The 72089-nt window shown below is 33.1% G+C and overlaps 3 protein-coding genes and 1 pseudogene across 6 annotated transcripts; 2 read left to right on the forward strand and 2 right to left on the reverse strand.

Moving 5' to 3' along the window:
- The first annotated feature begins 19361 nt into the window (after nucleotides 1-19361).
- LOC120132778 (lariat debranching enzyme-like) lies at nucleotides 19362-22286 on the forward strand. Of its 3 annotated transcripts, none has more exons than XR_005517037.1 (9): nucleotides 19362-19523; nucleotides 19636-19793; nucleotides 19964-20085; nucleotides 20245-20438; nucleotides 20582-20764; nucleotides 20860-20977; nucleotides 21155-21294; nucleotides 21612-21728; nucleotides 22106-22268. XR_005517037.1 is itself a non-coding variant. In XM_039149487.1 (9 exons), exons 1-9 carry the CDS (start codon nucleotides 19401-19403, stop codon nucleotides 22186-22188), a joined length of 1239 nt encoding a protein of 412 aa, XP_039005418.1. In that variant the 5' UTR covers nucleotides 19362-19400; the 3' UTR covers nucleotides 22189-22286. The 3 variants fall into 3 exon arrangements, 2 of the variants coding, with proteins under 2 accessions (XP_039005418.1, XP_039005412.1); XM_039149487.1 differs by having other exon boundaries at nucleotides 20860-20981; nucleotides 21158-21294; nucleotides 22106-22286; XM_039149481.1 differs by lacking the exon at nucleotides 22106-22268 and having other exon boundaries at nucleotides 21155-21297; nucleotides 21610-21728.
- A 1808-nt stretch (nucleotides 22287-24094) lies between these two features.
- LOC120132521 lies at nucleotides 24095-25993 on the reverse strand (annotated as a pseudogene).
- An 85-nt stretch (nucleotides 25994-26078) lies between these two features.
- LOC120132529 (probable protein phosphatase 2C 60) lies at nucleotides 26079-36370 on the forward strand. The gene is made up of 11 exons (XM_039149271.1): nucleotides 26079-26223; nucleotides 26337-26437; nucleotides 33005-33086; nucleotides 33360-33468; nucleotides 34140-34293; nucleotides 34658-34783; nucleotides 34966-35089; nucleotides 35343-35419; nucleotides 35540-35592; nucleotides 35754-35808; nucleotides 35955-36370. Exons 1-11 carry the CDS (start codon nucleotides 26079-26081, stop codon nucleotides 36147-36149), a joined length of 1221 nt encoding a protein of 406 aa, XP_039005202.1. The 3' UTR covers nucleotides 36150-36370.
- A 91-nt stretch (nucleotides 36371-36461) lies between these two features.
- LOC120132798 lies at nucleotides 36462-37896 on the reverse strand. Of its 2 annotated transcripts, none has more exons than XM_039149492.1 (4): nucleotides 37593-37896; nucleotides 37193-37299; nucleotides 36938-37121; nucleotides 36462-36846 (listed from the first exon to the last, which is right to left on the reverse strand). In XM_039149492.1, exons 1-4 carry the CDS (start codon nucleotides 37677-37679, stop codon nucleotides 36700-36702), a joined length of 525 nt encoding a protein of 174 aa, XP_039005423.1. In that variant the 5' UTR covers nucleotides 37680-37896; the 3' UTR covers nucleotides 36462-36699. The 2 variants fall into 2 exon arrangements, with proteins under 2 accessions (XP_039005423.1, XP_039005428.1); XM_039149497.1 differs by having other exon boundaries at nucleotides 37229-37299; nucleotides 37593-37819.
- Between the last annotated feature and the right edge of the window lie 34193 nt (nucleotides 37897-72089).

Consider the following 72089-nt stretch of genomic DNA (forward strand, 5'->3'; position numbering starts at 1 on the left):
ACATTCTCATCATAAAGATAGAAAGTACCATCTATGATCTCTGGATAATCATGATCTTCACTAGTCTTGATATTATAAATCCTGGGTGGGGCACGTACATCGGAATGATAAGCCGCCTCTGAATATCCCCTCCCTCTGCCACTGCCTCAACCACAACTCTTAGACACTACCATTGATCGCTCTGTCTAAACATATCTCTCTCCTGCATCAGACAGTGTCTCATATAATGTTAAGTTTCTTCATAACGAAAATAAGCTCATTATCCTGCTTTGCATTCACCAGGATAATACTTTCCACATTGCTGACATAATAGGTAATGTTATTGGGAATGAACAAATTTGCTAGCTCCATTGATGTTGTCTGTGACTAAAGACCTTTTTCCTCTACCTTGGATACTCTACGACCAGAAGCACGACCCTTCATTTATTTTGGTACTGATATCCCAAACCTCAACCACTTTTAGAATGGGACGAGGACGATGATCCTAATCTCTTTGATTGTCACTTCTGATCAAACATAATTCTTTCATCCTCAATCATTTCTAAATATTTAGCTTTATTTACCACTTTTAGAAAAGTGGTTAGATTTTCAGTCAACAAAAGTTCTCTAACTTGAGGGAGAATACCTCGAATAAACTTTTGGCATACGTCTCTCTCTGTGGGAACCATCTCTTAAGAATAACGAGTGAGCTTATTAAACTCGTACTCATATTCATAAATAGGTCGGTTCCCCTTAATTTGATTGAAAAAGTCTTGTTTCATATTCATATTAAATTGCTCCCCGATATATTTCTTCTGTAAAGCCTCTACGAAAAACAACCAAGTAATTTGATATGGAGGGACGTGTCGTAACATTAATTCACCATATATGAGCCTCACCTCGTAACAATTAGACTACCCCCTCTAATCTTTCCTCACTAGAACAGTGGAGACTATCCATCATAATCTTCACGTCATTCAACCATAAATCTTCCACTACTGAGCCTTCATTTGCTTCACCTTTAAATTCTACAGCTCTAAAACTATTTAATTCTTTAGGAACTAATATTATTGGAGCTGGAGGAGGAGGTGGAGATGGAGGAGGGTGAGGTGCTGCTGCTGTCTGATATCTCGCCAATAACCTCAAGAGCTTGTAAGAAAGTATCCTAATATGGAGTTGATACTCCCTGATGTGTCGATGCTCCCTGCTGTTGAGGTTCATGCTCAACCTCATTACTGCTTCCACTATCAGTTCCCTTAGGAACATCCTATTCATTAGCTCTTCTAAAGCCCTATGAATTTTACATCTAACCACAGATACATAACATCACATTAGTAAGGAGTAGCATCATAAATAAAATCACCAAACTATATCAGATCGGTAATTTAACATAGTAGTGGAAAGTACATATTTCTGACATAACACATGTTCGGTTTAGGCTGAAAATCGGCTAAACTTGACTCTCTGATACCAATAAATGTAATACTCATAACTCATATACATCTCGAAATACAAGTCATAGATATCACGTCAACTTAACAAACATTTGTTGAATTAAAATGCTTAAAATTTTGTTCCATTTTTAAAACACTCTTATTATACTTTAAAACTATTTTTCGAATATCCTAATTTATAAATTAATACCTTGTCATAGAAAATAAATATATTTCTCAAATAGTGATTAAATCGTTTATTTTATTTTCATAAGTCATTTAATATATATATATATATATATATATATATATATATCAACTCATGCATAAATACTAATATAACTAATCTAAGCAAAATAAAATGGTCATAGTTTACTATTATAGACCATTTAAAAGTAAATTCGATAAATAAAATACTGACATAATTATACATGACACTAAAAGTCAAAAGTAACATCGTATATATGTTATTGATACTGATGATAAGTATGATTTCCAAAAATAATGCTCTACAGGCTCCTCATTGTTCATTCTTATCTCTATCAGAACCTACACATGAAAATAATCACGAGCTGAGTATAACTTAGTGAGGCAATAATAAGCTATGGTGAGATAAAACATGAAAATGTCATAAATATAAATAAAATAATTTAAATAAAACATTTAACTGACAAACCAACTTATCCAATTCAATTTCCTCACTGTAACCTGAAATTCATCTTATTTCATGAACTTATGAAATTCTGATATACAATATCTGATAAGTAATCATAACATGTTTTCTATCAACTGAAAACTATACAAAACTTTCATATTCATTTTCATAGCCCAATGCATATTTATGAGAACACAAGGTACGTAAGTAATTTGTGCACTAGGTACATCACAGTGCTATTCACAATTGAAACTGAGATATGATGCACTTCACTGCAATCATAACATGTGCACCAACTGTGTTGATCATAGGTTACACGAATGTACCATAGCTGAACTGATATATGATAACTGAAAAGTACTCAACTAATAGCATGTCAAATGTACCTACGGCTCTCAATGCAACATACAATGGGCTTATATACCACAACAAAATCATTTATAAATCAACTTCTGATAATTGTAAAAGTTTTAAATTCACGATAATGAATATCATACTTGGGCAGTTCATACCCTAAATCATCCATAAAGCTGACTTAAAATTGTTAGAGTATGCCCAAAGACCAATCATATGGTGATTGTAATAATACATTTATTTACCGATTTTATTGAATAAAGTCATTGCCACTATTACTTTTATTTATATGTTTGTGTTTAACATAAACTGAAAGATAATAAAGTCCATATAATAACATTATTATTAAAAGATCCATAGTCAAGTATTATTATGGGCATAGACAAAAATAATATGCTTAAGACTAACATGTTATTGATTGATGACAACGAGTTGTCATTGACATAGAGATGTCATAATTGATACATGATTATATTATTAGAGAACAATGTATTAGATTGAGCCACCATGAGCATATGTCTTGGATTATTATGTAACGGTCATAACATTGCTCATGGTGATGACTATATGTATGATCCTCAGACTTGAGATCAATGTTATCCCAATATATATTGTTGTATGTTTTGATACAGTTAAACATGCTCCGTAACTGGTAGCACTATGAAAACTATTATTGAATATATCTCGATATATGTAGTGGGGTGTGTATGATTAAGATATGATTTGTCCTTCCTACATAATAGGAAATATATCACACGCCACTTGATTGAGTGACACTAGAAATGCATGGCCATGCTCTAATAAGTTGATATGAGATATCAAAAATTATTCGTTAATTATAGTCTACTCTAGATATCAAGAAACAATATATGGGCTAAACGAGTGTGACTATTCCAAGATTTGTGCATATTCTAGATATAAAGGACAAAAGGGTGTAATACATAAAAGAGTTAATCACAAAGATGATATGTAGAATCATAATTTCTTGTAACTTAGGTGACAATGATATATTGCTAGATGTCACTCATTGTATGTAATATTAGAATTGTTCTAATAATTACTACTAACGTTACAAGAACCTACAGGGTCACACCCTAGGATTGAAATGAGCAAAGATGTACAATTTATTGTATGTTACTAAAATATATATAGAGTTAATATATGTATATTTGATATGCATATGATTTTAATTATCTTGAATATAGTAAGTAAACATTAAAAGAATGTAATTTTGATTACAACTCTTTTAATCGATATACTTAATTCGGAATAATTAAATAAGAGTTTAAATAAACGTTAAAGATTGTAATTCATATTATAAGTCTTTAATGGATATTTAATTTTAATTAATTAAATAAGATTTTAATTAATTTGAAATAACTTAAAATCCCTAATATGTTAGAGTAACCGATATATATTTAAAGTGAGGTAAGGTCAAGCAGCCACTTCTTCTTCAGCCGTTTTTCTCAAAATTGTTTTTGGAAAAAGAAATTTTGCTCTCAATCGGGTGAACTAAGTAGAGGCCGAGATGTGTTTTCGTGGAGGCTTACGATTTGAACTGTTCCTGATCACCAATAGTCGCTGCCACCTTTGCATTTTTTCAAGGAAACCATTGTAAGTATTGGCATCATTTCCTCCCGATTTTAGTTTTTCATTCTTGGATCGCTGGTGAGACCGTCGAGTTTTGTTTCCATTGCACCATGGGGTGCGCCAACGATCCTAAGAAAAATATTATGGAAATATTCCATAATTAAACTTTATAAATCATATTGGAAATAAAATGAGGTTAACTTATCGTAAGTCATCTTCAATCATAATAATTAAATAAATAAAATGCACTCACCTTTGCCTCACTATCAAACCTTTTACGAGATATTTCTAATAACTTGCTTTTACATTTTTAGATTGCTAGATTTATCGTGATCTGACAACGTTATATAATAACATAACATATTCAAACTATATGTTAGTATAGAACTAACATAATATAAACTTAAAAATATAAAAGTCTATAAATTGAAAATCAATACTTAATCGATATAACTAAATTTTACTCCCATCATAAACTCAAACCTCTTGCAAATACTTACTAAATTTCATAAATATTTACTTTACCATCAACTTTTCAGCTTTTGTTAAATACATAATTAAGCCACTAATTTTGAATTCTTTCTAAAATTCACCTCAACTTTTTCATTAAATTCATAATAGTCTTTCACCATTATGATCATTTTCCATTTACTACATAAACTTTCCAGCACCTTAATAAAATATTCAAATCAATACTCCAACATTTAAAAATGTATAATCAAGTCCCTATATTAGTGTGACCTTTCGAATTCCACCTTCAACTTTAGAAAACATGCAATTTGGTTCCAATAAACTTTGAAACTTAAAATTTCCAGCATTTAAATTATTAAAAATCAGCATTAAACCTTCCAAATATCATATTCTTGTAATAATGTCCCATAATTCTCAAAACTTGTATATTAGCCCTTTTTTCTTATTCAAGTTTCCAAATTGATCTCTAAATCACATAGAACACTTCTAATATCCATTCTAGACCATAGGAAATTTTTTAATATTTTTCCCGTCATTTTCCCTAGTGGTTGAATCTATGCAATACTTTAGGGCAAATTTTTTGTTCAATTCCAATCATGAATTCAACTTCCTTATTTCAAATTCATGTTATAATAAACATCACAACATCAAATTGAACCAAAATCAACCAATCTCTTAAAACCCTAGGTATGGTCGAATACTTTAGATCACTCTACAATTGATTTTAAACATCACACAAGCTTGAAAATTTAATCTCCAACATCAAAAACATAAAAATCCTTAATCAATTCTTCAAAACCAAAAAACCCTACATAAACCCCAACTTTCAAACTCAACAGACAAGCATCTTCACCATGCAATATTTATGCCAAATGATAGAGAATTTCATATAGATTAATTCTCTATCTAATAGGTTAATCTAAAAATCAAGTGTATGACTTCAAAAATCAAAAAGAAAATCTTACCTTGGTTGCTATGTATATTTCGGCCAAAGGAAGATAAATGGTTGAAAATATGATGCTTATATTGATTATCCTAGTGTTTAATAGCCAATACACTTGGCATTTAACTAATACAGTTGAATTTAAAATTCAAATCTTAAGAAATTCCATTTTTTACCATTAATGGACCTCAATTATTACCAAATGTCAATTTCATATTCTCCATTAAAATATTCCTTGGTCAAAGATGAATCAACTTAGCTTTGACTTTTCACTTTGGCCATGTAATTTTTGAAAATTACATTTTAGTCACTAATTTTCCATTGTTCGACCAAATTTTAAAATTAAACAGTTCTGAGCCAAATTTATTTAGTCTAAAATTTTGAAATTATATTCTAATATCCTTTAAATTTTTTTAAAATTCTGGTTCGATCCGATGATCCAATTTCAATACTGAACTTTATCACTTTATAACTTTTAACACAAATATTGCACCAAAAATTCGATTCCAATAGAAATCCTTATTTTAGGCCTAACTATTCATTTACGAGCTAAAATATATAACTTTTCAAAATTATATTTTTGGTTCCTAAACTTTTGAACGTTTATACTTTAGCCACCAAACTTTCAAAACTTATATTTTAGTCACTAATAAAAATTTGGGTATTACATGTTCACATTGCCATTATCAAGGTCATAATTCTAATACTTTTTCTATAAAGAAAATAAATTCTTATCAAATAAGACAAGTATGGATTCTTAAAGGAACCAGAGGAATTGAAACTAACAATAAAGGACCCTGATAACTCTGTAAAAAGGTCAGACTTAGGGTTTTTCACTTAAGTTATTGACTGTCTAAGAGCTTATATAGGATCATATAGATGCATTTAGGAGTATATGGTTGCATGTGGTGGAAATATATTTTGTCGTGGCATTTTAATTGTAATCGGTATTGCATTATGGGAAAGGTGTTTTCTTTGATGATGTGCAGGATTTGGGAGCAAGGATAAGCAAAAGGGAATTACCGTGACATGATGAGACTGTTGAGCATAATACAAACGGCAAATCGAATGGCATTTTGGAATAGGAAAATATGAAAGATGATATTTTCATGAGCTACTTGTCCTTGTCTTCTCGTTCCCTGAATCGCCAGTCACCTAGGAGGAGACATCTACCACCTCGGTCATCTGATTTTGTCGAAACCACGCCCAACTGCAAGCTGCCCAGAAGGGGACCACACCCATCTACCCTAGAGGGGACCACTGTTGCATCTGCCTCACCCCTCACATGAAAGGAGCCTGATCACAGTATCCTAGGAATTTTAACACAAATTCCTAGGTTTATTTTCCCCTTATAAATAGGAGATAAAGCCACCAAGAGAAAGAGACTTTACACACACCAGCTTAAGCTTACTTTTAAAGAGAAAAAGGTCTTTTATTTTTCCCTCAATTGTCTTTGTCACGGCATTCCTCCATTAACAAGCCAGAGGGAGTAGCGAGATAGGATTCAGAGAGGAGCTAGGAAGCTGGGGTAGTTCGTGGTGGCCAAGGGGAGCTCCAGCTCCAGCAGTGCACGTTGAAGGCTTTTCCTCCTTCCCTTTGTTGTTTGCTCTCTTTTATCATATTTGAGTTGTATGGAATGAATTAATTTCCTTCCTTGTTGCTTGAAACATTCGAACCCCACTATGAACTAGTCTTATTTGGTGGGAGTTCCTTATGGATATTTAAGTTTTACTTTAATAGATAGTTGTTTCTATATGCTATTGTTTGTTTTGTTTATGATGTTTAATGCCTTAAAGTTGTAGGAGCTATGAGAGTAGTCATTCCTTAGGAGATTGATTAATGTTCGAGAGAATGACAAGTAGCATGTCCTTAGTGTTCGAGAGAAATTAGAGATGATCCATATAAGCAAGGGGTTCTAGGTAGTAACTAGGCCTAATCCAACCTTAGACATAAGGCTATGATTTCGATTAACTAAAAGGTGTAGTGCTCTATCGAGAGGTTAGATGTTAGTGTTGCCGATATATCCTATTATCTGAACCTATAGGATCCTTGAACTTGCTAACGCCAATAGGTTTGCCATGACATCTTGAACTTGTCGAGTACCTTTACTAGAGATAGCACAGGGAACCATTAGTAAGCTCTGTCGGGAAAATAAGGCATAGAAGTAAGACCATCCTAAGAAGTAGACTTAAGTTTTGTAACTACCTCCTATCATTTATTCTCTTAGTAGCTTGTTGTGTGAGGAGTCTAAAGTCTTGATAATCAAACTCAGTATTTACATTTTTTTTGCCTTTACATTTTCATTTGATTCCACTAAAAATAATTTAATTTTTCATGACATTTCTATCCATTTTTCCATGGCATCTTCATTTGCTTCCATATCACACTCTCATTCCATTCCCACCAACATACATTTCATTTTGCCACATCATTCTCATTTGTACATACCATCACTAAATATACCTAGGTAAAGAAGTTAATTGCTTTGACTGAACTTATAAACTTCCTATAATCCATGTGGATATGATACTCACTCATCACTGTATTACTTGTTCAATTGTGTATTCTTGCACATATTTTTGCGACCATATTTAGTATTCACAATTCGTGGACAAGATTTTGGCGTCGTTGCCAGGGATTGGCAACTAGAAGTTAATTTGTTTTTTCATAGCATTTTTTATTTTACTTTTTATTTTTTTTATAGTTTTACTTGTTATTTTCCTTATCTTTTTCATATTTTTCTTGGTGTATGACCAGAAGACATTCTGACGACCCATTAGAACCAGTTGAACTTGAGATTGAGAGGTTGTTTGGGTAAAGAAGACATGCTCAACGTGCAAACATGTATCAAATTGGAAATCAAGGTATTATTCATGAGGAAGATCAAAATGTCAAGGCAATTCTGAATGATGGGAATGCAGCCAGACCTCGTGCCATTTGTGATCACTTAAATCCTATCTTGGAGACTTAAATCCAGGAATTATGGCACCCGAGATTTAGGCAACCCATTTTGAGCTCAAACATGCCATGTTCAATATACTAAATTCCATAGGTCAATTTAGGGGCATGCCAAATGAAGATGCCAGGCAACATATTCGTAACTTCTTGGAGGTGTGCGATTCTTTTCGTTGACAAGGAGTGCATGAAGATGTATTAAAGTTAAAGTTATTTCCATATTCTCAACGTGACTGAGTAAGGGCTTGGTTGAGTGGCATTCCAACGGGTTAGATGGAGTCTTGGATTGATTTGTGCAAAATTTTTCTGCTACGGTATAATCCACCGAATATGAATACCCAACTGAGGAATGACATCGCTTCTTTTCGTCAAGCTGATGACGAATCAATGTATGAATGTTGGGATCGGTATAAAGAATTGCTTTGTAAATGTTCAAATCATAGTTTTCAAGATTGGAATCAAGTGGTAATATTCTGTAATGGAGTTAATGCACCCACGAGGATGATGCTAGATGGCTCAACAAATTGAACATTACTAGATAAATCACCTACAGAGGCATTTGACATTCTGGACAAGATTATCAACAATGATTATCAATTCCCATCTACAATGTTTGAAATTGGGCGAAAATCACATTGATCATATGAGTTAGACACTAACAATTCTATGTACGCCCAACTTATTACCATCACTAACATGTTAAAGAATTTGCAAAGTCCAAGTGAGGTGAAAGAAGTGAAGGTAACCAATTCAATATGTTTATTATGACATGGCAATCACCATAAGAGCGAGTGCCCGAAAAATCAGGAATCCATCAACTATGTGGGAAACTACAATTGAGGCAACAACAACAACCCCTATTATAACACATATAATCCTAGATGGCGCCAACATCCAAACTCCTCATGGGGAAATCAAGGAACCAACAGTGCTAATCAACCCGTTAAGCAGCAGAATTTCAATGACTCCAAAGATTTTAAAACGAATATGACATGGCATAATTCTAAGAATGATGGCCATCTTCATCCAACAAAAGTTCTTTGGAGGCCACAATGCAAGAATTTATAGTAACCATGAAGACCATGCTGCAAGACCATGCGACCTCCATAAAAAACCAAGGAGCTTTGATTCAAAGTCATAGTTCATTTTTTTAGGGCGTTGGAGGGTCAAGTTGGTCAATTTGTTGCGGTAGCAAAGATTACTCGACCTGAATGAAATAGAAGAATTTAAACACAAGCATATGAAAATGTCAAGCTTTACAAAGAAAAAAAACCAAGAAATGGCATGATCGAATGCTTTTTCCAAGGAATTTTCATATTGGCCAGCAGGTGCTCCTTTTCAATTCGAGGTTGAAGCTCTTTCTTGTAAAACTAAAGTCACGATGGTCCGAACCTTTTGAAATACACTGTGTCTACCCTCATGGCTCTGTTGATATCAAAAATATAGATGATGGGTCAATTTTCAAAGTTAATGGCAAGAGTCTAAAGGCTTATCAAGGAGCTCCGCCCTTGCGTGACAAATCGACACTCTTCTTGCACGATGTTGAAATCGGCAAAGCATCCTGAAGATGCCATTACATTTTGGATTTACTCATGTGCATAAATAAATGTTTATTTTGTTAATGTTATATCAATTTCTTTTTGGTTGATTATTTTATTTTGTTTTACAAATTTAGGGTTCACACAACAGGCATGTGATGACCGTACGGCTAAAGAAATGAGAGTGGGTGATAATAAGACAAAATATGAGGGAAATTTTTCACCTTTTTACTTTTGAAATTTTTAGTTTTTCTTTAGGGTTTGTTTTTATTACTTTTTACTTTTTCCCCAACTAATACCCCATCCACCCGTTATTTAACCTCCCATTTTACCTTTTCATTTTATTTTTATCCTTTTTACTCTCTCACTTTAACTTCACCTTACCTTCTTTTTTCCTCCTTCAAACCAAATGCCATAGCCAAAAAGCTTCAAGCTTTTTCATCTTTTCTTTATTTTTCTAATCAAACCATGGTGCTCTAACGTCCCTCAAGCATGGCTCCATCATCTCCATCTCATTTCGTCGATGAAGCGACAAAAGAATGGTTTCAAGAGCTAAAAAATCATCGGGGGTTTTTTTAGTTAGGCTTTATTTTCTCTGATGATGAAGATACCGACCTCGGTAGTGATGTTATGGACATCGTTCACCAACACTAGTGGAAAAATTTGTCAAGCATCCAGGGAATGTGAATGCCTCACTGGTGAAGGAGTTTTATGCCAACTTAACCGACCCAAATCAACATGTCATGGTGGTTCGTGGTATTTCTATTCGCTTTACATCTTCGGCTATTAATCGTTATTTTAACTTGCAGGATATTATTGATAACCACACCACATTCGCAAAAGGGACATATAATGAGACTTACCATGGAATATTAGAAGACCTCTGTTTTTCAAATACAAAGTGGAAAGGGAACCAAGTGGATCGCGAGAGGCTACAACCAAGGGTTAAGTTGTGGAATCATTTTATGAAGCACAAGCTTCTCCCTACTGCCCATAACACCATGGTCTCACTGTAGAGGATGCTAATGTTGCACTCTATTTTGGTGGGGCGTTCCATTGACATAGGTAAGATAATTATGGAACAAGTTCATACTTGTTTAAAGTGCCTTGTCAATGCCTTGGTATTTCCAAACATCATTACGGCTCTCAGCCGTAAGAAGAAGGTGCCAGAGGAGCAGTTTGATGAGAAATTGCCTGGGCTGTCTGGTATAACAAAGTCCAAGCTTCTTATTTTACTTGGATTCAAGGAAAACAAGGGAAAAGAAAAAAAAAAGGAGAACATTTCTCGTGATGATCCAACCCAAGATGCCAGGGCAAAGTTAGATGCCCTAGAGGAGGTCACTAAGTGAACCCAAGAGCATGTAGAACAGCTGCACAGCAATATGATAACCTTCTTTGCTTATGTAAAGCGTCGAGATGAGTTTTTCATGAATACTTTCATGGAGATTCTCCCACACGTTAATCTTGATATCCCAGTGTTCCCTGATATGCTCTTGCAACCATTAGAGAATCCTAATGCATCAAAAGATACTCACCAGGCCACTGATAATGAGGAACCGGTCGATCCTGATCTATTCCACTCAGTGCCAATAACAGAATGTCAAGAAGACGAGCTCCAGCTCTCAACCGTATCAGTACCCCCGTAGCCTATAGAGCCATTTAAGGATGAACAATCAAAAATGCCACAGCAAATTCCTCTGCGAAAGAGTATACGTCGGTTTAAGAAGGTTTCTAGACGTGAGGAGCCTCAATTATCCCCAGTCTCAAAAGACCTTAGGACCCCCTACTACACTATCATCATATTTTAAACATTTCAACCCCACACAATTGAGCAAGCTCCCACGTCGCACGACCGCTTCACCACCACCACCATAAAGTCAAGGTACCTTGCATAGCATGTAGTTTAGTTTTACTTTGTTTTTACTTAGCATTAAGGATAATACTTCTCTCAAGTTTTGGGGGAGGTAAGGTATCTCAAATCTTTGCATGATAGTATCAGTATAATTAATATATCATGACATTAGTAAGTGTTCTAATTAGTTTTCTGAAATAAATTAAGGATGTCCGATGATGATGAACTCTTTATGGCTAGAATTGAATGTACATGACTGTTGAGGATGATATAACCAACTCTAGGACTTTTTCTTTGTAACTTTTGATACACGATTGTATGTTTTCCATGCTTAAGGAACTTAGAAATTTTTTATAAGAGAACTCTTGCATGCTTTGGCATAAAAATTTGATAATGAATGATGAAAACCCCACATAAAAATGAATGAAATTGAGAATAAATGCTTCGGTATATCTGTATAGGGATACTCTGCTATGCCATGGCATTGCCTGTAAACTGCATTTAAATAAATGGTAGCCATGGCATATGAATGAATGAAAGTAGTCATGCGATGACTCTACCTGACCAGCACGAGGGCGGAAGGTATGCTCCATTTAACCTAGAGTGTGGGACTGTAGGTGTGATGGGCTGACTCTCCTCGTAGAAGTGTTAAAAAAAAAGAAGAAAACAATATGGGAGTAAACTTGTAAATGTCCTTAAAAGTTTTCTAGATTTGTTCAGCATCGACTTGATACAATCACACGCACACATCACACAAAGGATCTTGCCCTAAGGGACAATACTTAATTTCTCAAACTAGTCTAGCATGTTGAAGTCAAATGTTCTACGGATGAAATTTTATCCCATATAAGTATCCTGAACCTGAACTTGCCATGGTATTTTTATTTTTCTTAATAATATCCATTGCTTGAGGACAAGCAATAACTTAAGCTTGGGGTATGATAACTCTGCGAAAAAGGCCATGTTGAGGGCCTTTTCACTTAAGTTATTGATTGTCTAAGAGCTCATATAGGATCATATAGATGCATTTAGGAGCATATAGTTGCATGTGGTGGAAATATATTTTGTTGCGACATTTTAATTGTAATTGGTGTTGCGTTATGGGGAATGTGTTTTGTTTGATGATGTGCAGGATTTGGGAGCAATGATATGCAAAAGGGAATTACCGTGACATGATGAGACTGCTGAGCAGAATGCAAATGCCAAATCGGATGACATTTTGGAAGCAGAAAAGATGAAAGATGGTATTTTTATGAGCTAGTTGTCCTTGTCTTCATGTGCCCTGAACCGTTAGTCACCTAGGATGAAACATCTGCCACATGGGTCGTCTGATTATGTCGGAACCACGCCCAGCTGCAAGCTGCCCAGAAAGGGACCATGCCCAACTGCCCTAGAGGAGACCACTATTGCATTTGCCTCACCCCTCATGTGAAAGGAGCCTGATCGAGGTATCCTAGGAATTTTAACACAAATTCCTAAGTTTATTTTCCCCCTATAAATAGGAGATGAAGCCACCAAGAGAAAGAGACTTTACACACACTGACTTGAGCTTACTTTCAGAGAGAAAAAGGTATTTCCTTTTTCCATCAATCGTCTTTGCCGTGGCATTTCTCCATTAATAAGCTAGGGGAGTGGCAAGCTAAACGTTCGAGAGGAGCTAGTGAACTGGGGTAGTTCGTGGTGGTCGTGTGGAGCTCTGGCAGTGCACGTCGAAGGCTTTTCCTCCTTCCCTTTGTTGTTTGCTCTCTTTTATCTTATTTGAGTTGTATGGAATGGATTAATTTCTTTTCTTGTTGCTTGGAACATTCAAACCCCACCATGAACTAGTCTTATTTGGTGGGAGTTCCTTATGGATATTTAAGTTTTACTTTAATAGATGGTTGTTTCTATATGCTATTGTTTGTTTCGTTTATGATGTTTAATGCCTTAAGGTTGTAGGAGGTATGAGAGTAGTCATTCCTTAGGAGATTGCTTAGTGTTTGAGAGAATGACAAGTAGCATGTCCTTAGTGTTCGAGAGAAATTAGAGAGGATCCATATAAGCAAGGGGTTCTAGGTAGTAACTAGGCCTAATCCAACCTTAGACATAAGGTTAGTATTTCGATCCACTAAAAGGAATAGTGCTCTATCGAGAGGTTAGATGTTAGTGTTGCCGCTAAAAGGTATTGTAGTGACATATCCTGTTATCTGAACCTATAGGATCCTTGCACTTGCTAACGCCAATAGGTTTGCCATGGCATCTTGAACCTATCGAGTCCCTTCACTAGAGATAGCATAGGGCACCATTAGTAAACTCTGTCAGGAAAATAAGGCATAGAAGTAAGACCATCCTGAGAAGTAAAGTTTCCTAAGTGACTTCTATCATTCATTCTCGTAGTAGTTTGTTTTATGAGGAGTCTAAAGTCCTGATAATCAAATCCAATATTTACATTTTGTTTTTCCTTTACATTCATTTGATTGTACTAAACACAATTTAATTTGTCACGACATTTCCATCCATTTTGCCACGACATCTCCATTTGCTTCCACATCACACTATCATTCCATTCCCACCAACATCTATTTCATTTTGCCACAACATTCTCATTTGTACATACCATCACTAACTATACTTAGGTAAAGTAGTTAACTCCTTTGACTAACTTATAAATTTCCTCCAATCCCTATGGATACGATACTCACTCATTATTGTATTACTTGTTCGATTGTGTATAGTTCCACATATTTTCGCGACCATATTTAGTAGTCACAATTTGCGGAGAGACCCAAAGTAATTTGGGTACTAAAAAATCGTGCAAGTGTCTATCATAGGTGTGTTAGAGCGATGGTGAGCAATGCCAAGCTATTTGGTGGCTCTAAAACACACTGAGGAAGTGCACTTGAAAAAAGGGAGACAACCTTAATTCAAGTGGTTAAATATTTCATTTTCATGTAATCTTGTGATTTTACATGATATATTTTTGGGCTTGATTGTGTGTCCTCACATAGTGCTTAATTACAATTAGGTAGGGGGAGTTAATATTTCATAGATCGTATCTTTGTAGCCTTGTATGCTTAATTTGCTATCCTTTGGCCTTAATTTAATCTTTATGGTACGTTTTGGACCTTGTTTATTCTAACTAGAAAATTCTTTAAAAAGTCCATAATATACACTCGAGTAAAGTGCATAGGAAAACTCTTTAATTTAGTATAAAATTATATTTTTAGTGCGTAAATAAGTTTATGGTGAATTCTATAGTATTAAAACCATTAGGTGCATATTCTATAAGCTTTTGAGGGTTAAAAATGTCAAATTTGACATTTTCAAGCAGTTTATTTCGAGACCAACATATTGGTATCAAGACCAAAATTCTAGTAGCCAAAAATGGTATTAATACCGACTGTTTAGTATCGATACTGGACAGGGAGTCTCGAGACTGAGGGCTTTGTATGCAATAAAAATCTATTTTCCCAAAAACAATGACTATTTTTACCATTTTTTCAACCCTAAATTGAAAGCCCTCTCAAAAATCTCTTATTTCCACTCAATATTTCTATAAATTCGTGCTTAAATCTTCACTCTTTCATCATCCTTAGTGGATTTACATCATCATCATCGCTATTTTTTATCAAATTTTGAGGTAATCTCTTCTAAACCTATCTTCTTTATTTTAGAAATTTATGCTCAATTTTTTCATGATAATCATGTTGTCAATATGGTTTTGAGCTTTAGATTTGTTTATAATATCTTTAAACACTATCTTTTTACCTACACTTCATGATTATCGCACAAATTATTTTAAATTGTTTAAATAGGGTTTCAATTTTTTAAAAACATTTATGCATTTTTTAAACAAAATTGAGGGTATTAATTGGTTTATTGGGTTGCATTTTATATGTTTCTCTTGCAGCAAGTTAACCCATTCATCATTTTTTTTACCTAGAATCACTGTTTTAATTTTTTTCCTCTAAGTGTTCTATAAAATTCCCAAACGAAAAATCCTTTTGTTGAATTAATTTTCTTTATAAAAATACATCCTAAAACTTCAAACAAGCGTCCTGGGACTAGTAGTACTATCCTCGAAAGTCAATCCTCTAATTCTGCAAGATTTGAAATGCTTGCTTTATGAACCCCGATGCTCTTAGTATATTTAATCGCTTTTACAAAACTAAACAAATTCATTATGAGCATATTATAGACCCTAATTTTCTTATGTCATGGGTGTATCAATTCCCTATCTTCGAAACCTTCATTTTGTGGGGTTGGTTAGACTTGTTTAGCATTCCTCCCAATGTTCAATCAAACCTTGTTCGTGTTTTCTTATCTAATGTTATTCTTAGCCATGTTGAAGGTAATGAGGATAGAATCGTTGGGATTAAGTTGTATCTCATGGGTCGCACTTTTACTCTTAGTTTATCCTTCATTGCTTCTTACTTGAATATCATTAATAATGATGATGATCCTTTCAAAGAAAACTCATTTGTTCAAATGGAGAGATTCCCAAATGATAGCCCTACCTCTCTTGATTTTCCCAACTATTTATTATTGCTCCTCATTACTTGGTTCTTTCGTCCTTCCAGTGGTAAGGCTACCCATATGTGCTCTTGCGACTATTAGTGGTTTTATCATATTAAGAACAACATCCGTCCAAACTTTACAAAGATCATATTCTTAGACCTTGTTGATGTTGTCCATAAAGGAGTCAATTACAACAAGACTCTTCCCTATGCTTGTATTCTTAGCTACATCTTTAAGGAGAAGCTTAGAGTACCTACCGCCCTTGATCCTCCTATTCCTCTCATTAGTGTCATCAATCTCAAATCAGACCACAAGGCCAATTGGAATTTTGATGTCGGTGAGTGGTGTCCTTTTAGAAGATAAAACTTGGACGACATAGAGGAGGAAGAAAAAACTAGAAGAGCCATTGGTGCCCCCATATTAAGAGGAGATATCGATGAAAACCTTTTACGATCATGTAATTCAAGGACTCGGGAACATAAATGCTCACTTGGATGCGCTTGAGAATGACATTCGTTTGATACGTCATCACTTGATGCCTCCCTATCCTTTGCCACCACATCCAGAAAAATAGGCATTTTTATGTTTTTTGGACTTATGCATTTTATGACTTATTTTGGAACTTTATGTTATTTTATGTTTGATACTTTCTTATGTTGGTACTTTATGGATTTATGTTTGAACTATTGATTTTTGATCTTATGCTTATGAACTTTATTATTTTATGTTAAGCATAATTTGAATTTTTTTTCTTTATGTTGAATATTTGAGTTACCTATTACACTAATATATTTTATTTTTTGAAGATTAATTTTATTTGGTTACAACAAAAAGGGGGAGAAATATGTATGTGTAAAATTTGCAATTTGTTAGCCAAAACTTATTTTTCTAAGGGGAAAGTTTATTTTTCATAAAATATAACAAATAAATTTCTTAAAGCAAGATTTTCACAAAAAGTTTTGTTATATCAAAAAGGGGGAGATCGTTGAACTAATTTTTTGATTTTGATATAACATAATTGTTTAATGTTTTAAATTGTTAAAATTTGCATTTCTCAATTTTATAAATAATTTGTCATAAACAATTTTAAAACCTTTTTAAGTGTGAAAAATAATCACAAGTGTTATTGAGTAAATTAATATTTTATAAATATCATTTTTAAGCTCAAAACACTTGATTTTTAGTCAAAACACTTTCCAGTCTCGAGATCATTATGGCAGTCGCGATATCAAATTCCAAAATGCTTTTTAGTATTGATACCATGGTCTCGGTCTCGAGACCGATGGGTTGATATCAATACTAATTCAAATAGGATCGATATTAAAGGTTTAACGGCTATAAATTTGATTGTTGGAAGGCTTGGTCTTGAGACCAACTTGGTGGCATCGATACCAAATGTGCAGGTGAGCATTAAATGCTCAAAATTAATGAATCTAATGGCTCTATTCATTCCCCAACGGCTTCAAACGGCTAGATTGATGTTAGAAGACATAAAAGGGACCAAGATTCAAATGGAGAACAACAAAAAAGTAAATTGCAAGATCAAATCAACTTCATTAGTTTTTTAGAGCAAAAATTGTCAAATTCTTTATAACATACTTGTGAGCTGCATTGTTAAATTGGCTCAAGTGTATTTTTTGTGAGTGCTTAATTTGTGCAAACATATTTGTCTTTGTGAGATTGTAATCTCTTTGGGAGAGTGTGCATTCAAGGTTTTGGAGTATAAACCTTGAAGTATTTGTAAGGTTACACATTATCCTCAAAGGTTTGCAAATCTAGTGGATTTGAGAAATCCTTACTGTGGATAGCTGAGGTAATGGATGCAGACTTGGTTTAGAAATCGAACCAATCTAAATTGTTGTACAAATTTTTTATTTTTGATTGTTTCCACCACAAAATTATCAAAGGTCATTTCACCCTCTTGATGGTTTTCAATTGATCGATAAAGCTAACAGCAACTATGAGCTTACCCTTGATTATTTATTGGCACCAAAAAAAAATACAATTACAAACCATGGACATCCGTGGATTCTTATATTAAAGCAAATATTATTTGTTTCTTATTTTTATGGCGTCGCCATGGACACCTGTGTCCACTAGTTGTACTATGCGATCACTCAGCTTTTTGTCAATAGCTAATGAACGAATAGTGTGTTAACTTTAATCATTGTGCTTCAGTAAAGCCATAACAGCCGCGGTAAGCTCCGCCAGAACTACCATATCATAAACTACCGGATTAAGAGTCAAATAACGTGTTATTTTTTATACAAGTATAATTTAATATATTTTTAATATTTACATCATAGTATTATTTGTTTAATCTCTATGAGATTAATAGAGAAGAATCACCATGGTTTTTAAGTAGAGAAGAAGAAGAGAAGAAGCATTTCGTGAGGAAGGAGAAAAAGAACAGGGAAGAAGAGAAGAAGCATTTCGTGAAGCCATCTTCCTTGATCTCCTCAAGAAAGTGCGAATAATTCTTTCACGGATTGTCTGCAAAGCCCTCTTTACCGCCGTCATCATCTCCACACCGTTAACTTTCACAAAGTTTTAAGAAAGCAAGGAGAGTTTAGAGACGATTGTTGGGCATTCAAAATGCTGCACTTTTAACTATAATAGTATAGAGAAGACTCTTAGTCAATTATGGTAAGCTGTTGAGCTATCAACGTATTGCTTTGCACGGTATGGTTTTGAAGGAGGAAAAAAAAGGAGGAGAAGAACACCGTCAAAAGTTTTGGAAAGTCAAACATGTGGTAAAACGATTCTAGGTCATCGGTTTAACGTGTTAGCTCAGTTTTTTGTCACCTACTTAACGGTTATTAACGGTTTAGTGACCGATTTATTACAAATCAATAATATTAATGATTAATTTATAATTTTTGAAAGTTCGATTTGAAACCAAAACTTTAACGACCATTTGTGTGGTTTACCCTTAGTTTTTTTAATGAAAGATCGACCTTAGCATCTTGATCGGAATACTAAGCGGTATTAACTATTTAAATTAACTAAATAATAAATAAATAAACTATATAGAATTAAAATTTAATATAGGGATCAAACCACATAAGTTAAGCTTTAGAAAACTCTGCAGACTCCATTAAAAGGCGGAAGAAAATTTTGGAGACTCCAAAAGATGAAGATAGCAGTGGAAGGGTGTATGCACGGAGATCTTGACAAGGTGTACGAAACCATTAAATACATTGAAAACACTCGCAACATCAAAATCGACCTCCTCCTCTGTTGTGGTGACTTCCAGGTTCTTCCTCTCAGTTTCTCGCTTCAATCTTGACGAAAATTTTTCTTTTTTCAAGTATCCAATTCTGATTTTAACTTGTCTTTTATTATTAATTTTTTATTTTGCAACTTAGGCAATTAGGAATGAGAAAGATATGGAGAGCCTTAATGTGCCCCCAAAGTATAAGGAGATGAAGTCATTCTGGAAATACTATTCGGGTCAGGAGGTTGCCCCGGTTCCCACCATATTTATTGGAGGAAATCATGAAGCTTCCAATTATTTATTGGAATTGTAAGCCAGCTTGTTCAAGCCAGTTCAAAGTTTTTGGGTGGGTCGGGGTTGCATAGCTTTAAGTGTGATAAATGCTCTAGCTTGGGTATTTTGCTTCTTTTTCCCCCCTGAAAACGTCTTAAATCTTTAGTTCTGCAATTGAAATGTGTGGTCTCTTTTTTGCTCAATAGGTATTATGGGGGATGGGCAGCACCTAATATATACTTCTTGAGGTTTGCTGGTGTTGTGAAGTTTGGCAATATCCGAATTGGTGGACTTTCTGGAATTTACAATGCACGTCACTACCATTTAGGTTGGTTGAAGTTCTTGTTGTTTGTGTTTATTTTAGTGCTTCCAAAGGTGATTGTTTATTTAAAAACAAGTGAGTCAATGACATCGTATGGTGGAGTCTCTGTTATTACATAAGTTTGAAAGCTTTGAAACTGAAACAAATTAGCTTTCTGTTGAGCAGGACACCATGAAAGGCCACCTTATAATGATAATACCATCAGGTCTGTGTACCATGTTCGTGAGTATGATGTTCACAAACTCATGCAGGTGGAGGAACCAATTGATATTTTTCTTTCACATGATTGGCCACTTGGCATCACTGATTATGGGAACTGGAAACAGCTCATTCGCCACAAGAAACATTTCGAAGATGAGGTAATTGTAATTGATTTCGTTGAAATGGATAGATGTATAGGAATCACAATTTTCTTATAATCTGCCTTTGGTGCATTATCTCATAACAAGCTTATTCAGTTTTCTTGTTGACCAATCCCGGTTCCTTGTTGGTTATTTCTCAGATCCAGCAAGAAACTCTTGGAAGCAAGCCTGCTGCTCAGCTGCTCGAAAAACTCAAACCACCTTATTGGTTTTCAGCTCACTTGCATTGCAAATTCACTGCTCTTGTTCAGCATGAAGAGGGTGGTCAAGCGACAAAATTTCTTGCACTTGATAAATGCCTTCCTGGGCGCAAGTTCTTGCATGTATCTTTCATAAGTTTTGACTGTTTCCTCTAGGTTCTTTCTCAGGTCTTTTCTTGAAGCTAATATATGAATTCTGACTTTCTCTGATCTTTTAGATTGTTGATATTGAATCTGATCCAGGACCTTATGAGGTTCAATATGATGAAGAATGGCTGGCAATAACACGAAAATTCAACTGTGTCTTCCCTTTGACCACCGATGTGGAGACTTTAGGTGTGTATATATGGCACTTTTGTTTTGACCATGTCACTTATCTTGTTCTCTCTTTGTCTCTTGGGTGGGGTTGGACTGGTGTATTATTTAAAGATGAACAACTTTCTATTGGACTGTTTGCAATTCCTATTACCCTTTAAGAACTAGTGAGCCAACAAGTGCTGTTCTAATATGCAGAAGTACACCGCTTGACATGCAGGATTGTCGTAAATGGGTTAATAGCAGACTGGAAGAGAAAGGAGCGAAACCTTGTGAATTTTCTCAAACTGTTCCACCTTACAACCCCTCCCATTCAGTTTCAAACACTACTTTTTCTGGTAAGACTTGTTTATCATCCTGGTAAATACTATAGTGATATTTTGATACTTTTCCTTTTTAAGGTGCTAAAGGTACCTATATTAATGATATAGCTAAGTCTCTCATCATTGTCAAGAAATTTTATATATAACGGTTCTAAAATTTCAGATATGTGTATGCTACTTATCACTGTTATGACTCGACATCTCGATATTACTATCAATCAATATTCTTCATTTTTTGTTCTTTTAGCTCAATTGATTGTTGTTTAGCTTATGCATTCCTTTTTATTTTGGATTTGCAATTGGAATGGTTGTGACTTTTATATCCTTTGCAGGTTCTCCCCATAATCCTCAGACTCTATCTTTCTTGGAATTGCTAGATCTTCCTTATGTTCTTGATAATGTATCGGGATCCAGGGATTGTCCTGCTCCTGCATCATCGACTCAAAGGGGTAAGAAATTTTTATTTCATTTGTTCCACTTGGTTTTGGTGCATCGACTCTTCATCTGATATTTGGTGGCTTTTGTTAACCTTCATTGTAATGCAATTCGAATATAGAATGAACACGATTGTAGGATTACCTTTTACTTCTCGTGTTTAATATGCCACTGGTGCTCTCACATTCAAGAGTTCAAATATCTTGTTCACAGCTTAATTGGATAATGGAAAAAAGAGTAGGATAATTGATCATTTGCTTTCGAACCTGGTAGAATGTAAATTCTGTAATGTTTTGAGCATATGTGGAGTGCAGCATAGCAATAACTTTGCCTCGTACAATTTGACTGAACCATCCTTTAGCATTTATGATAGCGTTTTTTTTTTCATTAGGTGATTACAGTGAAGGCATTCCCATTGAAGATGAGGATGAACTAGAAGATGATAGTGCAGAACCCTGCAATAAAAACCAGTAATGATGAAGCGAAAAATGTTTTCCATGGGCGAGAAGATTTAGTAGTGAGGCGATCGATGGAAATCTACTTATTGGTTGGGCGGCCCTTGTTGCTACTCAATAAGGCCTTGTTCGTGTTGGCATCAAATTAACAAAAGTCGGTTTAAGTTCATGTGTTTAGACATACAGGAACATAGGACAAGGCATGGCCACTTTGTCAGGCATTAACCTGTTGTTTTTCAATAAAAAGTTTCAGATACTGAGTATTGGTTTTCTTTGAAAACAAAAGATTGAGGAAAATGTATTTAATTACGGTATTTTGTTTAAATAAAGGTATATTACCTTCTGGGTTATTAAATTATGAGTGCAATTTTATTTTGATCATTGAATTCCAAATTTTATCAATTAGATCACTAAATTTTTATTTTAGCGCAATCAGGCCATATTAAATTTTAATGTAATTGATGGCGTGAATCGTTTCAATTGAGATAATAAAATATTTGGTTTTTATTACTTATATTTTCAATCAATTTAATTTTAATTGACAATTTATAAAATTTTTAATTTAATGATCAAAATAAAATCGTGCTCACAATTTAATGACCTGAAAATAGTTTAACCCAATAATAATAATTTAAGACGTTTCCATGTGCAATATTCCAAAACATTAGGGTTAGCTGGTGTATGAGTTAGATCACATTTAGATGTTTCTCCAAGGGTGTTATAGATGTTGGTCTTGAATGATTATTAGAGGGTATCATAGATGTTGGTCTTGTAAGATTATTAAAGAGTGTCATAGATGTTGGTCTTGACGGACTCTGACATTCATAAACTGGGTTAACATCCTTTTCATCTTCCTCTAGCACATTTATCTTTGTCCAAGAAACTGAGTTGACACGGATCAATATTGTTGCCTTTATGGTGGAGGAAGATGGGGGTTGTGTTAATTTTTTTTTTTTTTTTTTGGGGGGGGGGGGTTTCCAATTAATTGGCTTAAAATGCTTCCACGTTGAAGCCATGTTTATACACGTATTTATCCTTTGCACTGAGCTTGAATATTAATGAGGGATTGTTCTATTGGTACACAGAGATTCCCTTATTCTCTCATGTAATGCCGGTGAGTATTCCATTTTCTCAATTGGTGCCAAGCAAGACTACCAAACCAAGCAGAAAGACGAGCCTTTCAGAGATTTGGCTATTCTATGGTTTAATAGGGATGCTAGATTTGATGTGAATAAACTTGAAATTCAGAATACCGGATTATCTATTTGTTTTCAATTAATTTTGAGACACAAATGGATGCCTCATACTTGTACCGACTGCAAACCTTTGTCCTTCAGCCACCCTTCTTTGCCTTGCTCATGTTCATTGACAATGTTGAACTCCTCTCATCTTCATGGTACGATGTTCAAGAATCTATGACCGCCTGGCAATGTTGATTCGAAACGTGTTGAGACTTTCACCACTCCGAGAATCTGTTTTTGATACCAAGAGGTGATCCCACTTCCTCCTCTCTTCCTACAGAAATGTTGAGTTGCAAAGACGAGATGAAGACCAAAACCGAAGCTGAAGAACCCAACAACATCGAGTTGACCTCTCATGTTAACAGCGTTGATTGTAGATTATGGTTGACTATAATCATTCACATAAATCGAAGTCACTTGATACTCTTTTACAGGTCAGGTCTCTCAAGAGAAGGGAATCAACTCAGTTGAATTGAAATCAATGGAAGCTAGGGAGTGGCATATCTCAATGAAGAGTTTCTTCGCTAGGCGTTATTTATACGCCTTTCTCAACTTAACCAATGTTTTCTAAAATACTTGATTTTTAAAAGGAAAACCACCAAAATAATAAGAGTCGTACATTTTACTACAAGATGGTTAAGAAAAGAACCAGATTTCTTCTCGTGGCCAGTCCCAGATGGAGTTCTGCCGCTTCTAGCTCCGTTGGAAACCAACTTCCCAATGACAGGTGCTGCTTAAGCATCCGAGATAAATCGAGTCATCTCCTCATCCCAAACCATGCTAATAAGGCAGGCCATCCCTTTCTCATTTCATTCGCCTTCTGATGATATCCCTCACTCCCTCTCTACCTCTATCTCTGTCATGATCATCCCTTTCTCTGCTTCCACTCTTTTCCCATCGGTCTCGCTCCCTATCTCTCCCCCCTTTCATTTTTCACATCATGATATCTATCTCTTTCTCTGTGCCTTTCACGGTCCTTTTCTGAATCGTTTACCCTGTCACTGCCTGTCTGATGGTTTTCTTGGAGGGCACTCACTTTGGCTTTGACTCCAATGCCGCTTTCTTGAAGAGTCATACATATCATCCCCGCATCTCTCTCTTCTCTCTTGATGTTCTTTCTGCATTTTGAATAGTGTAAAAAATGACATTATTGTATGCATTCAATTTTGAAACATACACGCTGCTAGTCTTTACAAGTATCAGTATCTTGTCAACCGGCAAAATAACTTCTTCCTGAAATATCTTCAGCGGAATATGATAAACCATATTCAGATTCAAGATGTTTTCAATGAAACGCAACCCTTTTCTCAATATCCTCAGCGTTTTTAATTCCTTGCTCCTCGAGGGATTCTCGGTATTCAATAAGAGCAACCTCCAGTCTCCTTAACTTTTGCCTATGGTATTATATACATGAAAAAAGTAATGTTGAGGACTTCATGAGCGAATGCAGTTGTTAAGAGTCAATAAGAAAATTTTGTTTTGTTTTCTGTAGAGCATCAAGAAATAAAGAAAATATTATAATTAAAAATTGTAATACCTCTTCTCTTCATTCATTGCACTTTCAGATAGAACTGGGATGTTTAGCTTACTTCCAAACTCCAATTCATCAGTCTTACTAGGACCATCACCAGCATTCTCACTTCCAGAAGATGAATAGCTCAACCCCAGACCCTGGGAGCTTCTCTTCCTTTCATCATCACAGTCATTGTCCTCCCTGGCCCATTTTGAGGCTGGTAAAACGGGATCGAAATTCTCTTTCTTTGTGAACGCTTTTAGTTCAGGCTGTGGGATTGGAAGGGTTTCGGTCAGAGGTACAGATCCTTCGCGTTGTAAAGGGGTCTCATCATCTGCATAACGAGTCTGTCCAGACAATAGCACTGCTTCTGCTTCAACGCTTGCGCACCTCTCTGTCCACTAGAACACCAACTATAACTAGACCGTTGTTTCAACTCATCATATAGTTCATAACCCCTCTGCTTTTCGGCATCTTCCAGACTTAATAGCTGTGCAACCATTATTTCTCTACCCCCTACAAGTGATAATAGCAAGTGGGAGATCCATTAACTCCTTCATAGCAGCACCTTTTCCCATGGCCAACGCAGTTTCTTGATTAGCTATAATCCCATCAACTGTGAAGACACTAGTTTTTTTTCTCTCATTTGCTTATATTATTTATTATTATTATTATGTTATATTATATTTATTAAATAATTAATTAATACGTTGCAGGCCCAAAACCATAAGCCTGATTACAAACCAGACTGGCCCAAACCTAATAACAAACCCTAAACTCTCTTAGGGTTTCAGCATCATCTCTCGGTCGCCTTTCTTCTCAACCGTTGGATCTGGCCTTGATCCAACGGTCCCCAGATGTGCCAGAGGAAACCCTAGAGTATCATCACCCTAGGGCCACGTCGTTGCTTCCCTTACTGCTGCCACCCCGCCGCCTCAGGAAGTTGCTGCCACCGCTTTAACAGAACGCTCCAGAAGATCCAGCTGCCCCCCACACGTTGCGGCTATGGGGTGAGTCACCACATAGCTCGGTGACTCACCGAACTTCCCCCTCTGGACCGGTTCGAGCATGGCTCCGTGGTGGCTATAAAAGCCACCGGATCCTGCAAAACGAAAGAGGGAGACAAACACAGAGGAGGGGGGAAGAAAAACAGAAATGAAGAACCCAAGAGCAAAGGGGACAGCAACACCATCAAGCGATCATTCGGAAATAACGGAAGAAAAGAGAAGAAAGAGACTTACCTTTGAAGCCTATTCTGTAAACGGAAGCCAAACGTCGTTGAACCGTCGTTTAATCGAAGGTAGAACCCTTTGGTTTTTTTTAGATTTACGTTTAGTGGAAGAGTTTTAGACGAAAAAAAGGTTAGATTTGGGCTTTGGGGAAATAGAGCTTCGATTTAGGCCATTTTTCCAGAATTTCGACCACCATGTACGGTGGTCGACGGTGGTGTCGACGCCGGAGTACGGCTGCCGGCCGGAATTGGACTCCCTCCGATGGAGGGTTTTAGAGAGAAGGTAGAGAAAATATTTTTTCTCTCAACTAGAGAGATAAGAAGAAGAGAAGAAATGAGGATGCTGCCCTTCGGGCTAGCCATTTAGGGTATTTATACCCGATATAAAACGAAGCCGTTTCATGATGAAACGGTGCGTTTTGGGAAGAGGGTAAACCTTGTTTGCAATGCTCCAAGTTTGTAATCATTACAATTTAGTCACTAAAATTGATTTCTGATTATTTTAGTTTAGTCTTCTAATTTTATTTTATTTTAATTTAGTCCTTATTAGCATATATATATATTTAGGGTAAATATCAAATTTAGTCCCTCATAGTTTAGTAATTATTATTTTAATCCCGTATTATGAATTATGGTTAAATTACACTTTTAATGCCCATCTTTTATATATTTCGAATTAGGAATCTAGTTTTATAATTTTACATTTTAATCATTAAATTTTCATTTTTGACTATTTATTTTTAATATTTTACATTTTAATACTATAGTTTTAATTCCTTTTATTTTAATCATTATTTGCAATATTATTTTATTATTATTATTGCTTTAATTATTATTTCATTATTATTATTTTTATTATTTATATAAATAAATATATATATATATATAATAATATTTTTTTTTATTCTATTTGTTTTCTATTAAAATCCTATATTTCATAAATTACTTTTAATAATCATATTTTAATATATATTTATTTTTCAATATTAAGAAAAGGACTGTCTTAAAACACCTAGAAGTCCGTTTTCTGATATTTTTACTAAATATCCTATATTTATAAATCCTATATTAACTTTTAATAAATGTTTTATTTATTTTTATATCAAAGAAAAGAGCTGTCTTAAAGCACTTAGAAGTCATTTTCTGATATTTCTAAATAAATAAATATCTTATTTATATTAATATATTTTCATAAAATCATAAATTTGAAATATAAAAATATTATAAGTTAAATATATATTTGAATTTTTAAATTTCTAATAATAGAGACAATTTATAATTAAAAAGTACCAATTTTGGGCGTTGTAGGGGTGTTAATCCTTCCCTAAACGTAACCGACCACGAATCCCTTTTTATTATTAAAAAGAACGAATTTTTGGTTAAAACGCAGATCAGTTTATCTTTTAATTGATGTTTTCTTAAAAACTCTTTTAAAGGATGATTTTTAGGTATTCGACCTACCTGACCCAAAAGGCCGATGGCGACTCTCAAATTATTTTAAAAACCATTTATTCACATCACTTTTCCCGCTAAGTAAAAAATTCGTGCCCGGACGAAATTCGATTACGACAGCTTGGCGACTCCACTAGGGACTGGTCATGCTTTGAAATTAATTATAAATTGTCTCTATTAATTAGAAATTAAAAATTTATTTATTTAATTTTTAATTCTTTTTTCAAAAATTTATTTACTTATGATTTTCATAATATTTTTTATATTTTTTATTTTTACTTTATTTTCAAATATTAAATTTTTCATTTAATTGTTTGTCAGAGGTTTGAACATTTCTCCTCACACACAACACTTGCATTGCATAACATAAAGCTTTCTAATCAAGCTTGTCCCTTTTTAAGTGAGAGTGAAAGCGACGTCTTCGTGAGAATTTATTCTCCGTGTCAGGCATAAAGAAATGTGTCCCCTCGAATTGAACTCGATCCGCTTAAGTCTGTGATGGACTAGGATTGAGGGTTTGACAGCCCAAGGGGGCATCAACAAGGATAGTTCGAGTACCTTTACTCCTAGAACTGAAGCCCTGCATATATTAAACCTAGAACATCTCCCGATCTGAAACCATAGCGAAATTTTGTCAGTAGGTATACACAAAGGAGAAATAAGTTCTAGCTTTTATTTCCTTTTCTTTTTCCTGAATAAATGTATGCAAACTAAAAATCATGTGGTTAAGCTAATTTTTCCAAACAAAGCATGGAACTAGAAAGCATGAGGTTAGGATTTATACCTTGATAAATAGATTTTTTTTTCCATTAATTGGTACTAACTATTCTATTTTTTCTTATTTTTTTTGCTTGCATTGCATGATCATGGCATAACCAAAAGGTGTTTACTTGAAAGACTGTTCATCATATTGGAAAGAAATCGTAAATGGACAAAAAGTTTTATGATCAAACAAAATATGATGCGGCCAAGGAAAGACATCCTGAGGAAACCCTAAGGATAGAAGCAAGCAATGCACACAGAGATCCTGTTATATTAATACCAAAAGTACTCCACAAAGATCCTGCCAGATTGATACCAAAAGCAGTCTATGGTAAGAGTATCAGTCGGAACACACAGAATATAGGAGGTTTTTATGAAGCTCAAACGTGTTATTTGAAGGACCAAAACAAGAAATTGAGCACAAAAATGGAAGCCATGCATGAAGATTTCCAGAAGATTAGTCAAGCCTTTCAAAATGCTGGCATAGGAAACACCCCAGAAGAGTGGATCACAGGGGTCACCAAGCTGAAAAAGAACTGCAACATATATAAAGATCTTGTTCAAGAACTTCTTGGACAGAAAGGTTCTCTTACAAGGGAAAATGAGAAGTGACACAGAAGATGAAAGAGAATGTCATGAAAGAAGTTGCAGTCCAGACAAGCAATATGTCCCTTAAGCTGATAGACTAATTTGGATTTGGAGAAGTTAGGAATGAAATATATCCCTATATGTAAAGTTTTGTTTGATGTACCGAAACTTTTGTGTTCAATGAAATCTGTTCTAAGATGATCACTCTTTAGTAACACCTTTTCATACATGCATTTGCATTTTTGTATTTTCATTTTGCATTTGTTGTTTGCTTTTGTATTATTTTATTTTTACATTTACATCTTTACATTTGCATATTTGTATAGTTACATTTATAGTTTCAAACTAATATTCATACGTTAAAACATTCATTCATTAAAATAAGGATTTCAACCGAAGTAATCTTGGTTCTCCCTTGTAGAAGAACGCTTAGCACAACACAAGAAAAATGTCTAAAGAAACTGAGGATAGGCTAGCCAAATTTGAGATAGAGCATAAAGAGATACAAGAGGAATTGAGGAGCAAGTTGGCACAAATTGAAGCTAATATCACAAATTCTCATATCGATCTACTGAATAATATGAAAGAAATGATTGAGAAGCACCAGACCGCTGGAAAGAGTCTTGTTGAAAACCCCACAAATTCTTTGCATGTTACACCTGTTCATATTCCTGAGTTCACCTCTGTACCCCAGGAAATTCAATCACCGATTTACTTCGCTGTTAAGAACTCACCATATCAAGCTGGAGCATCGTTCCCCACTGATTGTCCTACTACTTCTGAGTTGAAGCCTGATGAATTTTGTATTAGTAATGAGGTCCTTGACCTAAACAAATCAGTTGAGAAGGAAAAATTCACTCAGCGACTGGAAAATATAGAAGAGGTGATAAAATCTATAGAGACAGTTGAGTCATTTTATGGGTTTGATGCCAAAGAACTAAGTTTGGACCCTGGCCTGGTTATTCCACCAAAGTTCAAGGTTCCAGATTTTAAGAAGTATAATGGGACCACATGCCCTTTATATCATATCACTATGTATTGTCGTCGTATGACTGGCTATGTAGAGAATGAAAAGTTGTTGATCCACTGTTTCCAAGATAGTTTATTAAGGTCTGCATCCAGATTGTATAATAAGCTAAAACGTACTCAAATACGTTCTTGGAGGGATTTAGCTCAAGCTTTTTTGGGTCAATACAAGCACATGACTGATATGGCCCCTGATCAAACAATGTTACAAAGCATGAATATGAAGTGCAATGAAAGCTTTCGACAATATTCACAACGATGGAAAGACGTTGCTTCTCAAGTACATCCACCATTGACTGAAAAAGAATTCACTACTTTGTTCATCAGCACATTAAAATTTCCTTATGTTAATCACATGATAGGGGTTGTCCCTAATAATTTCTCTGACATCATCATAAGTGGAGAAATCATCGAAATGGCTATCAAGAATGGCAAGATAAGAGGCTCTGACAATACTAAAGTCAAGAAAGAAGCTGGAGTTAATACAGCGAGGTCTTATTCAGTTAAACATGGTGCCAAACCTTATAGAGTGATCAAGAAGAAAAAGAATGTGCAGGGATTTCAATTTTCTCCCTTCCATTGTTCGAGTGAAAAATTGCATCCAAAAATGCTCTCAGCCAGATCAATTACTCCACAACTTGATCAATCACAGTGGCCTCCAAATGAGAATTGGACCTATAAGGAAGTTCCTTGGATAAATCAGACTGGAATTCCAAATTGTTCAGCTAAGGTTCCTGGTAACCTTAAGGGAAATTTCCAAGACCCTTTAGAGCAAGCAATTCAAAAATGCAAGATAAAAGAAGGGGTTAAGGTTCAATGTTCAGAAACCGTTGTTGCAACAAAAACTAATGTAACCAAATCCTACGAAGAATATCGGGCACAAGAAAATGGGAAAAGAAATCAAAAGGCTCCTATGGATGTAATTCGAGATTGGTCTATAGGTCTAAGAAAGAATGAGGCAGATATAACCTAGAAGACACCTCAGATACATGTATCAGATTTTCTGAAAACCAGTAAGGAAAAGGACAACATAAGAAATCTGGTTAATATTACCCCAATTATAGCTGAAATGAGCATTCAGAACCCTCTCGATAACATGAGAGCATTCATTCGTTCAGAACGATCAAAGAAAGTGATAGCATCGCGAGCGAGAAAAACTCTGAAGGTGTTTCAAGAATCTATCTCAGACCTGTACCCTCATTTGGTTAAAGGTCAATACATTACACCAAGATTGGTAAAGGTGTCACCAAAGCCTTATGCCCATTGTTATGATCAAAATAGCTTCTGTAATTTTCACTTGGGAGTATCTGGACATTCAACAGAGAATTGTTGGTCACTGTTAAAGGAAATAGAGACGCTCATCGACAAGGGAGTCTTGACACAAGAAATGATCAAGAAATGGGGGGCAAATAAGGATAAAAATCCTGGGCCAAGTACACACCCAACAATAGAGGAGTAATGATGCATAAACAAGAGGAAGTATTATCTACCACTATAGTACTTTCTATTTTCAGCATCTTGTTTGAATATGTTTTTTGTTCCTTTCTCCGCCTTTTGTGCAATAAATAAATATGTGTTTCTTTTATGGTTATGAGCAAGGAGTCAAATTTTAATCTTGAGATTATTGAGTATCAAGTAGATTAAATATTCTTTTAATTTTTCAAGAGTTATAGATCTATTGGAAAGTGGTAAAATTATATCTTCAATATCCCATCCAATGCCAATTACTCGACCTTTACCAAAACCAAATCTTGATACTACATTTATCTGAGACTCTGAAGAAATGTCTCTACCTGTTTTTGAAACACCAACTCTAGATGATTACCTTATCGGATAGAGTTGATTGATGATATTACCTTCCACCATATACATGACTTTAAGAGTCACACATTTATCCTTCCAAACACAAAACCATCATAAACCAAAAGACCTCAAAAGAACCAAACTTTCAATTATCCGTGAATTTTACTGCAAGAAGAGACGAGATGAGGCATCATGGACCAACTCATTGATGATAATTTCGAGTGATTAGGGCATACTCAAAGAAGAAGGGGAAAGTGATTGATTGAAATAAATATATCATGAATTAATTACATTTTTCATGTAAGTAAAATTAATCTTGAATATTCACCCCCCCTAGAGATACCTCTTTTTACAAAGGTTTATGTGTATGAGATGACGAACGGCATTGTTTCATTTATCCTTTAATATATATATATATATATATATATATCCTTTGTTGTCCCCATTTGAGCCTGAATAATTTTTCTTCTAATTCAACCCTAACCAAGGATCACCCTCCACATTAGGGGGCAAGGTGAAGGATATTTGCTCACAAGAATAAAGATTGTCAATACATTTTTATTACGAAGACAAGTTTCCATGAAATCATGAAAGTTTTGAACTACAAGGTATGTCAAATACATAGTGCTTGAAGATCAATCCAATCAAAAATAATGGAAAACCTCCAAAATGCAAAAGGAAAAGAAGGTGCTCAAAGCAATTGAAGTATTATACTCATCCAGTAAAAAAAGAAGAAGGAAAAAAGAAAAATGGAAAAGCAAAAAAAAAAAAAAGAAGAAAAAGGAAAATTGAATCAAGATGGGTGACTTATTGAGCCTCAAGTTACAAGGTTGATCAAGTACGAACAAGAAAAGCAAGAAATGCTGGAGATATGAGAAAATGGAAATGAATCCAAAATTTGGCAGTCTAGAGGGATCCAAATGATGGAAAAATCCCCAACAAAGCAGATCCAAGTTAAGCAAGGCAAGGTGAAGGCATCATAATAAATTGATCCTTGGTTTGATTACCCTTAAACACTTATTTGAGCCTTTTTATCCCTTTCTTTCGTAACCATAAGCCATGGCCTACGTTACGTACCTGAAAAGTCCATTTTAATCATACATGGATTTCTAAGTAAAAGAGAATATCTTTAGGATTCATTCCGCCTCTCAAGATTGATTTTTATTTACAAAAATTGGTTTTTAAAATCTTTAATGCATGATATGAAAAATGATAAAAGGGGAGTTCAATATGTAAGCATGCTGCATATCCTGATCTCGATGCTTCTACTTCATTCTTTGGTGTTTATGACGGTCATGGAGGTAAGACTTGGATGGTTCAGGTACTTTGTATTTATTCTTTTTCCCTTTTAGAACTTGAACCCGCGGCAGGATCTTGAAATGTTTTACCTTTCAAATGATTCTGTTAAGGCATTTAGGTTTGGTGTTAGTGAATGCTTAATAAACTTATTCTCTTTAAAGGGTTCTTATAATTACTCTTTTTACTGCACTTAATTTCGATCCTAATATGATTAAGCGTCTTACTAATGGCCAGTGTTTAGATTTCTTCAACTTATCCAAGTTTAGAACTTGTAGGTAAGGTGGTTGCCAAAATCTGCGCCAAATATCTTCATCAGCAAGTTCTCAAGAATGAAGTGTTTGCTGCTGGGGACATAGGAACATCGGTTCAGAGAGCATTTCTAAGGTTATTTCATTATGGATCTCATGTTTGTTGTTCACTATGTTCTCCTTATCATGGGAATCAACAATATTGGGGATTTTGTGTTTAGTACATGCTAGTAGTAATGTATCTTTATCATCCTATAAACAATATTGGGGATTGGTGTTTAATAGATGCTAGTAATCATGGGAATCAACAATATTGGGGATTTGAAGTGTGCAAGTAACTTTTCTTTTTCTTCCACCTATCTATAGCTGCTAATATGTCACTATGAATTTCACAAGGTTAAGTTATCCTATAAACATTATGTTCACACGCTTTTCATGTTGAAATACTATCTCTATGCTTATTATTACAGTTTTAGGAGCTTGAAAAGTAAATTGACTCAATTGTTCTCAATAATTTAACTGTCATATCTTTTATGATACCATAATCTTGATATGTTATTTCTTAAAACAATGTACTCAAATTTTGTATCTCATCATTAGCATAGATATTGTGATTTTGACCTTTATAATTTCTAGCTAATTAAATTTCAGATTCTTAATGTTCTTCTATCTTGTAGAACCTTCCATCAAAGCTCAAAATGCTTTTTCCATGATTTTCCATCTTGCTCAGCCTCCCTTTTCATAGTTTGAATGCCCTTCCCATTGTTCATTTCATGTGTTTCCAACTTGAGTTACGTTTTGACGCAGAATGGATGAGGTGATGTATGGACAAATAGGATGGAGAGAATTAGCCATTTTGGGTGATAAATTCAACAAGTTTACTGGCATGATAGAAGGATTGATATGGTCTCCTAGGAGTGGTAACAGTAGTGACCAAGTTGATAATTGGGCTTTTAAGGAAGTACTTACGAAAATATACCCATGTTATTGTCCTTGACTAGATGCTGAAGTGAGGTTTGGCATTGGCCACAAACTATGATGAAAACCAAGATTGAGGAGGAAGAATAGAACTTGATGTGTATGTTAATTCTAAGTTTATGCAGTTTATCAATGCAGCCGGGATGGCAGAGAATATACCGCTGTATTGAAACTTAACATCTTAAGCTGCACTTACTTTTTGGTTGGGGCAGGGATCTAATTGTGCAATTTGGGTTTGTCTGTGATTGCATAAATTTAGCATTCATCCATTACTTTCCTGCTTTGATGTTTTCTTATTGCAACAATTTGTAAATATAATTTATAAGTGTTTCCTTATACTTTATCAGGGCCCTCACTCTGACTTTTCTGGACCAACATCGGGGTGCACAGCCTGTGTTGCGGTTCTAAGAAACAAGCAGCTTGTTGTTGCAAATGCTGGTGACTCACTTTGTGTAATATCTAGAAATGGTCAGGTAATGTTAAAATAATCAGATGTGATTAGATAGTTTCATTTGAATGGACACTGAAACAGAGATTATATGTGGATGAGCTGGGTATTGTATGTTGAACTATGTGGAATAATTATTCCTTCCGAGTAAATAATATTTATTTTTTGTTCTTACCTTGCTTCTTTCTTTCTTTCTTTCTTTCTTAGGCATACAATCTCTCTAGAGATCACAAACCTGATCTTGAGGTTGAGAAAGAAAGGATTTTAAAGGCTGGTGGTTTTATACATGGAGGACGTGTCAATGTCTGTTTGAATCTTGCAAGGGCTATAGGTAATTTACCTCCTTGATTGATATCTAGAAACAGAAGTTCTGATTCTACTCTTGACTTCAGTCACTTGGATTTCCCAAAGATAGAGGACATATACAACTCGGCAAGAAGTGCTTTTCTTTTCCTTAACAAATTGTAACATTTTTATACATCCATAGTCTCCAATCAAGTGTATGCAGCCATGCATATATAGTATTTTTATTCATCATTGGGATAGAGAGAGATGTTTTAATCTGTCAACTTATTTTCCTGCAGGTGACATTGAGTTCAAGCAGAATAAGTTTTTACCTGCTGAAAAGCAAATTGTAACTGCAAATCCTGATGTAAACACTGCAAGTGTCGTATCACTGTAGTATTAACCATTCCACCTTGGCTTTGATATTCAAGTATCAATCCTAAAAATCTTGGGAGCTTGTTGTATCTAACCTTCTACATCATACAAATTCAATTAGGTTGAGCTTTGTGATGACGATGACTTCCTTGTGCTGGCATGTGATGGAATTTGGTATATATTATCTAATGCTTTCTCCTGGTAGATAATGTTACAATTATCTCGCTTAAAAACTTTATTTAGCTGATTAGCTATATATGTACTCTTGACTCTGACTCCTTATCAATCTTGAATTTAGTATCTAATGCCATCTTGATTTTGATTTAATATTTCAGGGATTGCATGTCAAGTCAGAAGCTAGTAGATTTTATCCACGAACAACTACATTCTGTATGTACTTGATCCTTTCTTACTTTGATCAGTCTGTATGCTTGAATGCGAGCAAATTAGCTGTAGGTCAATTTAATTCAAGGTCATTCTATGCCCTTTCTTTTTAATAATTGTACGCTCAGTATGGACTCTAGCATACAATGCAGGAAAGCAAACTCTCTACTGTTTGTGAGAGAGTACTTGACAAGTGCTTAGCACCATCAACAGCCACCGGTGAGGGTTGCGACAATATGACCATGGTCCTGGTGCAGTTCAAAAAACCAATCAAGTCTGTTTCATCTTCGATGGATGATTCTAAATCATTCGATACTGAATCAAAGCAAGAAGGAAATCAGGAATAGTAGCTGCAACTGTTGTTGGAATCTAAGAACCTGTTTGTTTTCTCGAATATTCTAACATGCATAGGCTTAGAGCAGGAACTGAATTGATGACATATTAAGAAAGAAAGCATGTCCTTTTTGTTTCTTGTTTTGAATCATTAAATGGGGATATTTGTATTTCTTAAAATAACACAATGTGACAATTTCAGTAATAAGATGTAGAGTTGGTAACATATTTCTTACAGGTTACCATAAATTAGAGTTTTTGACGCTCAGATTCTGGGACATTCAAGGTTTTGCCAGTTAAACAGACCACAAAAACATTGTCAAAACTAGGAACAGAAAGATTTTACTTATTCGATTAACGAGCAATCAATGTATTCATATGTATGCTTAAACTGGGTAAACTTTCCCTGATTTACAATTAATTCTAAAGAAAAGAAGTATAAGGCACTGATAATAATAAGCTGTAGCAATGCCAATAAAATGTTCTTTCAGGGAGACATTTAACTCTTGCTCCCACCTTTGCTTTAACTGCTAAACTGTGTGAAAATATTATTGTTCATTTGATTCAGGCCTTCAAAGCCACTGGATCTTGCCATGTTATTTTCTTCTTCCCAACTCTTTTGCTGTTACTCAAACGGTTTTTCGGCTTCTTCTCCTTTTGTGACGGGGCCTGAACATTTCCTTGATTTTTCCCACTTCCTTCTTCATGAACCTGCAATGCGAAAAATAGTCGAATGTATTCCCAATATGACGGCTGATGATACTAATAGCACAACAAATGCTAAAAAATTCAAGTTGATTACCACATTCAGATCGATATCGGGAAGAGAATACAGTCTTCTTTTACCGGCTTTATTGATAGCCAGACTCTTAGGCTTAGCCAACTTGCTTTGTCGGTTGGGATTTTGTGATTGAACAGAATCTTGCTGCTGTTCATACTCTTGAGACTTGATCATCGATAAATAGCTGCACCTCCGCCGCAAGAATCTAGGATTACGAAGAAAAGCAAGATGATTTTAGTCGGTTGTCGTGTATTCTTCTCGATATCAATATCTAAAACATGAAGGGGAAAAAATCCATAAGAGATCTCATACCTAACTTCGGCCAAGAGAGAGTCTCGCTTCTGGTTCATCACTGGAAGTTTTTTCTTTTTCGAAACAAATTCCTAGCAGTGATTGACAAGAAAGAATTAACTGCTAACTCAAGTACACAAAACAAAGTAGATTCATGATATAACTGGACATTCAACATTTGCTACACTCTAAGGGAATCAATTTCTATCAACTCATGGACTAAGAAAACTAGAGAAATTTTAGGCAGAAACAAACTCAATGTCAATGTCCTGCAGGCTACACAACATCAAAGCACAAGAGGATAAAGCAATCGAATTGATGATAAAAAGAAGAGTTCAATGATCAAAACAACGCATAAACAGAGTAATTGAGGCAAAGGACTAACCTTTTGCAAAACCAAGAATTCCTGGAGTAGGGTTTGATGCTTCAATCTAGCCCTAGTTTCTTCATCAACCAGAGAAACCCTTTTCATCTTAATTATTAAAATTGAAACTCAATAAACAATAAAACTTCACACCAGGACTCGGAAGGCCTTAAAAGAGCAACCTTGTGCCCTAAAATTTATAACCCAGGAAAAAGTATCCCATTCCGATAAGGAGAAAAAAAAACCAAAACTTGGAGAGAAAGCAAGACCCCACAGAATTCAGAATTGAATAGGATAAGGATTCTATCGAAAGGGAAAATAGAAATACGAAAAAAGAGAGGAAATAATAAGGGAAGACGGGGGGAGGAAAAAAAAAGAAAACTTGTGGTGTGCTTTGAAGAACATGGTAGTGAGAACCCGAAAAAGCCCATGAAGAACAAGGGAAGGGTTTGAGTTGGAGGAGTGATGGAAGGAGGGATACAGAGAAGGGTAAATGTGGGAATAGAGAAGTCCATATTTGGGGGAAGACAGAACGAGCTCTGTGGTTGGAGGACAATTGAAGACATATCTATTCACCTATCCATCTCTCCTATAATCTGTCTTAGCTTTCCATGTTTTTTTTTTAATTTCATATGAAAAGTAAAAATAATTTTTTATTTGAAAATTTAGTGTTCGAATGAGTGAAGGACGTTGTAAAGCTGGCTTGGCCACTTTAAGACGGAGAAAGGATGGATATTTGGTCAGGGGAGGGGAGGGGAGGCTAGCCAGCAGAAGCATAAATGTCTAATGTTTGTGCTTCATGGGACTCAGGTTACTTGCATAGCATACAAACAACTGCATGATATAAATATATAAAATATTATTTGCTTTTGAATTGTCCTATGGATTTGACTTAAACATGCGTCCAAGACATGGTCCAATGAAGTAGGGTATTTAACATCCACGACCAAAGAAGAGTAGATTATGCCAACAGTAATAAACCACTGACTACTTCTCGTTGCGAGTCACCTTAATTGGTGCAATGGGGGGTTTGAGGGCATTGCATAAGCTTCCTTAGTCCCATTTGTTGAGGGAGATGGTATCTTTTTCTTTAGCTTCTGAAATGCTTAAACATAACAACTCTTTTATTCTGAAATGCAGAGGCGGATAACGTAGCTTAGAGGAACAGGTACAAGGCCCAGCAGCCATACTGTTGTGGAAAAAATGATTTATTTAATATTTATACTAAATTCATTTTACTTTTAAATATTATAAATTAAAAGATATTTTTTATTTTAAATATTAGTAGAATAAGTATTCTTTTGTATATGTCAAATTAAAAAGATATTTATTATCTATTTAACTTTGAATATTAAAAATATAATTATATACTTTTAAATATTTTAAATTAAAATAATATCTATTTAAGTTTAAATAGTAAAAGGAATTTATATCTTTTGAATATTTTAAATTAAAATATATTAGTATCTGTTTAATTTTGGATATTAAGAGATATCTGATTGGAGTAAAACTCTCTTGAAAATTGCCTATAAATATTGAGCTAACATGCTAAGTTTTTCATATATTAGAACTCAAGAACTTCTATTTTCTTGAAAAATTATTCTCTATTTCTTAGTTTTTCGATGATAGACGAAAGTAAGAATAGTTCGTGATCTCTACTATTGTGCTACTTTAGTTGATCATCTAATTGTTGTATCTGGGAGACAGATAACCAAAAGATCTTAAACACTAAGGAGTTACTGAAAACCTATCTTAAGGAAACTATGTAACGACAAGCCTCAACTGTTTCCAATCAAAAGATCAAAATAAAAGAGTATTTTTGTTCCTATTTGTTTGCTTTTATTTTTAACGAAATTTTAAATTTTTTATTCTGTTTCCCTTATTTTCCTCATGTTCGATTTCGTCTTGGATTGTTATTTTGTATAAAATATTAAGACATATTATATCATTCTTCTATCTTTCTTAATCCAAGATGATTCATAAATTATGGGATAAACGAGATAGCAAATAATTTGTTTTCGGGTTTATCCTGCTATCTTAACGGGTTTACTAAAATCTCAAAGTTAACAAATTTGTTTAATATAAATTATCGAAAAACTAACTTTGATTACTGATTTTGTTTCAAATAATATTTTGACAGATAACAAAATCTAAAATACACAATACTTAATTTTTGTTTAATGGAATTATTTCTAATTTCGGTTCCGTTTCTTTGAAAGAGAAAATGGAGACATGAAACTCCACTGTTTTATCCAACTTGGATGCTAAAATAGTTGTACCGATTCAGAATCCAAATCTGAATGGGAGTCAATCGACAGTGATAGTTAACCACAACGAGAAGTCGGATGAAATTCTACGGAGAGCGCAAAATTTCAAGATGTGGCAACAAAAGATGTTTTTCTATTTGACCACAATGAACTTGTTCCAATAGTCCGTGTTACAGACAACTACGTAAAGATTCTTGAATTGCTTCCACTAGTCATATAATGACTCATTGTCTTTTTGTTGAATTCCTAAGTAGTTTTTCCTTAATTCGCTCACCTTCATTGCAGGGGAAAACCTTTCAAGAAACAACCGAGCCATATCAGTCTATGTAGTAATTGAATTAGGCGGTAAATAAAATAATCAATCTTTAGCCAAATCGACTAAGGAAAAAGAGAAGGCACAAAGTTTGATTTGGTCTTCGGATACTCCACATGATTTTATACTTAAGCAAATCATATGAAACTCTATGATATGTTTGTACGGGTTTTTGTTCGGCATACCATAGAAGGTCGACAGAAGATGGATTAGACCCGTCTTAAGCTCCAATGATGTTTTGCCATTCGGGGATACGATGCATAGCATCTACTGCTCATTAAGTGTCGCAACTAGTTCTTGGATTGTTTGTATAACCCATTTGAACTTATTCTTTGTCGTACGTGAATTGTGTTTCAGAGGTTGCTTTTGAATATGGATCTAGTTGCGATTCACAGTGTTATTGTCGTTGTTGTCTTTTTTTCTGAAGTGTTTCTCCACGTATTCTTCGAACAAGTGCTTCAATTTCAGGCTCACAATATACTAATTTTCCCGGATGCAACCTGATCATAAATCAAAACAAAACAATATCAGTAACTTTGTCGAATTCCCCTACCACGCGCCAATTTGACAAGCGTCATAATTGTCAAATAAATATATCATATTCTCAAATAAAATAAATAAAAATGTATTAAAGAGAAGGAGGAATGATCTGTAGGGACTAAGAAGCTTCTAATGTTGAATTGTTTTGATCCATTTTTTTAACGAGCAAGTAAAAAAAAATGGGGTTTTAAAATAGAATAGAAAAAATTAAAAAATAATTAAAAAATAAAATCAAAGTAAATTGAAAACAAATTGTGAAATAAAACGAGAGTAAATTTGAAAAAGAATATGATATATTAAAAGTAGCCTAATGCCCCATTTTCCTCAATTCCAAATTGATCATCGAAAGAGATTTTACTTCTGAATACATGGCAGTTACAGTATACAAGGCCCAACCTTTGTAGCTTATTTTTCTCTATGATAAACCAATATTCCTAACTCTATCTTTGAAATTTAGTCATTGCTTGGACTAACCGAGGCCATCGCAGTTAACACCAATACAACTTTAAGCGTTGGAAAAGCCGCCTTGGGTTATTGTGTCTCAATGAGAATTGAACCCGATCTCGATTTACCTTGGCGGACCACCGCTAAGTTTGTTCATAAGAAATTGAATTACGACCAACCAATTCTTCCTCCCAAAATGTAAATCAAAACACCCTTCATATCAACAACATTTTTTTGAAGTGAGAGTATTAAGATTATTAAAGAGATGGTCATTTGGTAAATCAAGTTTTCAAAAAATCGAGAATGTTATATGAAAATGTTAAGTTCTTTTCAATTCTCACAGTAGGAATTGAGTCATCAATAAGCGTTCCGGCTAAATGAAAATTTAGTTAAGCATGATAGAAATCATACTTAGCATTTTTTTTTGAAAAGAATATAAAAACTAAAGTAAAAATAAAGATGGAAGAAAAATAAAACTTTTATAAAAATAACCTCAAAGAACAAAATCAAATACAGTACATACTTCAAGCTTTACCCTAAAGGGATATTTATAGCTTAGAGAATTACAAGAGATAAACTTCCTAAAGATAAAAGAAAATATTCAAAATAAAATAGAATATCCTAATAATAATTTAAAATATTTATCCAAAGTATTTATCTTAAAAATTTAAACTTAAAATCTCTAAATAATTTTGCCCATCATTCTTTTAGAAAAATGCTGACTGAACAACTTTTTAGAAACTACTGTTGACTAGATTTCTAGATTATGCCATGTCGAAATCAGTCTTGCCCATAACTTCGACCATAATTCCAAAAAAATAAAAATTACAGATTTTATCCTTGTACTGTTGGTTTTGGAAAATAAATCCATGCACAAAAATGAGTTAAAACATAATCAAGTCAGTAACATCAAATAAACAAAGAGGAATAATTATCAACAAAATATATGCAAATCTAATCACTCATAATTATTCTCAATCTAGGAATTCACCACTTAGAGATGGAATGTGAGATAATAATGCATACAAAACACATTTAAATATTTTTGAATAGCCCTAAGTGATATTACACCAGTGGAACAAAGTATTTTCCATTCTCAAAGGAAACATGAATCATAAGAAAGAAGAAATGGAACATGGAACACACGAAAGACATGGCAAAAATAAAGTAATATGACCTACCGTCAATGACTGATTGTGGGATCGATGAGTGATGTTGGTGACGAACGATATCTCATAATTTGATTTACCGATGAAAAGTTTTCAGATTAGAAAAAATTAGAGAGAGAGTTTACAAACCTAAAAGTTGAAAAAAGGGAAAGAAAACAAACTTACTTATAAAGGAGATGATTAACCACAACTAACGAATGAAGGCAACAACGACCAACTATTGAAGGCAACTACATCTACCGATGAGAGTTCAAAAACGAAAATTTAGAGAAATAGAATTTAAAGTAGATGAAGTACTGAATTTATATTCGTACTTTGTAAGCCATAAAATAAAAGGTTAGAAAAGTTGGAAAAAGAAAAAGAAAACTTACTAAACACTTTTATCAATCACGTGTTGATCAAATGGGTTATGGGCTTTTATCATCTAATAAGTAAGATGAATACAAAAGTTGGACTTAAGTTGGGTCTGATGTGTGCCTAGGTGCATACCTACTTGATAGCGGAATTATAAAATATTTTAATATATTTTTAAAAATTTATGATTTTAAAAATAAAATTTTTAATGTATATTATATTTTTGAGTTGTTTGTGAGCTTTTCGAGTCGAGTATCAAGTAACTTATTTAACCTCGTTAAGAGTTTGAGTTGAGTTCGAGTCAAGTGTTGATCCAGCTTTGACCGAGTCGATCTCGAGTAGCTCGTGATATATCTCATCTCATTTATAGCCCTAATACGAATCAAAGAATCTTGGGATTTACAAGAACACGATAATGGAACAAAGAATGCATCATTCTTGGAAAATATTTTCCCCAATAAATCTAAAGAGGTTGACCAAAGTTCAACAAAACGAACTTTAAAGCTAACAATAAAAATAGTCTAGATGATCAACAAGTGGTTGAAACAGAAATAGAGTCAAGAATGAGCAAACAAGCAAGGGTGGAAAAATCATTTGGATCAGACTTTTTAACCTTTATATTGGAGGTTGACCTTCAAACTTATAATGATGCTATACGATCCTCTAAAGGCACCTTAGGAAAGAAATCCATTAAGAGTGAAATAGATTCTATCATACATAACCATACGTGGAAATTGGTGTATCTTCCTCTGGGGATTAAACCACTAAATTCTAAATGAATTTTCAAACGAAAAATGAAAGCAAATGGAACAATTGATAAGTATAAGGCTAAATTGGTAATAAAAGGATATCGACAAAAGGAAGGCCTTGACTACTTTGATACATACTCTCCTGTACCAAGAATAACATCTATAAGAATGGTACTCGTAATTTCCGTTTTGTAACATCTAGAAGTACATCAAATAGATGCTCAAACAACTTTCTTGAATGGAGACCTTGACGAAGAAATTTACATGGATCAACCTGAGGGTCATGTAGTTCTATGTCAAGAGAGGAAATTATGTAGGTTGGTGAAGTCTTTGTATGAAATTAAACAAACACTAAAACAATGGCACGAGAAGTTTGATAGTGTCATGATGACAAACAAGACAAATGAGTGTGACAACTGTATCCATGTCAAAATGAAAAACATTGGATATGTTAGTCTATACTTGTATGTTGAAGACATACTCGTTGTTGGAAGTAATAATGAAATGGTAAAAATGTACTAAAGACATGTTAAATTCAAGATTTGACATGGAAAATATGGGATTAGCCAATACGATTCTGGGTATCCAAATTAAAAGGTCATCTGAAGGGCTCATACTAACTTAATCACACTATGTTGATAAGATTCTTGAAAAATTTAACAATGATGATTCTGGTATAGCCATAACTCTAATAGACTATTGTTCACATTTGTCTAAAAATCAAGGTAAAAGTGTTCACTAAGTGAAATATACAAGGGTCATAGGTAACCTAATGTATCTCATGAGTTGTACAAGACCAGCCAACGCTTTTATTGTGAGTAGTCTAAGCAAATTCACGAGCAATTCAGGTGAAAACCACTGGAAAATGATAACAAGGATATCGATATATCTTAGATACACTCGAGATTATGGGTTGCATTATTCTAGAGATCTTAATGTCTTAGAAGGATACTCCGATGCTAGTCGGAAATCTTATATTCAAGATACCAAAGGTACAAGTGGATATGTATTTACTTTAGGAGGAGGAGTTGTGTCTTAGAAATACTCATGATAAACAATTATAACTAGATCCACAATGGAATATGAATTTGTTACTCTAGATAAATATGAAAAAGAAGCATGACAACTTTGGAACTTTCTTGAGAATATTCTAGAAAGACTAAAAGTTGTACCTACAGTATACATATACTATGACAACAAACAATAATTGCTAGAGCATAAAATTTCATGTATAATAGTAAATCGAGACATATGCATCACCGACACAATACCATTAGGCAGTGGATCTCAAATGGAGTTATCTATATTGATTTTGTAAGATTAAAGGATAACATCGCGGATACACTAACCAAAGCGTTAAATCGAGATGAAGTTGAGAAAACATCTAAAGGAACAAGACTAAAGCCCATGAAATTTAAAGGTTTTATGTGAAGGAAAACCATACCTTGTTAACTGGAGATCCCAAGATCTATGTTCAAAGGGACAACCTAATTGTATAAATCGTGTACGGTCATTATGAAGGTTTCTTATCCCAAGTCCATTCCTACGATGTAAACAATGGTCAAAATGGTATAGGCTAAGTAAAGCTTTTAATGACTGTTGTGTGCTTCGATGAGCCGAGCAACATAAGTCGCCTATGTGAGAGTGAAGTGAGGTCGCTCTAAGGAGACTATTGGACATACTTCTTTCTAACTCTTGCAAAATAGACAATGTCCATGGCTTTAAGGATGTAATCATGAGAACTAAATTCTTATTAAAGGGGAAGTTGTGTGAAATATGTCATCATTTACACAAACGACAGAACAATTTAAGTACATTTTGTCTACTGTTTAGCTAGTATAGTAAATATATGGTCATAAGGGAAAGTCCAAAGGAGGACACCTACCTATCCTATACAACTATCGATCGTAGAGGCTATCACTACATCGTGTCAAAATATTTTTAATAAAATCATGAATTTTATTTATGTGGGAAATTGTTGAAAAAAAGGTGAATTACATTTTCATATTCCATTTGAATATTACAAATTAAAAGATATTCTTTAATTTGATTATTAGTAGGATAATTATTCTTTTGAATATGTCAAATTTAAAAGGTATTTATTATCTATTTAACTTTGAGTATTAAAAGATAGTTATATACTTTTGAATATTTCAAATTAAAATAATATCTATTTAAGTTTGAATAATAAAAAGAGTTTATATCTTTTGAATATTTCAAAATAAAAGATATTATTATATGTTTAAATTTGGATATTAAAATATATCTGGTTGGAGTAAAACTCTCTTGAAAGTTTCATATAAATACTAAGTTAACTTGTTATGTTTTTCATATATCAAAATTCAAGAACTTTTATTTTATTGAAAAAATTATTTTCTCTCATTCTTAGTTTTCCGGTGATAGACGAATGCAAGGATAGTTCATGATCTCTACTATTGTGCTACCATAACTCATCATCTAGTTTTTGTATCCTAAGAGACAGACGACCAAAATATATCGTGTGCCAAGGAGTGGTCGAAACTCTATCTTAAGGAAACTATGTAGCGACATGCTTTAATTGTTTCCGATCAAAAGATAAAAAATAAAATAGTATTTTTTTCTTATTTATTTTCTTTTATTTTTAAAGAAATTTACATTTCATCTATTTTATTTTTCTCAAATTTGATTTCATCTTGAATTGTTATTTTGTATAACAATTTCAAGGGCATAAAATATGGAGGAAAGATTAATCTACCAACACGAACATATCATCCATCATTCAATTTTTCGAAAGAATTGTCATCATTATCATGATGAATAGTTGCCAAATTTTTAATTCCAGTCCAACCCCTTCATTTCTTGAAGTATACAATAACTTTTACAAGTTCCAAGGAAACAAATTAACTATTCAGTTACCAAAGCCACAAAGTATTACTCTTTATTGATAGTGATTCATTTATATTTAATTAAGTTAAAGTTTAATATTATATCATGTTAGAATAATGTTGGTAAAAAGGTACCTAAGGGCCTTCTACTATTAAAAAACTAATGTAACCTTCCACATTTTTTTGCACTTAATATGACTCTCCAAGTAAAAAAAACTCAATATGGTCCTTTGACCAACATTTTCCATCTTTGACCGGCGGGGTCGTTATTTTTTGATGACGCGACACGTCAAGAAATTGATCTTGCCCCATTTAGTGATGACTTGACAATGACTAGGATTAAAATGCTAACTAGGATATTAAATAATTAATAAAAGTTAAATTACTTTTTTACCTGGGAAATCTTATTAAAACCATATATCAAACAATTTCCCTAAAAAACTTCTCACTGTGATATCGTGCTTTTAAAGAGAAAATATTTTTTCTTTGTAAAAAGAATTTTGAAGAAAAATCAAATCTTTGGACTCGTATTGTTTTTCGACATCATAAGATTCGGGTAAGTTTGTCTATAATTTCTGAAGCTTTCATTGATCTCTTAATTTTCTCAAATAACATCTCGCGTATTTGTGGTTTTTTTTATCTCTTAAGGATTTTTTTCCTTTTCATAAGTTTCCCCTATAATTAGTACACCCAAATGAAATCTATAAAGAAAATTTTCTTTCAATGGAAGGTATAAAATATTTTCAACAATGTTCTATTAGTATGACAAATTCTACGAACTCATCTACTGGAGTCAGTCAAAGCAATGTTCATTTGTCTTTTTCTTGAGAGTATGATGGTAATGTTATGTACTATAAATGTGGTTTGAAATGTCCTATGTGAACAACTTGGGAAAAAATACAGGGAGAAGGTTCTTTAGTTGTCTTAATTTCAAGAATTCAGATTGTAAGTTTTTCAAACGACACAATGAAGATATGGCTGAAAGAGCAAAATTCCTAATTTTTGAGCTTCGAAAAGAAAATAAAGAGATAAAGAAATTGAAGCTGTAATACCCCAAATATCGGGTAAGTGACTATAGTGAAAGAATTTAAATTTTTTGGGTTAAATTTAGAAAATTGAAAAGTATAAAGAATGATTTAGGAAATTGTGTTTAAGACTTATTAGTAAGAATTGAAGAATGGAGGGGCAATTTGGTCTTTTAGATGGAATGACTTTAATATTCATTTAATTAGGATTATTTAATAAAAGTGAATAGGAGAATTAGGAGGAAAAGTATGAAAGTTCTATGCTCTTCTTCTTCTACACGTTCTGTGCCCTCCATAACTAAGCTAAGGATTCATCAATGCTGGTTTTTCCTTTCTTTTTTGGGTTGGTTTTGAAACCTTAAGTAATATAAAGGCTTAAGAAAAGTTTAAGGAGGATTAAAACTAAGAGATGAAGGTTTTATTTGAAATTTCATAAAATGGGTTTTTAAATGATTGGATAGAATATGGTTAGTTATGGAAGATTTAAGGCATTTTAGATTTGTCAAAGAAATGAATAAGAGACTGGGAGCTTTAGAAGTAATTAAAAACAAGTTGGAATTTTTTTTTGTGATTCTTAGTTTTGAGTGTTCTTTGGAGATTTTGGATGTTATAAGAAAATTTATGGATGTAAGTTAGTTGGATTCAGTAATGATGAGTTTAATGGTATGGTTGGGGATGAAAGTAAGAGATTTAGGCAAAAATGTGGTAAAAATCGAAGAAAATATGTAAAATCTGAGTAACGGTATCAGTACTAAAAGAACAGTAATGATACTATAGGATTAAATTTGAGGAAAAATGATAAACACAACGAACATTATCGATATTTATGCAAGTGATATTGATACTGAAGTGGGGGTATCGATAACAAGAGGAAGGTATCGATACCATTATTGAAAAATGGATTCCAGAATACAAAAATGGTATCGATACAGAAGGGAGTATCGGTACCATAGTATAAAAGTATCGATACCATGGGATGAGTACCGATGCTATTCAACTTGGAATTTTAAGTTAGGATAAACTTTATTAGAATTCAAGAATAATAGTACTTTGAGTATTATTATTATGTATAAATGTTAGAAAATATACTTATATTTGTATTGTATGTGTGATTATGGATGATTGTGTAGATCGTAATCAAGCTCCTGAGTTAAGCAAACAAAAAGGCAAGGATAAAGTCACCAATTAGTCGGATTTACATTATGGGCATAATAGCGAGGCAAACTAGATGAGTGCATTTATTATGGACTTATATGATAAGATAGTTATAGATGCATTTTTCTTAATGTATTGTACTTACCGAATGAGCACTATGTGTGCAACTTAAGAAATTCATAATAAGTTTATGAATTTCCGTATTGACACTATGTGTGCAACCTCATTAAATTAATAATAAGTTTATGAATTTCTGTATTGGCACTATGTGTGCAACCTCACAAAATTCATAACGAATTTATGAATTTTCGTATTGGCACTATGTGTGCAACCCCACGTAATTCATAATGAGTTTGTGAATTACTGTATCAACACTAATGTACAAAACCATGGAATTTATAATGAGGTTAAATATTGAATTTATATTTGGATAGATGATGATATATTTATGTTTAAAATTTCCTCATGATTATTATGCCCCACTAAGTGATTACTTAACGTGTGTTAATTTCACGCGTAGGTATTAATACGGGCGATGTAAGGAGTGCATCTTACATTGCCAATCAAGGGTTGCCTCATCAGTAATTTTGCAACAGCTATGTCCACTTTTGATGTTGTTAGTTGGCATGTAATAGAATTATTGATGTAAGGCTATCCAAGCTTCTTCAATGATGGAGAAGATGAAAGCCTTGTTGTTTCATGATCTAGGAGAGACACCAAATGCTACACTTGAATTATAAGTAATATGCACAAATTAAAGAAAGAAATGATTAATAGAATGATAAACTAAGAAAAGGAAATGGAAATGATAAAGAAATGAAAGTCTAGAAATGTTATCGAAGTATGCATCGTAAGTGATGTAGAAGTATCCTTCAATGGAACATGAATTCGACCTCCAAATGATGTTGTTGGACATTGCCTTATTGATGAATAAAAGAATGCTTCAATGGTGATGAAAAGGTTATAGAAATGGTGATGGTGTTGATGTGAAAAAGATGGATAATGGAATGATTAAGGATAGTATCTTAAATAAGCCAAAGAGGAAGAAAAACTATAGAAAGTTTAACCCTGTTCTTTATAAACTTAAGTAAGGGATGGTATGTTAGGACTTGAACCCTCTAGTTATAGAAACTAGGAACTCAAAGTATCTAGGAAAGGGATTGATGCCACAAACTTAGAAAAGTTTGCTTAATCGATAAAGTTCTTAAAGAACTTGTAAGAGAGAATTCTCACAAAGAGTTTATATTAATCAAAGGGTTGTTTACAAATGAAATGCAATAGCCTATTTATAGTTTTCAAAGGGTTTAGGCTTAACAAACACATGATGGTTAAGCTAAGGTTGAAACCCCTTTGAAAATACATGATTTTTAGTGAAAATACATGCTCTTGGCCAAATGGTAAGGTGTTGGTTCAGCCCTAAGGATGTTGTGAATTCATTTGGAAGTTATTTGGTGCCAAAATGAAGAGGAAGGAGTCTTTGACCGAATAGGAAGCATCCCTTGGTGTTTTGGCACCTATTTGATGTCACATATACTACACATGCTTGAATGATACTCATGGCAGCCAACTTGAATGCACATGGGTCTTCTTGCAATGCTTTGGTGAGGTTGCAACCATAGGATGATGTCTTGAAGTCCATGGGTAGCCTAGAGATGAACTAGCTTCAATGGTAAGCTAGGTGAGTGTCTTGTTAGCTAACTAGGTGAGCTATAGCTTAATGAACTCAAACTAGTTAGCTTTGGTATTCTTAGCTCCTCAGCTACTTCTAGCTACCTTAAGTCCACTTTTTAGTAATTTGGTCCAAAGCTCCCCTGTAACTAAGTTCAGCTACATGCTAGCTCCTCCAACTAAGTTGAAGCTCCTTAAGTGATGAAATGAGCTTCCATAACGTTCATGAGCTAGTGTGAGCTGCTATGCTTGTTCTTTTAGCTAATCAAGCTACCATAATATGTCTTGCTTTGTGTTTCACCTATAGGAATCAACAAACAAATCAATTAAGCTAAAATGCATTCTGCCATGAGGTGTTTGAGTGATATGAGCTATGAATGATCGTCTAGAAGCTAAGATAACATGTATATAATCTAGATAGAAGGCATAAAATGTTCATGAGCTTTAAGAAAACATGTATGTGCTAGAAAAGAGATGCATACATGCAAATGAGATAAATAAACATGGATTTAAAGCTAGTGAGCTAATGTAAACATAACATGAGCTAATAAATGAATGAATACATGATGCCATGATATGTAAATGATATACAAACATAATAAATGAATCTAAAACATTTGTAAAACATAATATAAAGCTAAGTAAAGATGTGGAAACATATGTTATCCATGAAAATCATATAGTATGCAAGTGAATGATAACCTATGATTATTCAAGTATAGTTTAAGGAGCAAAAGCATGCTTGATGCATATAGAAGATAATAAAGGATAAAGTAAGGAAGAACTCCCTTAGAATCAGATATTAATAACATCCATAGTGTGATCAAGTCATGGAGAAAGTTGGAGCTAGCTTGGATCGTATCATCCTCCCATTCTTTTAGGCGATTTGTCCTAAAATCGAAGTAGTTTCTCATTAAAGACCTTCTTGATATAGAAAGGATTGAATCCTTATGTTTTCCTCCAACAGATGATTCACACAAAATGTTCAATCTCTTGGCTTCAAATCTGGTAACTTCACATCCTTTGATGGGAGGAAACAATGTTTGGGAACCATCATATGTCCTTTGAACAATCTCTTTGCTTGAAACAACACATCCTTTGGAGAAGGTATATAACTCTTCGTCTTCTTCCTTTGAATCATCATAATGGTTGGTGAAGAGTTTTAACCTTTGAAATCATTCAAATAGATATGTCACTTCAACTCCTTTGTATATTTTTGGAATAACATGTTCATTGGTGAAGGGACTTGTCCTTTGAACTATTGCTTGGCTCGAAACATTATGTCTTTTGGAAAAGGCACTTATTTCTTCAACTTATCTTTGGTGATGGTTGGAAACATCATATGCTTTTTCCTTTGTATCTTTCCAAATGATCACCTTTGATTAAATGGAAACAACCATTAAAGAGCTAAGCATGGTAGGAAAAAATTCGAATCATCTTCTTTGTTTCCTCTCATCTTCTAGTGCAACTCTTTCTCAAAATTATGTCTTCTTTCATTTCCTACAACCACAATCAAATTATTAGAAAAGAAAATTAATTCCAAAAGAGTAGAGAAAACAAACCCATTAATTCTTATGAATGGAAGTGAACGCTTGTTCTTGATAAACAATTGTATTGGTTTATCATTTGAAGTCTTTTCATTATCCTGTATCAAAGAAAAATCAAGAATAGGAGAAAAAGTATCGTTAGATAAAATTGGTTGTTCATCATCCTTTTTTGTCTCCAAATTCATCCTTTTCAACTCTCTCATTTTCAACTCCAATGTCTTCTTCATCCACTCTTTAATTCTCGTCATTTTCAATGTTTTGTTCAATTTAAAAATTTATTCCTTCATTTGAACTTTCTTTCAAACGTTCTCCTTCATGTTGCTCTTTCATTGCTTCAATGTTTCTCCTTCATTGCTTCAATGTTTATCCATAGAAGGATTTGATCTTTAAGCACTTGGTTTAGCAATAAAGGTTCCAATGTAATCTTCTTTCTTTCATATACAAATGAGAATCGATTGGTGAATCCGTCATGGGTGGCACGCTTGTCATATTGCCATGGTCGTCCAAACAACAAATGACTCGTACTCATAGGCACCATATCACATAGAATCTCATATTTGTAGCTTCCGATTGAGAATGGCACAAATACTTGTTTAATGACCTTCAACTCTTCCTCGTTGTTCAACCATTGCAATTTGATGGACTGTAATGTTTAATCGTTGTAAGCCCCAATTTGTTTACCATATATATGCTTGCAATATTTGTATAACTTCCTTTGTCAATAGCTACAAGACACACTTTACCATTTACATGGCAACGAGTGTGAAATGTGTTTGTTCTTTGCTGTTCATCCTCCAATGTTTGGAAAGATGGAAGATCAAGTCGTGGAGAAAGTTGGAGCTAGCTTGGATCGTATTAATTATGATAATGCTCTGAAAAGTATTTGACTTATGATTATGTAAAATTAAATATGTTCGAACTTTAGAATTTGTTTTCATATTATAAGCTAATGAACATTTTATTTTTATTAAATTAAAATAGTTCATGTTTGGAAGCAAAATTTTACTGGTTTTTTCAAAAATGGAAAGTTTGAAAAGTTATGTGACATCTATGACTCGTGTACGGAAATGTATACGGAAATTAGGTGTTACAGAAGCAATGTAATGATCATTTTCAAGTTGAAGAACTAAAGTTTGAGTTGAATTCGATACAAAAAATAATTAGTTTTTGCTGTTGAAAATGCTCATAAACTTAGGAAGATGAGAAATTTGTATTTAGTGGGATGTTAATTTATTGGATGATTTATGTATTAGATTTTGGTGTTTAAGGGTTAAGGTTTTAAGTATTTCAAATTTACTTTCTTTTTGTTCTAGAGATATGTAATTTTATCGAGTTTAATGTGCTTAGGAGATAAATTAATGATTATGATTTATTGTACTTGTGATTTACTGATTCTGTCTTGTTGTAAATAATTATTGTTGATTAAATATTATTAATTATTGTAAGTATTTATAGTTTATTGACTATTGTTAAATTGTTATATGATTTTGAAATGTAAAGGTAGCTTTAGATAGTTTACTATCTTGAATTGTTGAATTGTAATAATACTAATATGTTGAGTTGCTATTGTAAAATGATGCAAAAAATATTACACTTTACAATTGCAAAATATGTTACTTTCATTAGATATATCTGTTGCATAATACTTTGGTAATAGTTCACATATACTTGTTTGAAAGACTTTAAAGACTAGAAAAAGTTCCATCAACCAATCTAATTTTATACAAAACAAAACAATAAGAGACCAAACATGACTGGAACTTTAAGAACAAAAATCAAAGTTAGTTCTACTAAGCAACAAAAAACTTAAAATGTCATTATAACCAAAGGTTGCATTCATTGTGTCCTTCGAATTTCAGGATGCTTTCGAGAGGCATCTAAATGTTCCACCTATAATAATTGTCTTAATTTACCACCATGAAAATATTGCAACACATATATATCTCCAGAAGCATCACCACCCATAGTACTACATCAACAACAAGAAAAAAATAATTAATATTAAATAATGACTAAACAGTAATCAATATATACAAACACATATTGATGAGCATATGAAGCACATGTCAATGTCAAAATTTAGCCTTTATGAAGCATAACTAAACACACGTGAATCAAATGTCAAAATAAAACAAATATGCTAGCAGACAAAATATTTCACATAAACACACATAAACCACATGCTATCAAATCTCTGCTGCTAGCATGAAACCCTAAATAAAAACATAAAACACTATATATTTTATTTAACAATGACAAACAATAACACTACATCAACTATTACAATCAAACAATATTTGATCAAATATTACCTTGATGTGATTATGTCGATTCCAACCATATTCACTTGTGTGAACAAGAATAAAAAATTTTAAGTTTTCTAAAAGTGATACTAATAATCTATAATAAACATAAAAGGATTCAAATATTTGAACAAAAGTTATATTTTTTAAAAATAAAAATCTCTAAAAGTTGAATTTCAAAACATGTGATTATGGGTTTTTAGGGCTCTACTTCCGTTGAATGATTTCAGGGCTTTACTTTCTTCGAATTTCAAAAATTAAAAACCCCTAAAAAATTATTTCTCAAAATTTATTGATTTTATGGCTTCGCTTCCCTTGGAATGGTTTCAGTTTGCAACAGAGGTATGATTTTGGGTTTTTTGATCGAGTTTTCAAAAAATAAAAAACAAGAATACATTATGAGTTTACACAATATTGTATGAGTTTTGATTGAGTTTCCATCAGAGGTTTTGATTCTGGATTTTTTTTACTGAGTTTGAAGATTTAAAGATTTTGGAATATTGTCTAGGATAACAAAAGCAAGAAATTGTTTGAAGAAAGATTTTGACAATTCAAGTTTTATGATTCAAGAAATTGATTATGGTTTACTCAAAAAGTCTTTTCATTTTTTTGAGAGGCCACATACCCATTCAAGGAATCAATTGATTGTTTTCTCATTTTTTATGTTTTAGATGTAGTGCACGAAAAGTTTGATTTAGGTTTCCTAGGTAAAAAATTATTTTAGCTTTTATTTATTATTTAATATCCTAGTGAGTATTTTAATATTAGTCATCGTCAAGTCATCATTAAATGGAGCAAGGTGGCATTCATGACGTGTCACGTTATTAAAAACTAACGGTCTCGTTGGTCAAAGACGAAAAACGTTGGTCAGAAGACTACATTGAGTTTTTTTTATTTGGAGGGTAAAATTGAGTGAAAAAAATGTGAGAGGTCACATTATATTTTTTAAAAAAGAACAAGGACCTCATGTACCCTTTACCGATAAATTTTAAATTAAAGTTGCAATACCCCAAATATCGGGTAGGTAACCATAGTGAAAGAATTTAAATTTTTGTGGGTTAAATTGAGTAAATTGAAAAGTATAAGGAATGATTTAGGAAATTGTGTTTGAGACTTATCAGTAAGAATGGAAGTATGAAGGGGGTAATTTGGCCCTTTAGATGGAATGAATTTAATAATATTTAATTGGGGTTATTTATTAAAACTGGATAGGAGAATTAGGAGGAAAAGTCTGAAAGTTCTCTCCTCTTCTTATTCTACACGTCCCGTGCCCTCTACAGCTAAGGTAAGATTTCATCAATGCTGAGTTTTCCTTTTGTTTTTGGGTTGGTTTTGAAACCTTGAGTAATATAGAGGCTTAAGGAAGGTTTAAGGAGGATTAAAACTAAGAGATGAATTTTATTTGAGATTTCATAAAATGGGTTTTTAAATGTTTGATTGAATATGGTTAGTTATGGAAGATTTAAGGCCTTTTTGACTTCTCAAATAAGTGAATAAGAGATTGAGAGCTTTAGAAGTGATTAAAAGCAAGTTGGAAAAATTTGTGTGATTCTTAGTTTTGAGTGTTCTTTGGAGATTTTGGATGTTATAAAAGGATTTATGGATGTAAGTTAGTTTAATTAAGTAATGATTAGTTTAATGGTATGGTTGGGGATGAAAGTAAGAGATTTAGGCGAAAATGTGATAAAACTCGAAGAAAAATATGTATAATCTAGGTAACGGTATCGGTACTGGAAGAACAGTACAAATACTATAGGGTTAAATTTGAAGAAAAATGATAAACATGACGACCAATATCGATACTTATGCAAGTGGTATCGGTACTGATACCAAGAGGAAGGTATCGATACTATTATTGAAAAATGGATTCTAGAATACAAAAATGGTATCGATATTGAAGGGAGTATTGGTACCATAGTATAGAAGTATCAATACCATAGATATGTATTGATATTATTCAGCCTGGAATTTTAAGTTAGGATAAACTTTATTAGAATTCAAGAATAATAGTACTTTGATTATTATTATTATGTATAAATGTTAGAAAATATACTTATATTTGTATTGTATTTGTGATTATGGATGCTTGTGTAGATCATAATCAAGCTCCTGAGTCAAGCAAACAGAAAGACAAGGATAAAGTCGCAAATTAGTCGGATTTACATTATGGGCATAATAGCGAGACAAACCAGGTGAGTGCAATTATTATGTACTTACATGCTATGATAGTTATAGATGCATCTTGCTTAATGTATTGCACTTACCGAATATGCACTATGGTGCAACTTAAGAAATTCATAATAAGTTTATGAATTTCCGTATTGGCACTATGTGTGCACCTCACGAAATTCATATTAAGTTTATGAATTTCCGTATCGGTACTATGTGTGACACCTCACAAAAATCATATTGAGTTTATGAATTTCCGTATTGGCACTATGTGTGCAACCCCACGTAATTCGTAATGAGTTTATGAATTACTGTATCGGCACTACGTGTGCAGAACAATGGAATTTATAATGAGTTGAAATATTCAATTTATATTTGGATAGATGATGATATATTTATGTTTAAAATTTCCTCATTATTATTATGTCTCACTAAGTGATTACTTAGCGTGAGTTAATTTCATGCGTAGGAATTAGTACTAGCGGAGTATGGAGTGCATATGACATTGTCAATCATGGGTCGCCACATCAGTAACTGTGCGACAACTATGTCTACTTTTGATGTTGTTAGTTGACATGTAATAGAATTATGATAATGCTCTGAAAAGTATTTGACTTATGATGATGTAAAATTAAAAATGTTCGAACTTTAGGATTTATTTTCATGTTATAAGCTAATGAACTTTTTATTTTTATTAAATTAAAATGTTTGATGTTTGGAAACAAAATTTTACTGGTTTTTCAAAAATGGAAAGTTTTAAAAGTTATGTGGCATCTATGACTCGTGTATGGAAATGTATATGGAATTGGGTGTTACAGAAACAATGTGACGATCATATTCAAGTTGAAGAACTAAAGTTTGAGTTTAATTTGATACAAAAAATAATTAATGTTGATTTAATATTATTAATTATTGTAAGTATTTATAGTTTATTGACTATTGTTAAATTGTTATATGATTTTGAAATGTAAAGGTAGCTTTAGATAGTTTACTATCTTGAATTGTTGAATTGTAATAATACTAATATGTTGAGTTGCTATTGTAAAAAGATGCAAAAAATATTACACTTTACAATTGCAAAATATGTTACTTTCATTAGATATATATGTTGCATAATACTTTGGTAGTAGTTCACATATACTTGTTTGAAAGACTTTAAAGACTAGAAAAAGTTCCATCAACCAATCTAATTTTATACAAAACAAAACAACAACGGACCAAACATGACTGGAACTTTAAGAACAAAAATCAAAGATTGTTCCACTAAGCAACAAAAAACTTACAATGTCATTATAACCAAAGATCGTATTCATTGTGTCCTTCGAATTTCAGGATGCTTTCGAGAGGCACCTAAATGTTCCACCTATAATACTTTTCTTAATATACCACCATGCAATTATTACAGCATATATATATCTTCATAAGCATCGCCACCCATAGAACTACATCAACAACAATAAAAAATAATATAAAATAATGACTAAAAAATAATCAATATAAACAAACACATATTGATGAACATATGAAGCACATGTCAATGTCAAAATTTAGCCTTTATAAAGCATAACTAAACACACATGAATCACATGTCAAATTTAACAATATGCTAGCAGACAAAATATTTCACATAAACACACATGAACCACATGCTATCACATCTATACTGCTAGCATGAAACCCTAAATAAAAACATAAAAACACTATATATTTGATTAAACAATGAAAAACAATAACACTACGTCAACTATTACAATCAAACAATATTTGATCAAATATTACCTTGATGTCATTATGTCGATTCCGACCACATTCACTTGTGTGAACAAGAATAACAAATTTTATGGTTTTTAAAAGTGATACTAATAATATATAATAAACATAAAAAGGATTCAAATATTTGAACAAAATTTATATTTTTTCAAAATAAAAATCTCTGAAAGTCGAATTTCAAAACATGTGATTATGGGTTTTTAGGGCTCTACTTTCGTTGAATGATTTCAGGGCTTTACTTCCTTCGAATTTCAAAAAGTAAAAATCCCTAAAAAAAATTAGTTCTCAAAATTTATTGATTTTATGGCTTCTCTTCCCTTGGAATGGTTTTAGTTTGCAACAGAGGTTTGATTTTGCGTTTTTTGATCGAGTTTTTGAAAAAAAATAAGAATAGATTATGAGTTTACACAATATTGTCTGAGTTTTGACTGAATTTCCATCAGAGGTTTTGATTATGGATTTTTTTACTGAGTTTGACGATTTAAAGATTTTGAAACGTTGTCTAGGATAACAAAAACAAGTATTTTTTTTGAAGAAATATTTTGACGATTCAATTTTTCTGATTCAAGAAATCGATTATGGTTGATTCAAAAAGTCTTTTCATTTTTTTGAGAGGGCACATACCCATTCAAGGAATCAATTGATTGTTTCCTCATTTTTTTTGTTTTTCAGATGTAGGGCATGGAGTGCACGACAAGTTTGATTTATGTTTCCTAGGTAAAAAATTAATTTAGCTTTTATTTATTATTTAATATACTAGTGAGTATTTTAATCTTAATCATCATCAAGTCATCATTAAACGGAGCAAGGTGGCATGCATGACATGTCACGTCATCAAATACTAATGGTTTTGTCGGTCAAAGATAAAAAACGTTGGTCGAAAGACTACATTGAGTTCTTTTTTTATTTGGAGGGTCAAATTGAGTGAAACAAATGTGTGAGGTCACATTAGATTTTTTAAAAATGTACAAGGACCTCATGTACACTTTTACCGATAAAGTTTAAATTAAAGCTTTAATACCCCAAATATCGTTGCACACATAGTTCCAATACGAAAATTCATAAACTCATTATGAAAAGCCGATAAAGTTTATGAATTTCCGTATTGGTACTATGTGTACAACGTTATGAAATTCATAATGAGATTATGAATTTTCGTATTGGTACTATATGTGCAACGCCACGTAATTCATAATAAGTTTGTGAATTACTGTACTGACACTACATCTGCAAAACTATGGAATTTATAATGAGTTGAAATATTCAATTTATATTTGGATAGATGATGATATATTTATGTTTAAAATTTCCTCATTATTATTATGCCTCACTAAGTGATTACTTAGCATGTGTTAATTTCACGCGTAGGTATTAATATGAGCGGAGTAAGAAGTGCATCTGACATTGCCAATCATGGGTCGCCTCATCAGTAACTGTGCGACAGTTATGTCTATTTTTTATGTTGTTAGTTGGCATGTAATAGAATTATGATAATTCTCTGAAAAGTATTTGACCTATGATGATGTAAAATTAAATATGTTCAGACTTTAGGATTTGTTTTCATATTATAAGCTAATGAACGTTTTTATTTTTATTAAATTAAAATGTTTCATGTTTGGAAATAAAATTTTATTGATTTTTCAAAAACGGAAAGTTATAAAAGTCATGTGACATCTATGACTCATGTACGAACACGTATACGAGAATTGGGTGTTACATTTATTGGTATTAGAGCTACAGTTTTAACCGATTCTCGGCCAAAATGAGTGTATTGTACTGTAAAAAAGGGTTTTACATGCCACTAAGATGTCAAGGGGTTGTGTTCCCGGTAAACTTGATGGAGTTGCCTTTCGATGAGTTCAAAATTATTTTGGGAATAGATTAGTTGTCTTCTTATCTTGGATGAGTTGATTTTCGTAAGAAGCAATTATTTTTGAAAGATGTGGAAGGCTCAGAAATCATAGTAATGGATAAAAAAGTGACATCACCATCCAATGTAATATCAACAATGGCTGCAAAGAAAATGATATCAGAAGGATTTACAACTTTTCTAGCCAACATGGTAAACACTCAAATTTCTAAAGCGAGATTAGTTGATATTGCAACAGTTAGGGAGTTTCCGGATGTTTTTCCAGAATAATTACTAGGCTTACCTCCAGACCGTGAGGTGGAATTCTAAATTAAAGTTTACCCTGGTACTGAACCTGTTTTTATGGCTTCATATTGGATGGCTCCAACGGAGTTAATAGAATTAAATACCCAATTACAGGAGCTGCTCGATAAGGGATTTATCAGACCCAGTGTTTGTCTTTGGGGAGCACCTGTGCTTTTTTGTGAAAAAGAAGGAGGGGTCTATGCAATTATGCATAGATTATCGAAAGTTAAATAAAGTAACAATAAAGAATAAGTATCATCTTCCGAGGATTGATGATCTATTCGATCAACTGAAAGGTGCAGCAGTGTTCTATAAAATAGACCTTCGATCAGGATACCACCAATTAAAGATTAAAGAGATAGATATTTCCAAGATAGCTTTTCGGACTCGGTATGGATATTACGAATTTGTGGTGATGTCATTCAGATTGACAAATGATCCTGTAACATTTATGGACTTGATGAAACGAATATTCCAACCTTATCTGGATCAATTTGTGGTAGTATTTATCGATGATATTTTGGTATACTAAAAGTCGAGAGAGGAGCATAATGCTCATCTTCGTGTTGTTCTTCAAACTATTCGAGAGAAGAAGTTGTATGCCAAATTATCTAAGTGTGAATTCTGGTTAGCTAAGGTTGCTTTCCTTGGCCATATAGTCTTCGAAGAAGGCATAAGAGTAAATCCCAAAAAGATTCAACCTATAGTTGATTGGCAACCCCCAGAGAATGTTTTTGAAGTTTGGAGTTTCTTAGGGCTTGCTGGTTATTATAGATGGTTCGTGAAGAACCTTTCAATGTTAGCTTCGTTGCTAACTAAGTTGTTACAGAAAGATGTGTCTTTTGTTTGGTCATAGAAATGGCAAGAAAGTTTTGATATGCTAAAGAGGATTGCTACAGAGGGACCAATGTTTGTACAACCTGAGTGGGGTAAAGATTATGTAGTCTTTAGTGATGCATCTCATAATGGATTGGGATGTGTGCTTATGCAAGAATGGAAAGTTATGGCTTATGCTTCCCGACACATGACTTAGAATTGGCAGCAGTCGTGTTTGTTTTTAAGATTTGGTGTCATTATGTGTACGGTGAGCGGTGCCATATTTATACAGATCACAAGAGTCTAAAGTATTTGTTGACTCAGAAAGAATTGAACTTGAGGTAGAGAAGATGGATCGATCTTTGAAAAGATTATGATATGATCATCGATTATCATCCAGGGAAGACTAATACGGTAGCTGAAGCACTTAGCCGAAAGGCTTTTGCAACCTTACGAGCTTTAGAGGCATGCATGTCTTTAAAGGAAGATGACGCCTTGTTAGCTGAGCTTAAGTTAAAGTCAATGCTCTTGGATCGGATAAAAGAGCTGTAAGGACAAGATGATAAATACTTGGCAAGAATTGTGAAAGTAGAAAATGGTGAGACCAAGGACATCAAAATGAGGACTGATTGATGTTTATATTATCGTGGAAGATTTTGAATTCCCGATAATGAAGAACTGAAGAAAGATATTGTTTCTGAGGCACATTATAGTCCTTTGACTATGTATACAGGCGAGAATAAGATGTATTAGGATATAAAGAGTCGTTATATCCGAGTTTATTGCAAGATGCCTGACATGTCAGTAAGTAAAAGTTGAACATCAGGTGTCTTCCGGATTGCTACAACTGATATTCATTCCCGAGTGGAAGTGGGAACGAGCTACAATGGATTTTGTTTCAGGGCTACCTTTGACACCCAGTAAAAACACTCAATATGGGTAATTGTGGACAGATTAACCTAGACGACTCATTTTCTTCCAATTTGAGTAGATTACTCGATGGAGAAATATGCAGAGTTGTATATAAAAAAGATAGCTCGGCTATATGGAGTACCAGTTTCGATAGTATCCGACCGTGATCCCAGGTTTACTTCGAGATTTTATAAGTCCTTACATGAGGCATTGGGTACTTGATTAAATTTCAGTACGACTTTTCATCCGCAGACAGATGGGCACTCAGAGAGAACTATTTAGGTATTATAGGATATTCTAAGGGCATGCGTGATAGAATTTAAAAGATCATAGGAAAAATATTTACCTTTAGCATAATTTTCTTATAATAACAATTACCAATCGAGTATTAATATGGCTCTGTATAAAGCCTTATATGGGAGGAAGTGTCGAACACCATTAAACTGGTTTCAGCTAAAAGATCAAGATCTTGTTGGTCTGAATTTAATGAAAGAAATAGAAGATAAAGTGAAAGTTATCCAAGATAATCTTAAGATAACTTTCGATCGACAAAAGTCTTATGTTGATCTAAAGAGAAAAGAGATTGAATATCAGGTGGGAGATAAGGTATTTCTGAAAGTATCGCCTTGGAAGAAAGTATTTCGGTTCGATCGCAAAGGAAAGCTGAGTCTGAGATTTATTGGACCTTATGAAATTTTAAAAAGGGTCATACCAGTAGCTTATCAATTAGTTTTACCTCCCGATATGGACAAGATCCATAATGTATTTCATGTGTCGATGCTCTGGAAGTACCGATCAGATCCCTCGCATATCATCACATTAGAGGAAATCGAAATCTGATCAGATTTGACTTAAGAGGAAGAACCAGTGCAGGTCTTGGTTCGAGGAAACAAATAACTGCATAACAAGAAGATTCCTCTAGTTAAAGTACTTTGACAAATCCATAAAATCAAGGAAGCTACTTGGGAAAGAGAGGAGGACATGAGGAGGTAGTTTCACACCATTTCGCATCAGGTACGTCTTAAAATTTGAGGTTGAATTTTCTTAATGGGAGAATTGTAATACCCCAAATATCGGGTAGGTGACCATAGTGAAAGAATTTTAATTTTTGTGAGTTAAATTGAGTAAATTGAAAAGTATAAAGAATGATTTAGGAAATTGTGTTTGAGACTTATTAGCAAGAATGGAATAATGGAGGGACAAGTTGGTCTTTTAGATGTAATAAATTTAATATTCATTTAATTGGGGTTATTTATTAAAAATGAATATGAGAATTAGGAGGAAAAGTATGAAAGTTTTCTCCTCTTCTTTTTCTGCACGTCCCGTGTCCTCCACAGCTAAGGTAAGGATTCATCAATGTTGGTTTTTCCTTTTGTTTTTGGTTTGGTTTTGAAACCTTAAGTAATATAGAGACTTAGGGAAGGTTTAAGGAGGATCAAAACTAAGATATGAAGGTTTTATTTGAGATTTCATAAAATGAGATTTTAAACGGTTTGATGGAATATGGTTAGTTGTGGAAGATTTAAGGCATTTTTGACTTGTCAAATAAGTGACTAAGAGATTGGGAGCTATAGAAGTGATTAAAAACAAGTTGGAAAATTTGTGTGATTCTTAGTTTTGAGTGTTCTTTGGAGATTTTGGATGTTATAAGAGGATTTATGGATGTAAGTTAGTTAGATTAAGTAATGATGAGTTTAATGGTATGGTTGGGGATGAAAGTAAGATATTTAGGCAAAAATGAAGTAAAAATCGAAGAAAAATATGTAAAATATGGGTAACAGTATAGGTACTAGAAGAACAGTATCGATACTATAGGGTTAAATTTGAGGAAAATGATAAAAACGACGAACAACATCGATACTTATACAAGTGGTATCGGTACTGAAGTGGGGGTATCGATACTAAGAGGAAGGTATTGATACCATTATTGAAAAAGGGATTCCATAATGAAAAAATGGTATCGATATTGAAGGGATTATCGGTACCATATTATAGAAGTATCGATACCATTGGATGGGTACTGATACTATTCAGCCTGGAATTTTAAGTTAGGATAAGCTTTATTAGAATTCAAGAATAATAGTACTTTGAGTATTATTATTATGTATAAATGTTAGAAAATATACTTATATTTGTATTAAATTGTGATTATGGATGCTTGTGTAGATAGTAATCAAGCTCATGAGTCAAGCAAACAGAAAGACAAGGATAAAGTCGTCAATTAGTCGTATTTACATTATGGGAATAATAGTGAGGCAAACCAGGTGAGTGCATTTATTATGTACTTATATGATATGATAGTTATAGATGTATTTTTCTTAATGTATTGCACTTACCGAATGGGCACTATGTGTGCAACTTAAGAAATTCATAATAAGTTTATGAATTTCCGTATTGGCACTATGTGTGCAACCTCATGAAATTCATAATGAGTTTATGAATTTCCGTATTGACACTATGTGTGCAACCCCACATAATTCATAGTGAGTTTGTGAATTTCTGTATTGGCACTACGTGTGCAAAACCATGGAATTTATAATGAGTTGAAATATTCAATTTATATTTGGATAGATGATGATATAATTATGTTTAAAATTTTCTCATTATTATTATGTCTCACTAAGTGATTACTTAGCGTGTGTTAATTTCACGCGTAGGTATTAATATGAGTGGAGTAAGGAATGCATATGACATTGCCAATCAAGGGTCGCCTCATCAGTAAATGTGCGACAACTATGTCTACTTTTGATGTTGTTAGTTGGCATGTAATAGAATTATGATAATGCTCTGAAAAGTATTTGACTTTTGATGATGTAAAATTAAATATGTTCAAACTTTAGTATTTGTTTTCATATTATAAGCTAATGAACGTTTTATTTTTATTAAATTAAAATGTTCTAAGTTTGGAAACAAAATTTTATTGGTTTTTCAAAAACAGAAAGTTTTAAAAGTTATGTGACATCTATGACTCGTGTACGGAAATATATATGGGAATTGGGTGTTACAGATGCAATGTGATGATCATTTTAAAGTTGAAGAACTAAAGTTTGAGTTGATTTCGATACAAAAAATAATTAGTTTTACCTGTCGAAAATGCTCATAAACTTAGGAAGATGAGAAATGTGTATTTAGTGGGATGTTAATTTATTGGATGATTTATGTATTACTTTTTGGTGTTTATGGGTTAAGGTTTTAAGCATTTCAAGTTTATTATCTTTTGTTCCAGAGGTATGTAATTTCATCGAGTTTAATGTGCTTAGGAGATAAATTAATGGTTATGATTTATTGTACTTGTGATTTACTTATTCTGTCTCGTTGTAAATGATTATTGTTGATTTAATATTATTAATGATTGTAAGTATTTATAATTTATTGACTATTGTTAAATTGTTATATGATTTTTAAATGTATAGGTAACTTTAGATAGTTTACTATCTTGAATTGTTGAATTGTAATAATATTAATATATTGACTTGCTATTGTAAAAAATGCAAAAAATATTACACTTTACAATTGCAAAATATGTTACTTTCATTAGATATATTTGTTGCATAATACTTTGGTAATAGTTCACATATACTTGTTTGAAGGACTTTAAAGACTAGCAAAAGTTCCATCAACCAATCTAATTTTATACAAAACAAAACAACAAAAGACCAAACATGACTAGAACTTTAAGAACAAAAATCAAAGTTAGTTCCACTAAGCAACCGAAAACTTAAAATGTCATTATAACCAAAGATTGCATTCATTGTGTCCTTCGAAATTAATGATGCTTTCGAGAAGCATCTAAATGTTCCACCTATAATACTTGTCTTAATCTACCACCATGAAAATATTGCAGCACATATATATTTCTAGAAGTATCACCACCCATTGTACTACATCAACAACAAGAAAAAATAATTAATATTAAATAATAACTAAACAGTAATCAATATAAACAAACACATATTGATGAACATATGAAGCACATGTTAATGTCAAATTTTAGCCTTTATGAAGCATAACTAAACACTCATGAATCACATGTTAAAATTTAACAAATATGCTAGCAAACAAAATATTTCACATAAACACATATGAACCACATGCTATCACATCTCTGCTGCTAGCATGAAACCCTAAATAAAAACATAAAAGCACTATATATTTGATTGAACAATGACAACAATTACACTACATCAACTATTACAATCAAACAATATTTGATCAAATATTAACTTGATGTCATTATGTTGATTCCGACCACATTCACTTGTGTGAACAAGAATAAAAATATTTAAGTTTTCTAAAAGTGATATTAATAATCTATAATAAACATAAAAGGATTCAATTATTTGAACAAAAGTTATATTTTTTTCAAAATAAAAATCACTAAAAGTGGAATTTCAAAACATGTGATTATGGATTTTAGGGCTCTACTTCCGTTGAATGATTTCAGGGCGTTACTTCCTTCGGATTTCAAAAAGTAAAAATCCCTAAAAAAATTTATTTGTCAAAATTTACTGATTTTATGGCTTCGCTTCTCTTGGAATGTTTCAGTCTGCAACAGAGGTTTGATTTTGAGTTTTTTGATCGAGTTTTAAAAAAAACAAGAATAGATTATGAGTTTACACAATATTATTTGAGTTTTGACTGAGTTTCCATCAGAAGTTTTGATTCTAGATTTTTTGACTGTGTTTGACGATTTAAAGATTTCAAAACGTTGTATATGATAACAAAAGCAAGAAATTTTTGAAGAAAGATTTTGACGATTCAAGTTTTCTGATTCAAGAAATCGGTTATGGTTGATTCAAAAAATCTTTTCATTTTTTTGAGAGGCCACATACCCATTCAAGGAATCCATTGATTGTTTTCTCATTTTTTTTTTGTTTCAGATGTAGTGCATGGAGTGCACAACAAGTTTGAATTAGGTTTCCTAGGTAAAAAATTAATTTAACTTTTATTTATTATTTAATATCATATTCAGTTTTTTAATCTTAGTAATCGTCAAGTCATCATTAAACGGAGCAAGGTGCCATGCATGACGTGTCACGCCATCGAAAACTAATGATCTCATCGGTCAAAGACGAAAAATATTGGTCAAAAGATTACATTGAGTTATTTTTATTTGGAGGGTCAAATTGAGTGAAAAAAATGTGAGAGGTCACATTAGATTTTAAAAAAATACAAGGACTTCATGTACCCTTTTACCGATAAAGTTTAAATGAAAAATAAATAAATGTTCAAATTTCAAGACCTTCATATTAATCATCACTAACCTCCATCGCTAAATGTTTGTCGATTTATTATTATTATTATACAATTGATTTATGAGGACGAAGAACTGCTCCTTATACATTTTTGTTAACAACCATTCTTTGCAAGTAAATGAGTATGTTGAAAGGCTTCTTCACTTCTTTTACAAGTGTCAGACAGGAAAAGATATCCATTTATAAACTGCCACCTCTTCATTAGATGAGACCTGTTAGATTGTTATTACCAAACGACCAAGCTAAAACCTTTACTCATTGAAATACCCGACCCAAATGGTAAAATGTCAAAAAGAAAAAGCTACGTGTCAAATGGTAATAAGCAAAACACGCGCATAAGAGTAAGCGGATGGTGGCACGGGCAAGGGGGAGTGAAAAACGGAGAGAATAGTAGAATCATCGATATCTGGGGCTTAGGCAGATGAGAGTAGATTTTTTTTTAATTAATAGAGAAATATCTTTGACATAAGCAAATAGGGGAGTTTTTATCAAAATATCACTCTTAGAGTCAATGATTACCTGTCTGGCATCCTCTTTTTAAATATTATCGATCTAACATTATTTTTTATACAATGGCAATAAAGTGCGGATCATCATCCACACCTTCGCGAGGTTTTGTCTGAGCTGGCGCCACATAAGGGGAAGGCGCAGATCACCATCTGCGCCTTCGCGGGGCTCTGACATGTACGAAAGGCGCACTATCTACGCCTTCGTGGGGTTCTGACATATATGAAAGGCATGAATCATGATCCACGCTTTCCATTATGCACGTTGAATTATTGGTACTCCAATATTATCCGAGCTTGAAAACTTGGCTTTTAAAGCTCTCCCCTATAAATAACAACCCTTATGAATGCAAACATCACCACACCAAAATTACTTGCATATTTTCACTTCTATCAATTCATTCTATAAAGCTAAGTAGATTTTGTTATTGTTTTATAAAATAAAATTATTTTTATTATATTATATTATATTTAATTATTTGAATAAATTTTATTATACTAATTATTTTATATTATTTTTGCGGTTGTAAAATCGGAAAGCGTGATCATATCTCGAGACATTTTGCCGATACGTTAACAATATGAAATTGTGTTATTTAAATTATTGTGATTTTTTTGGATTAGTTTATATTTTAATTCATATACAATTTATTTAATTAGGTGTATTTTAGCTATTGTTTTTGCATATATAAGACACTCAATCTTTCAAACTCTCAAAATGACGCTTATTTAAGCTATTGTTTACTATGATGGAGAAATTCGGGACGATGAAATCAACGTCATCTTCGCATCAAATCATTCTGTCAGAATATCCTTCGAGAAAAAACATCACTCTTGAGGAGCTGATCACTAAAATTTCAAGGAAGGTTCATGTTAGAAGTACTAGAAGATGGTCCTTACTTCACTACATATTTCCAACTGCAATATTTACGTTAACTTACACAGCGTTCGAATTCTCCAATGATGATGATGTTTTTGGAGGGATTAATCATGATCATCCTAACTTGGACTCCGACATTATCTGCCAAGCCATCATGCCCATGGTCAAAGCAAACTCCCATATATCTATTGTTGTGTTGATTTCAGCTATATAGTCGCAATATGGGTACACTGTCTCATACATGAAAGCATGAAAGGCAAAACAGAATGTCATTAAAAAACTTCACGATGAGTGGGAAGCATATTACAACGAACTATCAAGTTGGTTTAGGGTAGTGCACAGAATGAATCCTGGGACAATTGTCGACTTTGAAACCTGTCATGCATACCACAATGATCGAGTGTTTCGCAATCGATGCCAATTCTATCGGCTTTTTTGGACTTACCCATAGCACATCAAATGGAATATCTGTATCAATCTTGTCTATAACCCATGAATTAATTTGTGTCATAAAGATGCCGTGACCTCTTTAAGGGATTCAAGTTAACTCGTTCAGAGTTAATCTACGAGACAAGTGGTGTGACTGTGGGTTTTTTCAAGCTCTGAAGTATCCATGCTCCCATGTCATAGAAGCTTGCTCTCATACCCATCAAGACTATAATTGTTTTATGGATCACATAAACCGACTTTTAGAAGTATTTAAGGTATATGAATTTGAGTTCCCCCATAGGTAATAAAAAGACCCTTATGAGGTTCAGAAATGGCTTTCGATTGTATCAGATCCGTCCTTATTAAGGGAGCCCATTCGTCTAAAATCTACTCAAATTCATTGTGATATAGATATTCGGGAGACGTATAGAGAAAACAAAAGATATGAGCATTGTAGGAACCCAGGACACAATAGGAAAAAAATGTCCATCTCTTTTGTCATCAAGTAACCGTTGATGTTGTGATGATGATGTAATAGTTGTTTATGAAATCTAAGTTTGTGTTATTTAATTAAAATTTAGTTTCAATTTATTTCATTTGAGCATCACCGAGTAATGTGCTACTCAAGTGAAAGTTAAATAAAAACATTACAAACTAAATACAAGAAAACGATAAAATTCAAAGAATAATAACAAATAAATAGAAACATTAAATGCAGACGATACAATTCGAACAATTAAATAATAAAAACATTAAAAAAACAAAATAAATAAAAAGTCCATAATTAAATAAAATTTTTACAATTGCTGGTAAACAAAAAAAATAAATAAAAACATTACAAACTAAAAAACTTTATTGATGTTTGTGTCTTTAATGTGTTCTGCAGCGTGGTGGCTACTTGTGTCGATGATGATTTCTTCGTATAACTTATTCTTCCTCCTCACTCTTGTAACACCCATATCCCATATACCTTTCCGTACATGAATTACAGGTGTCACATCACTTTTAAAATATTTCATCTTTTAAAAACCCGTAAAATTTTGTTTCCAGATTTTCTTAAAACATAACATTTTTAATATAAAGCAAAACATTAATTGAATTATGATAAGAGATTCTACATAAATACAATTCAGAGCATTTTTCATACTTTAATTACATGCCAACTAATTTTTTTCCAAAACAAACCAGATTGTCCTATAGTTACTGACGAGTTAACCTTAATTGATGATATCCGTTGCTACTGTAACACTCCTTATTTGATTTGTCTCTTCTTTTACCTACATGTGGAAGCAACACACGTTATGTATTTACTTAGTGAGATATAATATTGTAAATAAATCTTTATGTATACATAAGCATGTCATATTTATTTAGTTTGTACTAAATCGTATATTCTTTAAGGATCCTCAGTTAAACTGTATTTCATTCACAATTATCTTAATTATTTTTAGCATGTCTAGCATACCATCTTTCTTTATATTTTTCTTTTTCCATTTATCTCTTTAGTCATTATTCTTTATTTTCATTGAGAGCATCCATTCATACTTATAATTCACCATTATGCATTTTCATTTATGGCATCCTTTCATGCTGATAATGCACCCATATGCATTTTATTTATACATCCTTTCATGCCCTTTTATACGATATTATACATTTCATTTATGGCATCCTTTTATGCCCTTTTATAATCTATTACACACTTCATTTATGGCATCCTTTCATGCCCTTTTATATGCTATTATGCATTGTCATACCTCTAGGCTTTTACTCAAAGGCATTTAACCTTTCATCTAACTTGCATAATTGACACCTTTCTGTCAAATTCACAGCTAGGCTATTAATCTTTTACTCAAAGGTATTTAACCTTTCATCTAACTGTCATAATTGACACATTTCTGTCAAATGCACAGCTAGGCCTTAAAGGCACTTAGCCTTTCATCTAACTGGCATAATTGACATCTTTCTGTTAAATGCACAACTAGGCCTCAAAGACACTTATCCTTTCATCTAACTAGCATAATTGACACCTTTATGTCAAATGTACAGTTAAGCCTCAAAGGCACTTAGCCTTTCATCTAACTGGCATAACTGACACCTTTCTGTCAAATGCACAGTTAAGCCTCAAAGGAACTTAACATTTCATCTAACTGGCATAATTGACATCTTTCGGTCAAATGCACAACTAGGCCTTAAAGGCACTTAGCCTTTCATCTAACTGGCATAATTGACACATTTCTGTCAAATGCACAGCTAGGCCTCAAAGGCACTTAGCCTATCATCTAACTGTCATAATTGATACATTTTTGTCAAATGCACAACTAGGCCATTAATCTTTTATTTTTGAACAATTTATACTATAATAATTATTTATAATATTAATTAACCCTTTCAAATCATTATACACTCCATGGTTTATAATTATAGTGTTAATGCAATAATCCCACAATCTTACTATAGTTTACGTGGGTTTAACCCACAATACCAATAAAAAATTCATAAAATTTCTTAGTTTTTGCACATAAAGTTCTTATACGGGAATTCATAAACAAATTATGAATTTCTTAACTTTTTGCACTCGAAGTGCCTATACGGAAATTCATAAATAAATTATGAATTTCTTAACTTTTTGCACTCGAAGTGCCTATACGGAAATTCATAAATAAATTATGATTTTCGTAACTTTTTGCACACAAAGTGCCCATTCGAAAATTCATAAACAAATTATGAATTTCTTAACTTTTTTTGCACACAAAGTGCTCATACGAAAATTCATAAAAAAATTATGAATTTCTTAACTTTTTACACACTCAGTGCCATTATGTAATCACAATACATATATCAATCAATCATACATCTATGACTACCGTAACATATACATACATACTAAATGTACTCACCTGGATTGCCTCGCTAGTGTATCCAAAACACAAAGTTGATTACTTAGGTACTTTGCCTTTGCCTTTAGTTTTGCTTGACTCAGGAGTTTGATTTCGATCTACTCAAGCATCCAACAAAGACATGTACAATATTAATTGTTAGTATATTTCCTAAAAATTATACTTAAACATTACTCAAGAGTATATATTATTATATTTTCTATAACAATCTTAGCTTATCTTCACATTTTTGGCTCAATCGTATCGATACCCCTACCATGGTATCGGTACTACTATACTATGGTACTGATACTTTATTACGGTACTGATACCATTTCTGCATTTTGTT

Source organism: Hibiscus syriacus, unplaced genomic scaffold (genome assembly GCF_006381635.1).
Source record: "Hibiscus syriacus cultivar Baekdansim isolate YM2019G1 unplaced genomic scaffold, ASM638163v2 tig00001728_pilon, whole genome shotgun sequence".
NCBI lineage: Eukaryota > Viridiplantae > Streptophyta > Magnoliopsida > Malvales > Malvaceae > Hibiscus > Hibiscus syriacus.

Excerpts from the sequence above, each read along its gene's own strand:
- LOC120132778 (XM_039149487.1), top strand. The coding sequence starts at position 19,401 with ATGAAGATAGCAGTGGAAGGGTGTATGCACGGAGATCTTGACAAGGTG. Across the intron at positions 19,524-19,635 it reads TCTGTTGTGGTGACTTCCAG|GCAATTAGGAATGAGAAAGA; the intron begins GTTCTTCCTCTC and ends TTTGCAACTTAG. Across the intron at positions 19,794-19,963 it reads TCCAATTATTTATTGGAATT|GTATTATGGGGGATGGGCAG; the intron begins GTAAGCCAGCTT and ends TTTGCTCAATAG.
- LOC120132529 (XM_039149271.1), top strand. The coding sequence starts at position 26,079 with ATGAAGAACCCAAGAGCAAAGGGGACAGCAACACCATCAAGCGATCAT. Across the intron at positions 26,224-26,336 it reads GAACCGTCGTTTAATCGAAG|AATTTCGACCACCATGTACG; the intron begins GTAGAACCCTTT and ends CCATTTTTCCAG. Across the intron at positions 34,294-34,657 it reads ATAATTGGGCTTTTAAGGAA|GGCCCTCACTCTGACTTTTC; the intron begins GTACTTACGAAA and ends ATACTTTATCAG.
- LOC120132798 (XM_039149492.1), bottom strand. The coding sequence starts at position 37,679 with ATGAAAAGGGTTTCTCTGGTTGATGAAGAAACTAGGGCTAGATTGAAG. Across the intron at positions 37,122-37,192 it reads GGATTTTTTCCCCTTCATGT|ATTCTTGCGGCGGAGGTGCA; the intron begins TTTAGATATTGA and ends TCGTAATCCTAG. Across the intron at positions 36,847-36,937 it reads CCGATATCGATCTGAATGTG|GTTCATGAAGAAGGAAGTGG; the intron begins GTAATCAACTTG and ends TTCGCATTGCAG.